At 35.7% G+C, this 60,948-nt stretch overlaps 3 protein-coding genes across 7 annotated transcripts; 2 read left to right on the forward strand and 1 right to left on the reverse strand.

Annotated features, from left to right (window-relative positions):
* The first annotated feature begins 21,374 nt into the window (after nucleotides 1–21,374).
* Nucleotides 21,375–26,531, forward strand: LOC104896043 (probable glucan 1,3-beta-glucosidase A). Of its 5 annotated transcripts, XM_048645782.1 has the most exons (11): nucleotides 21,375–21,448; nucleotides 21,545–21,794; nucleotides 21,895–22,010; nucleotides 22,129–22,248; nucleotides 23,790–23,978; nucleotides 24,196–24,354; nucleotides 24,588–24,757; nucleotides 24,841–24,996; nucleotides 25,328–25,680; nucleotides 25,784–25,969; nucleotides 26,366–26,531. In XM_048645782.1, the coding sequence occupies exons 2-11, from the start codon at nucleotides 21,719–21,721 to the stop codon at nucleotides 26,449–26,451; spliced, it is 1,611 nt and encodes a 536-aa protein (XP_048501739.1). In that variant the 5' UTR covers nucleotides 21,375–21,448; nucleotides 21,545–21,718; the 3' UTR covers nucleotides 26,452–26,531. The 5 variants fall into 5 exon arrangements, with proteins under 5 accessions (XP_048501739.1, XP_048501740.1, XP_057251925.1 ...); XM_048645783.2 differs by lacking the exon at nucleotides 21,375–21,448 and having other exon boundaries at nucleotides 21,497–21,794; nucleotides 24,214–24,354; XM_010682725.4 differs by lacking the exon at nucleotides 21,375–21,448 and having other exon boundaries at nucleotides 21,498–21,794.
* A 2,407-nt stretch (nucleotides 26,532–28,938) lies between these two features.
* Nucleotides 28,939–30,095, reverse strand: LOC104896044 (protein MIZU-KUSSEI 1). Its single transcript, XM_010682728.4, has one exon. The coding sequence runs from the start codon at nucleotides 30,012–30,014 to the stop codon at nucleotides 29,292–29,294; it is 723 nt and encodes a 240-aa protein (XP_010681030.2). The 5' UTR covers nucleotides 30,015–30,095; the 3' UTR covers nucleotides 28,939–29,291.
* A 2,367-nt stretch (nucleotides 30,096–32,462) lies between these two features.
* On the forward strand, nucleotides 32,463–60,508 carry LOC104896166 (uncharacterized). Its single transcript, XM_048647149.1, has 5 exons — nucleotides 32,463–34,875; nucleotides 56,955–57,021; nucleotides 58,046–58,181; nucleotides 59,987–60,088; nucleotides 60,347–60,508. The coding sequence occupies exons 1-5, from the start codon at nucleotides 32,463–32,465 to the stop codon at nucleotides 60,506–60,508; spliced, it is 2,880 nt and encodes a 959-aa protein (XP_048503106.1).
* The last annotated feature ends 440 nt before the right edge of the window (nucleotides 60,509–60,948 follow it).

The raw sequence follows: 60,948 nt of genomic DNA on the forward strand, positions 1-60,948 counted from the left end.
AAGAGTAATCTGCAGGCTTACCAGACCACACCTCATAAGGTGTCTTGCAGTCAATACCTGTATGGGGTCCCCGATTGATCAGATAGCAAGCTGTACTTACAGCTTCTGCCCAAAACCTCCTAGCCATCCCAGCATTTGAGAGCATGCACCTTGCTCTCTCCAGAAGTGTCTGATTCATGCGTTCTGCAACTCCATTCTGTTGTGGCGTGTTTCTAACAGTATGATGGCGAGCAATCCCTTCATTTTTGCAGAACTCATCGAACTCAGACCAACAGAACTCCAGACCATTATCAGTTCGCAGCCTTTTGACTTCCTTTTAACTTGATTTTCCACTAAAACCTTCCACTGTTTGAAATTCTTGAAGGCATCACTTTTGCTTCATCATAATCACCCAAGTCATTCTTGAATAATCATCAATCATGACACAAAATACCTGTGACCTCCAATAGATGCAACTCGGGAAGGTCCCCAACAATCAGAGTGAATATAATCAAGTGTACCTTTAGTTGTATGAACCGCCTTTGGAAACTTGCTGCGATGAAGCTTCCCAAACACACAGTGTTCACAAAACTCTAGGCTCTGCACCTTGTGCCCACATAGAAGATCCCTTTTTGACAGAATTTGCATCCCTCTTTCACCCATGTGCCCAAGTCTCATATGCCACAACTTGGTCAACTCCTCCTTGTGAATCTCAGATGATGCAACAGCAGCAGAACTGTCATAGTAGACCCCTGAAGAATATATAAGGTACCAACTTTAATACCTTTCAGAACCATTTGAACCCTTGTGAACTCATAGCTCCACCTTCACCTTGAAAACTGAACCCTTCTATCTAGAAGACTCAAGATATCAGATTCTTTGTCATTAATGGAACATGCCTAACTTCGTTCAAGGTACAGATGTACCATCATGAGTCCTCACCCTTATAGAGCCTATCCAACTACTTTGCAGGCAGCACTGTTGCCATAGAAACATTGCCCCATCTATCTGCTTGTAAGTTGAGAACCACTCCCTGCATGGACTATATGATACGATGCCCCAGAATCAAGAACCCACACATCCCTACAATGTGACTGGCTATTAACTACTAGGGCCAGATCTTCCTCAGAATCACCTCCAGTTTCTGCCAAAGCAGCAGAACCTTCACTTTTATCCTGCTGTTTCTTTTTCTTAGGACATTCATTCTTCCAATGCCCCTTCTCCTTACAGTAATTACAGATATCAGTAGTTTTAGGACCCTTAGAATTCGAATTTTTAAAGTTCGTTTTCTTTTTACCAGATTTCTTTTGTCCCTTCCCTCCAGTAACTACTAATCCAGATGCCTGATTTTCTGTACTAGACCCAGAAGCCTGGTGACGGACTTCTCTAGTATGCAGAGCAGATCTTACTTCTTCTAACGACAGACTATCTTTACCAACAATAAAGGATCCACAAAATTCTCATATGACATAGGCAAAGATACCAACAGTAATTAAAGCAGCATCCTCATCATCTACTTTAACATCAATATTTCGCAGATCTAGTAAGATGGTATTTAATTTATCTAAATGATCTCTTAAAGACGTACCTTCCTGCATACGCAGGCTGAACAGACGTTGCTTCAAAAGCAACTTGTTGGTTAGAGATTTCGTCATGTACAAGTCTCTAACTGCAACCACAGACCAGCAGCAGTGTCCTGCTCCGCAACTTCAGTAATTATGTCGTCAGACAGACACAACATAATTGTTGAATGGCTTTCTCCTCCAGAATTTCCATCTCAGCGGTAACTGAATCCGTTGCCTTCTTGGCCAACGGTGCCCACAACCCCTGTTGCTTCAGTAAAGCCCGCATCTTGATTTGCCACAGACTAAAACTATTCCTCCAGTAAATTTATCAATTTTGACATTCATCCCAGACATCTTTCTCACACAGATAGATCACTAAGGCTCTGATACCAATTTGTTATAACAGACGTGAGGGAGAAACAAATTATAAATGCAAAAACAATAAAAACAGACAACAGATTTACGTGGTTCACCAATTTGGCTACATCCACGGCAGAGAGAGGAGAATATTTTATTATGTGAGAAGAACAGATTACAGAGAGAAAAGAAGTGTTTTCGTAGTCTAAAACACCTAGAATATAAATAGTGTATTTTATCCGTCAGAAAACGCGAAAAGCGTTTAACCGGGCAGCCGCCCGATCGGGTCGGGCGAACCGCCCGATCGGGCGGTATTTACTTCCTAGTTGTTGCGCGCCCGGTCGGGCGAAGTCGCCCGAGTCATTGTTCGTGACTCGCCCGATCGGGGAACCAGCCCGATGCCATCGGGCGAACTCTTTCTTACTTCTATTCTTCAGCGCAGTTGCGGGCCCGATCGGGCGGCCTCGCCCGACCCGATCGGGCGGTACCCCGAAACTCCCTTTTGACGCATTTCTTCGAACACCTTCGATGCACAATGATTCAAGGCATATTTCTACAAATTTGTTTCTGGCTCTTCCCATCTATTTTTTTTCTTCCAACACTGGTGGATTAAGATGGTATGATTCTTGAGCTTACACAGGCCACAATGTCACTAGATTTTATAGAAGTATAAGATTTATAAAAAGACGAAGTTGCGGCACAAGGTCACTAGGTCAGCATTACCCTGATTTGGACAAAGAATCGCATAACACTGGACTCCTAAAACTTTGGAGACTTGAATTCTTGTTGGTATAATTTTTCACACCGGTGTTCCACTTCGATCTACGACTACAAGGAAACCAATCATTCACCAAAATTGCCATGTGACGACATCTATCCAAATTCAAATGCCATGTAACATAAGCAAACGCCCTGAAGACAACTAATACAAAGTGTAGCCTGTTACTAGAACTAGAAGCACACTACTAAAACCATTTGATATTAACCCCTCTTGGAACAAAGACCATTTTGGTATGGGTGCAACGCGAATATCATGGCTGATAAATGGATAGGGGGGTGGGGGGGCTGTGACAACCAAAAACAGGATTAATTTACAAGATGAAGGAATATTGACACTAGACCAACTAGTGCAAGATGACAGCAAGAGTTGGAATGCACCACTCATTAGGGAGAAATTTGACCCCCAAACAGCAAATAGAATATGATCGACATATATCCACAGCAGGGCATGGAAGATGAGTACATATGCGCATGGAAGAGAACAATGGAATTAACTGCAAAAGAGGCTTATGCTTTTCTCGTGGAAAAGAATGGGTATATGAAGGCGAGGGGGAGAAGGCTTTCTGGAAGAAGTTATGGGCTACAAACATTTGTCCTAAATGGAAACGTTTGGCGATTGATGTGCAGAATGCTCTGGCAACAAATACAAATCTACATAAAAGGAATATTGTGATTCGCTCAGTATGTTACTGGTGTGGAAATTTGTTATAACGGACGTGAGAGAGAAACAAATTATGAATGCAAAAAGCGATAAAAACAGACAACAGATTTACGTGGTTCACCAATTTGGCTACATCCACGGCAGAGAGAGGGAGAATATTTTATTATGTGAGGAAAACCAGATTACAGAGAGAATTTGGCTAATTCGTAGTCTAAAACCCTAAGATATAAATACATATTTATACCCCCGTTTAGAAAACGCGTTTCCGCGTTATCCGGTCAGCCGCCTGATCGGGCGAGACCCGCCCGATCGGGCGCTTAACGCTTGAAGAATTTTGCTCCCGGGCCCGATCGGGCAACAAACGCCCGTGTTGTAATTCGGCATGCCGCCGATCGGGCAAGATGGCCCGATGCCATCGGGCGAGCCACAAACACACGCTGCCCAGCAAACGTTGCGGGCCGATCGGGCTCCCTCGCCCAACCCGATCGGGCGAGACTTAAAACAGCTATAACTTCTGCATTTCTTATCGGAATCGGGCATATGACCTATCGTTGAAAAGCTCTCGGAACAAGCTATCACCTCCACTTTGAATCACCTCAAAATCATTTATAGATTGAGAGATATGCCATTCAAAGTTAGCCTTATGTCATTCCTTCTTCACGCATTCTACCAAACACCTTCAAGGCACCATTCAAGTCACTATTCTTACAAATCTCCACCTTGACTTGAATCCTCTCACAATAAGCCAGAAAACAGATGCATTGATCACAACGCCAGAATCTCCCTACACCAGATTTGTCCCAACAGACAACCAGACCAGATTAGTCCCTAAGGACCCCAGAATTGCCCCAAGAGGGCAACTAACAATCACGAACAGCTTGTAAGTCCAAGCAACCTTGGAACTTACCCTGTGGAATCAGATTCGAACAGATGTGTTTCTTATACTCTTTCCTAGCACAAGTAACACCTTCCTTGGACGGCCCAAAAATATTCACCTCTCCGACATACAGTGCAAAACCCACCATGTCTTCACAACCGTCCCTTTGGGGAGAGTTCCCAAAGATTTCATGCTGACCAGGAGTCAAGTTTGACTGACCCAACTTTGATGACGAAGAACACGGAATTTCAGATTCAGATTGTGAGTGTTGACAGATTTCTCCCTGACGTGAACCACCACTCCAACCTAGAGTGCCTCTGTGCTCCACCTGTTTCTCAACACTATCACAAACAGCCAATGTAGCAACCCCAGACTCAGATAACGTAGACCCTTGCAACACATACAATGTCTCCCGTTTAACCCCTTTCAGAATCATCTTCGAACCCCTGTAGACATACAACCCTCCACCTCACCTTTGAAACTGAACCCTTTCTTGTCTAACAGACTAAGTGAAATCAGATTCTTTGTGACCTGTGGAACATGCCTAACATCATTCAAAGTAAAACTTTGCCATCACATGTCCTAATTCTGATGGACCCTATACCAACTGTCTTACAGACCTCACTGTTGGCCATAGTAACACTTCCATCAACCTGTTTATAGTTCATAAACCACTCCCTGCGCGAACACATATGACAAGAGCCCCAGAATCAAGAACCCACACATCCTACAATGTGACTGACTATTAGCTACTAGGGCCAGATCTTCCTCAGAATCACCTCCAGTTTCTGCCAAAGCAGCAGAACCTTCATTCTTGTCCTCCTGCTTCTTTTTCTTAGGACACTCCTTTTCCAATGCCCCGTTTCCTTACAGTAATTACAGACATCACTAGATTTAGGACCTCTAGAAAACGGTTTCCTGGATTTTTTCCCCGAATTCTCCTGTCCATTACTACTGGCTACTAATCCAGCAGCCTGATCGCCTGTACCTGTACCAGACGCCTTATGACGAATCTCTCTAGTATGCAGAGCAGATCTTACTTCTTCTAACGACAGACTATCTTTACCAACAATAAAGGAATCCACAAAATTCTCATATGATATAGGCAAAGATACCAACAATATTAAAGCAGCATCCTCATCATCTACTTTAACATCAATATTTTCAGATCTAGAAGATAGTATTCAGTTTATCTAGATGATCCCTTAGAGAGTACCTTCCTGCATACGCAGGCTGAACAGACGTTGTTTCATCATCAACTTGTTGGTTAGAGATTTTGTCATGTACAAACTCTCTAATTTCAACCACAGACCAGATGCGGTTTCCTCCTCCGCGATTCAGTGATTATGTCATCTTCCAGACACAGCATAATCGTTGAATGAGCCTTCTCCTCCAGAACGGCCATCTCAGCGGTGACTGAATCCGTTGCTTTCTTTGCCAATGGTGCCCACAACCCCTGTTGCTTCAGTAAATCCCGCATCTTGATTTACCACAGACTAAAACTATTCCTCCCAGAAAATTTATCGATTTTGACATTCACCCCAGACATCTTTCTCACACAGATCGAACACCAAAGCTCTTGATACCAATTTGTTATAACGGACGTGAAAGAGAAACAAATTATGAATGCAAAAAGCGATAAAAACAGACAACAGATTTACGTGGTTCACCAATTTGGCTACATCCATGGCAGAGAGAGGGAGAATATTTTATTATGTGAGGAAAACCAGATTACATAGAGAATTTAGGCTAATTCGTAGTCTAAAACCCTAAGATATAAATACATATTTATACCCCCGTTCAGAAAACGCGTTTCCGCGTTACCCGGTCAGCCGCCCGATCGGGCGAGACCCGCCCGATCGGGCGCTTAACGCTCGAAGAATTTTGCTCCCGGGCCCGATCGGGCAACAAACGCCTGTGTTGTAATTCGGCCTGCCGCCCGATGCCATCGGGCGAGCCACAAACACACGCTGCCCAGCAAACCGTTGCGGGCTCGATCGGGCGAGACTTAAAACAGCTATAACTTCTGCATTTCTTATCGGAATCGGGCATATGACCTATCGTTGAAAAGCTCTCGGAACAAGCTATCACCTCCACTTTGAATCACCTCAAAATCATTTATAGATTGAGAGATATACTCATTCAAAGTTACCCTTATGTCATTCCTTCTTCACGCATTCTACCAAACACCTTCAAGGCACCATTCAAGTCACTATTCTTACAAAATCAAAAAGAAACGGAAAAGAAACCTCTTCAGGGACTGTGATGTTGTTAAAAGAGTATGGAAATGTTCACCTTTAGGACTCTAGGTGGAGAATTTTTTCATTCCGCTGGAGATATGGGTGTCCAACTACCTAAAATACATGTGGCGAGTGGAGGACAAGGAACGCAAAATAAGTACGATCTTGGTCGCAATTCTCTGATCCATCTGGCTATGCCGAAATCAGGTAGTGTTCAAGCATACCAAACCAGGTCCAATGAACATTTTAAAAGAGGTCGATTGGGTTCTTGCTGAGGAGTAGCTAAGGCAGAACAACAAAAATCTGGAAAATATGAAGTGTGAACCCTGCAAGAACAGTTTTTGGATGGCAACGACGAAGGTCGGAATTGATGTTTAATTCAGGTTGATGACGCTTGGAAGAAAAAGAGTCAAGGTAAGATTGCAGCTGGAATTGGATGGATCGCAAAGCATGGAGAAGCGGTAATTTTCCAGGGAGGCGAGCGTCTGATGGCTTCATCGGCATTAAAAGCAGAAACTCGTGCAATGCTTAAAGGACTACTGGAAGCAGATCGAAGAAATATAAAGGATGTGAAGATCCTGTCAGATTCTATTCAGCTCTTTCAAGCAGTTTACATAGGGCATAAACTGGCGGAAATATATAGCCTTATTATAGATATGAACAAAGTGTAATAATTTCCATTCCTGTCACATTTGTTAAGCAGGATCATTACCTGGCCATTATGACAAGGAATGAGTCATAGCGTCTTTTTGTCTGTGTACTTGTTGCCGAAAAAAAAATAAGTATTAGGATCTTCCAACAACATCCAAATTTGAGATACAATCGTAACATCAATAATGTGTTTTTCTTTCTTTGTCAAATATCTTTTTAGTAATATATGCGAGTCGTTCTTATTGGTTGGAAATCATTAAAAAAGACTTGGTGTTTATCTACGCGATACTAAATTAATATATTACACAACTATATTGACATCAATCCATCTTAGTAGGTTCCAAAAAGAAGTTTCAAAAATTCAATGGCTAATCAAACTTCTTCCAGATAATACCTTTTTGTACCATATTGAGTTTCTGATGATATCAATTAAAAGACATATTTGGCACCTATTATTAGAGTAACATTATATGAAAAAGAATAGAATGGTCTTTTACTAGTCATAGGTCTGTATTGTAAATGCTATATATATTGAATGTCAGAGTTAACCTAATCAGGTTAACACAATTATTCTCCGCACTTGTACATGGTATCACAGCCAAGGTAAAATTAAATAATTTTTTCCCTCTCCTCTGACTTGCCGCTTGCCGCCCGCCGCCCATAGTCATGGACGCCGCCTCTGCCGCGGCCCCTTCTCTTTCCGCGGCCTCCTCATCGTCGCTATCCTCGCGCGACCAAGCTTCGCCGGCCACATCCCACCTGATGTCTGCCACTGCCGCTGCCGGCTTTCACAGCCCATCGCCACCGATGTCCGCCGCTGCTGCTGCTAGTTTCATTAGTCCCATGCCGACTTTTCCGGCGACCTTCGCCGGCGTAGAGCCCACACTCGCTGTGTACTCCACGAATTCCACCTAGGTTCACCCACTTGACGCTTCAATTTGCGTCGCCTACCTCGACGTCGGCCGGTCCTTCCGTCCCCTCCACGATGTTCAGCCTCCCGCAGTTGTCTGCTCCTAATTTCACGAACTTGGTAACTATTACTCTTTCCTCTCCCTGAGGATTATTTACTACGGAAAACTCAAATTAGTTGTCTCCTGCTTTCTCATCAATTACTTGATCTATTTGATGGTACTGCTGTTATTCCCCCTAAGTCTGTTCATAATGTGCAATTCTATGAATATCTTCGTATTGATCAACAAGTAAAATCATGGATATGCACTGGATTATAAAGGGTATCGTTGTTTTGATCTTACTACCAACAAGCCATTCACTAGTCGTCATGTTCTTTTTCATGAACATAAGTTTCCGTATCGTACTTTGGTTGGTCTACGTCTTCTGTGCCTTACACCTCCCCCATGGTCCGGACTCATGACTGGTCCCCGAAAAAAGTAGCATGTGTGTCTTCCGAGTCTCCAAATTCCATTACTGATAGCCCTGCGGTTGCCTTGGTCCTCGACCCGCAACCCCCGCTAGTTCATGATGGCTCTCCCGCTCGGCCTGCGTCGGCTGGGCCTCCCCCCTCCTCTCATTCCCCGTCTGTCGGGCGCGCTGCTCTTCCAGTGCTCGATGGGCCTCGAGCTTACCCCCACGCCCAGTTCTGCTGGGTTCGTTAGCTACACTTTGGCTGCTGGAGCAACAGCTCCCACACCCGCACCTGCTGGCTCGCACGCTGGATCACCAGCGCTTGCTGGCCCAGCATCCGAGCCTGCTGCCCTCGAGTCTGGCCTTGCCTCGCCTTCGGCTGGGCCTCCCTTCCCTATCCCGCCTGCCGGTCCCGTGTCCACTACCCCTCCCTCGCCATCTTGTCTTGTGTCCTTCCATTCTCCCCTGCCTAGTTATTCTTCCGTTGTTGTCAATCATCATCCCATGGCTACTCGCCTTAAAGATGGTGTGTCTTAGCCTCGAGTCTTAATGAACTTAAATACTGAAATTGTAGAGACTGAACCTACCAATTTTAAACAAGCTTCTAAAAACTCACGTTGGCGTCAAGCTATGCTAGATGAATATAAGGCATTAATTAACAATGACACATGGGAGTCGTTGGTACCTCGCAACTATGATAAGAATTTACTTGGTTGTAAGTGGGTTTATCGGATTAAATACAATTCTGATGGTTCTGTGGAGCGGTTCAAAGCCAGACTTGTCGTTTTCGGAAATCACCAGCAGGCAGGTATTAATTACTTTGAAACCTTTAGTCCTATTGTTAAGCCTATTCATTTTTGTCCTTTCTTCTCAGTTTGCTATGAAGGATTTAGGGGATCTTCATTACTTCTTAGGTGTTCAAGTTGTGCGTACTCCCTCTTGTTTATTTTTGTCTCAAAATAAGTATGTCTCTGATTTACTTCGTAAATTCCATCTTCATACTGTTAAACCAGTTACCACTCATGTTGTCTCTAGAATAACATTGTCTCTGCTTGATGGAGAACTTCTTGCTGAATCCACAGATTATCGTAGTATGGTTGGTGCATTGCAGTATTTACTATGACTCGTCCAGATATTGCTTATGCTGTTAATATGGTGTCTCAGTTTATGCATGTTCCTCGTACTACTCACATTCATGCTGTGAAAAGAATTTTTTGATATCTGCAGAGCACAGTGGATTTCGGTCTCTTTTTATATAGCAGTAGCTCTCCTACTGTTGTTATTGCCTACTCTGATGCAGATTGGGCAGGATGCCCTGACACACGGCGCTCTACTACTGGCTATGCTGTCTTTCTGGGGAAGAATCTTATTTCCTAGCATTCGAAAAAGCAACCTATTGTCTCTAAATCCTCCACTGAAGCTGAATACAAGGTTGTTGCCTACACAGCTGTAGAAACCATTTGGCTGAAGCAACTTCTTGCTGACATTAGCCATTTTCTTCCTCGTCCGGTGGTCGTCTACTGTAATAACGTATCTGCTACTTATCTCACTGCTAATCCAGTTCATCATGATCGTAGCAAACACATTGATGTCGATTATCATTTTGTTCGAGAAATGGTTGTCCAAGGATGTCTTATTGTTAGACATGTTCCTACACAGTCTCAGGTTGCTGATGTCTTTACAAAGGGCCTATCTACTGACTTGTTTACAATGCATCGTACCAATATCTCCGTTGTTTCACCCCGTAAAGATTGAGGGGATGTATTAGAGTAACATTATATCTAATAGGATAGAATGGTCTTCTACTAGTCATTAGACTGTATTGTAAACGCTATATATATTGAATGCCAAGGTTAACCTAATGAGGTTAACACAATTAATCTCAACACTTGTACACCTATCCAATAGATACCATTCAAAAACAATTTATATTTTTCCAAGACATCATTTACTAGTGTCATGGCAAATATTCATATGCAACATTTTTCTAAAAACTACAATTGTCTAGGTTTTGCCCTATTTTGCATTAAAGAATTTCCTATTTGTTAATTTTCTTGAAAAAATAATTAAAAATTGAAAACTTTATATGATCCAAATTCTTAAATCACATACCAACATTGATGCTCTCCAAATAGCTCGCTAAGAAGAGAGAAAATAGAAGTCAACTTTACCCCAACGTTGGTGCCCTTGAGATGCTATTGATTCGCTCTCCATGGAGAGAACTTGGAGAAGTGCTCTTCCCTAAAAGCATTGAGAGAGCATGCTATTGACAAGGCCGGCTATTGGCCTGTGCAAACAGACCCATAGCACAGGGCCTCGTGCTCGTCAAAGGCCCAGTTTTCAGTGACCCATTTTCTAATTTCTCTTATTCTTTTGATCTTCTCTTCCGTATTCCATTAATAACTCTTGGCATTTTACAATCCTAAAAACAAAATAGAAACTTTTCAGGTTCATTCTTAATTCTCTAATTTTTCCTTTTTTTTCCTTTTTACCCAAAGCTTTCATTTAACACTCTCATCTTCCTTTTCCTCTGTCAATTGACAATTGTAGTTTACAAATTTTCTCAATCCTTGAGATACTATCAAAGAATCATTGGCATAATTAAATTTTGTCCTCAACAAATCATCTATTAATGCCTAAAATTTTATCTCAATTATACATTCTATCCAATTTCAACCTATTTATGAAAAATCAAATATTTCAATTTTTATATTGAATTTAGACGGAAAAAAACGAATTCATTTGGGAAGGAAATTTGGTTTTTCAAGATTGTTGCCCTTGTTGGGAATTCGGCCGTATTTGAGAAAGGAGTATTTATGGAATTCGATATTTGCCTAAAAAGAACTGAACAATTTGAGACCACAAGTTTATTAGTTCATAGATTCAGCTACTTCGTTACATAATTCTCTTTTTTATTGTACCTTTTTAGGTTGAGATAGTAAAATTATTAAAGTTATCTAATTAAAAGATCGAGAAAAGCTTGTTTTGTTTTGAGTTGTTATATATAATTTCAAATTAGTTTGAGCTTTTCGTCTTTTGATTTGCAAGAATATAGATATATAATTGTAATATTATAAAAGAGTTTTTTTTGTATCACCTAAACTGAAAAAAAATATTGATACTAGGGGTTCAATTCTAAAACTAGAACAGGGCCTCTTAAATGTTTAAGACGGCCCTGGCTATTGATATACTATGATGACACATGTCATTGATTATATTTAAAAAATAAAAATTACAGATAATACTCTTCCTGTCCCATAATATAGTGTGTGTTTTCTTTTTGCATGGTCTCCCAGATATACTGTTGACATGCAATATCTTTAATTCCGTATTAATAAAAAAGGAAAATAGTTGATATGATTAAAGTATACATTGAGGCAAACCTAACAAGATCTTGTATGAGTGTGTTTTTTTTATATAAATATATTAATGAAAATATTTGATCAAATATTTTGAAGTTTGGCCTTCAAGAGAGAGAAACAAACACTTATGGAACGGATGGACTAATAAATTGGAGAATGTCATAATGATACCATTACTACCCAAAGCGTAGATTATGCACTAGGATGCACAATGCTCATTGTGCACCCAAAAAGAACATACCCTTTATATAAAAGAACACTAACTTTTTTCTACAACTTTTCTACTTTAAAAAAAACACACACGACTTAAAATTAAAGAACGGGTAAATTTATATTTATAAAAGAACAAAAATTATAATGAAAAAACACATAGTAAATGATGAACATCTACATTTGAGGTAAACAAACATATACCTGATATTATGGTTTTATATAGAGTTTTCTCCCCTATTTATGTGCTAAAAGTTATTGTTATGGTGCTCTTAGGAGCCATTTGGTACTAACTCTCTCCATCTAGTTGTGGTTTGCTGTTTTGTATTGGATTGTAGGTTTTAGGGAGCTAATACCTACTTTATATGATTGCACACTAGATTAGAGAGGTTGGACGCTGAGTTTCTAGATCCCGAGGATGCTTTCCGGGACTTTGAGCAAAGAAAGAACAAGAAACGAGCTTAAGTTGACCAGCCCGACAGGATCGGGCGGCCCAGCCCGATCGGGCGGAGAAGCAGGTTCCATAGTTCTGTTGCGGGCCCGATCGGGCGTGCAACGCCCAGTCGTGATTCGGTGTCTCGCCTGATCGGGCGAGTTGGCCCGACATCGGGCGCCCCCCCCCCAGCTGCTGCGTAACACTATGTTACCAGGCCGCCCGATGTCATCGGGCGGGTCAGCCCGATCTCATCGGGCATCTGGCAAATTTGGCCTTTTTCCTCCGCTTTGGAGCCCGATTCCATCGGGCATCTTTGGCCCGATCGGGCGACTGATGAGACGCGGGTTTTTAATGAATGCGGGCCCTTTTTTCGAGACTTTTTGGCTATTGTTTTAGGGCTTGTATAAATAGGAAAAATCAGAATTATTAGTCTTCTTCTTGGTTTTATTATTAGTTTTCTCTAGAGAGTGTTTCAAGAACCTTAATTTAGTGCTTTGTGATTTCAATTCAAGATCAAACCTTTTGCTTATTCATAGTTCAATATAATTCGGTAATCTTTCTTCATTATTTCTTTGTTATTTCTTCCATTGTTAATTAGATTATTTTCTTAGTTATTTGCTATGTTTCAAAGTATGAGTTTTTATATGATTCTTGTTATTGTTTTCATGATTATGAGTGAGTAGTTCTATATCTAGAATTGTGGAGATCTATGTATGCAATGAGGGATTGATAGATTAGTTTGATTATCTTGTATTTCAACTGTTTCCTTTGATTGATTCTTCATGCTAGGATTATAAGTTAGGCCTGATTTATATTTCTATTGTTGCAATACTGAATCTACTTCGAGAGGAGAGATACCGTATAGGCTTTCAATTATTAGGCAAAGTGACCCTTGACTATGCGAGAGCGGCTGGGTGATCTTTGAGGGAGGTAATGTTCGAGAGAAATTACATGTGCCCTAGACAGTTGACTTACTAGTGGTTATTATTTATCCCTGATTTCCCGAATTGTATGCATAGTGATCCATGATTCTAGTACTTTATTAATATATTTACACCTTCGTATTTAATTCTGCTATCTGCTTAGTTTAGTAACACAACCATTCATCTGATTTCGTTAGTGTAATATTAGAGTTCAGATACGATATTATAACTTCTCCCTGTGGATTCGATCCTGACTTCCCTGACTACTAGTTAGTGGACCTTAGGTTATTTTTGATTAGGTGATACGACTTTAGCCTATCAATACCTTTTAAATTTAAATTTGAAAAAGGAATCTTTAGTTGCAAAATTTAAGGAAACAAATAACAATAATTTTCTAAAATTATATATAGACTCTAAAACTGATAAGACGACGTTGTTTAAAAAAGGGTGCACCATGCTCTACATGCACTTGGGTGCATATACTTATTTGCAATATTGATGTTGGTAACATGGCATGTTGCAGGCGTAAACCAATTTTACCTGCTCGTGAGTTGTAACGTGTATTGTTCTTTACTTCCCTCCGACCACCTCCTTTGTAACGGTTTTTTTATCCTAAACTAGCATTTGGGCCCGGATGTTGCCCGGGTTAGTATTGTTTTTCGAGCTTGATACACATTTTTTTCCATTTCCATTAAAATATATTACGAAAGATTCAACATTTAAAAGGTACAAATATAATAATGTGCACATTTAAAGCATAACTAAAAGTTGGCTGAGATGGTAATTATATCATGTATAATACCACGAGGTCACGAATTCAAATCTTATTGCAAGCTAATTTTAATATATTTCTACTTCTATTGTCGAACTCATATGATTTTAAATCAATGAATTAATGTCTATTTTTAAAAAAAAAACTACTTCCCCTCAAAAAAAAAAAAACCAAAAAAAAAACAACTACTATTACTACTCTCGAAACCTGAAAATTGTTAGAAACATTGGAATGAACAATTCCACTGTTCACATATATGTGAAGTCCACTTTCCCTGCGTGCATTTAGTGCATATCAGGTAATTTTCTTCCGTGTTGAAAAACTTACAATTGTGCATAGTAGAAAACTTTGCTTATAAATACCTTCGATGTAAGAAATTAGTTTACACATCAATACAAATACAATACTCTCTGATATATTTACATAACTTCTCTCTCTCCATATTTCTCACAACACGTTATCAGCACGAGTGTTCTACCGAAATTTTTTTAAGGTATCTTTAAAATCTTTACATCCATTCTTTTAAAAGTTTTAAATTTTTTTTTTCTCCAAGCCCAACTCTTTACTATCCGAACATGGATCAACAAAGTAACAGGATTAACATTGTTTTATCCAATATCTCTGTCTCGGGTGTTTATTTTTGAATAGAGCGAAACAATGTGCCATTCACTACCAACCCAGCGAGGGGAACTGTAATACAGCCCCGACCCAGTAACCGTAAAACGGTACAAATACCCATACCAGAGAAAACCCACAAATCCCCGTTCCCAACACCAATAATAACCCTCCTATACAACCAACTGAAAATCAACCTCCGCCAATTAATAAAAGAGATAGAGATGAACAGGAAGAAACTAGTAGTAAACGTCACCAAGTTGCTAACGCAGAAAGCAAATAATTTGATAATAACGCCACCTTCATGGAGGGCAAGGACATTTTATTTACGTTATTTTATTTTATTTGTTCTTAAACCGCCTATATGGACATGTTAATTTTTTTTCTATTGCCACCTATATGGACGGCCTAGTGAAGATAACATTATTATCTCTTATATGTCCAATAATGTCGTATGTATGCAGGGAACAAGCATTCTGAACATTATTATATATTATTGTCTCTAATCTTCTTTTTTTTTTGCATTTATAGTTACATATATTATATTACCAATTTACTAGCATGCTCTAATATATATTTGTTAATATTTGAATTTTATTGCGTTGTATATTTTTTTCAACTGTAGATAAACTGCACAGTTAGGGATAACCCTCTATAAAAGCGGATTACCCATCCCCATTTTCACCACACATCCCTTATCTTCTTCCGATTTTTTTCCTCTAAACCCACAAATTTTTTTTCCCTTCTTCCTCAACCTTCCGGCCACCATGTTTAATGCCGACAACAACCGTCCTCCACCCTCATCTTCTTCTTTTGAAGAGGATTTTAGGAAAATAAGACTCTACTTATTTCTTATAGCCGGTTTCTTTTTCCCTCCTCATGGCATTAATGATATATCTCCTAATACATAAGTAGGAGACAAAAATTTATTCCCCCCCCCCCGGAAGAATGGCGAAAAATGTACATGAATATCAATTTTTTTGTCTTTAAGTGCATTTTAGGAAGTTTTTTTCTTTATTCACTTGTTGTATTTTGTTTATTTTTGGTATTTTCTTGTTTTTTTTGCTTCATTTTTGTATGCTATTTTTAGTTTTTTTTGTTTGTATTATTTATCTATAATAATAATGATATAAATCAGGGGGAGATAATATATATATGTGATTTTTTTTTTTTTTTTTTGACGGGTATATATGTGATTTATCATCATTACTAATTTCAAATATTTACCTGTTTGTAGTCAAAATAATGGGAGATCTAGTGAAAAGACAATTTAACATACTAGATCTATCTGGGCAAAAGTTTTTAGAATGGACGGTGGACACCCAAATGAATTTAAAGGCCCAAGGACTGGAACATACAATTAAAATTGCGACTGTACAAGAAAAGGCAAAAGCCTTAGTCCTCCTAAGACATCATTTACATGAAAGTTTAAAAAGTGAATATCTAATACTTGTGGAGGATCCAAAAGAACTATGGGATAGCCTAAATGAAAGATACAGGCATCACAAAAATGTGCTCCTCCTAAAGGCACATTATGATTGGACCAATCTGAGGTTCCAGGATTTTAAAACAGTTGGTGATTACAATTCAACATTGTTTAGAATCAAATCATTCTTAAGATATTGTGATCATCCCATCACAGAAGAGCAAATGATAAACAAAACGCTCTCCACTTTCCACGCCTCTAGTATCATATTGGCAGAACAATACAGGTTCAGAGCTTTCAAAAAGTACTCTGAGCTAATCTCAGTACTACTTGTGGCTGAACTAAATAATGATCTTTTGCTGAAATATCATAATCTTAGACCTACGAGATCTTCAGCCACTCATGAGATAAATGCAATAGAAAGCTCTAATCCACCAGAAGCAAATGCTATACATAGTGGTGGACGCGGTAATTACAACGGTCGTGGGAGAGGACATGGTAATTATCGTGGCCGAGGGCGTGTACGTGGAAGAGGCTGATTTTCCCCAAGAAGTAATATTTTTAAACATTCTGATATAAATTGGGGACAATCATCTGGAAATCAGAGGCAGACATCCTATAAAGGAAATGATACTTGCCACAGATGTGCCATGACTGGGCACTGGGGCCGCACATGTCGTACTGCCAAACATTTGGTAGATCTATATCAAGCTTCAATAAAAAACAAAGGAAAAAATGCTGAAGCAAACTTTGTTAATGAAGCCACTACATCCATGCTAGAGGTGATCATGGGTCGGGCCGGGCCCGCGGCCAAAAAAATTTGCCCATTGGTCGGACCGGGCCTAAATTGCAGGCCAAATTTTTGTGTCCAAAGCCCGCTATTTCGGGCCTAAATTAGCGGGCTTTTGCGGGCCAAAACGGGCCGGGCCAAAAAATAGACTAAAAAGTCGTTTTTGGCTTGCCTAATGCCGGCCAAAGCAAAAAAAAAAAAAAAATACGGGCGGGTCGGGCCCGGCCCGGCCCGCGGGCCGAAAAATTCTGGCCAAAAACGGGCCGGGCCAAAATGATCACCTCTAATCTATGCCCAGCCTTGATGTTTCAGATTTTTTTATGGATGATGATGAAGTAGAAAATAACTTTGTTTAGATAACAATAATCCATTAATGTGCTTAGTTTATTTTAACTGCTTCAATATCCACTTTCATGTATTGTTCCTTATTATTAATAAAATATGATTTTTCTTATATAATCGTATTTATTATTTATGAAGATATGAATTCATCAGAAGTTGGAATACAAAGAACAATGTCTCCTGGACAGTGGGACAACACACACCATATTGAAAAATAAAGAGTATTTTTCAAAATTACAATATTCCAAGCAAATGTTAGTACAATTCTGGGACAGCCAAGCTAATTGAAGGCTCTGGAAAAGCTTGCATTATATTTCCAAATGGGACAAAATTGATAATTAATGACGCATTATATTCGAGTAAATCTCGAAGGAACCTCATAAGTTTCAAAGATGTACGTCAGAATGGTTACCATTTGGAAACAATGACGGTGAACAAAGAGGAATTCATATGCCTAACGGCAGAGAATACGGCAAGAAATACATCTATGAAAAATTGCCAGCAATTTCCTCGGGACTATATCGCATAGATATACGTCCGATTGAAATTAATATGATATCTAACCAGAAGTTAGATAATAGAAAATCATTTACTCTATGGCATGACCGATTAGGCCATCCCGGCACAGGAATGATGCATAGAATCATTGAAAACTCAAATGGACACTCTATAAAGAATGTCAAAATTCCTCGGTCAAATGAATTAACATGCTCTGCATGCTCACTTGGCAAATTGATAATCAGACCATCTATAAATAAGATTGCCACTGAATCTCCAATGTTTTTAGAAAGAATTCAAGGAGATATTTGTGGGCCTATTCATCCTGCATTGCGCCATTTCGTTATTTCATGGTATTAATTGATGCCTCTACTCGATGGTCACATGTGAGCCTTCTGTCAAGCAGAAATGTTGCATTTGCAAAACTTTTGGCTCAAATAATTCGATTAAGAACTCAATTCCCAATCATACAATAAAGAAAATAAGATTAGACAATGCTGGGGAATTTACATCCCAAACATTTAATGACTATTGCATGTCTATTGGGATTATTGTTGAGCACCCTGTACCTCATGTACATACACAAAATGGTCTTGCTGAATCATTAATCAACAAACTACAATTAATTACAAGACCATTAATAATGAGGTTAAAATTGCCATCTACTACTTGGGGTCATGCTATATTACATGCAGCACATTGATAAGATTAAGGCCGACAGCCTATCACAAATTCTCACCGTTACAATTAGTATAGGTCGAGAACCGAATATCTCACATTTGAGAATTTTTGGGTGCGTTGTACATGTACCTATTGCTCCGCCCAACGTACTAAAATGGGTCCACAAAGAAGGATGGGAATATATGTTGGATTTGAATCTCCATCAATTATCAAATATTTAGAGCCAACAACTGGTGATTTATTTACGGCTCGATTTGCCGACTGTCATTTTAATGAGTCGGTATTCCCATCCTTAGGGGGGGAGAAAGTGGACCCACAAAATATAAAATCGGAAATTACATGGAACGCATCGCAAATGTCGTTTCTGGACCGAGAACAAATTCATGTGAACAAGAAGTCAAGAAAATTGTTCATCTGCAAAGTATTGCAAACCAATTGCCAGATGCATTCACAGATATTAAGAAAGTGACAAAGTCACATGTACCTGCTGCGAATGCTCCGGAACGGATTGAAATTCCTAATGACAATAAGGCAATTGAAAATGAGTCAATAGCACGTCGAAAACGTGGCAGACCACCCGGTTCTAAAGATTTAAAACCGAGAAAAATGAAAAGGCAAGGGAGACAACGAACGAAATTAATATAAATCTCCCAACGAGCATGATGAAATCATAATGAAAACAAAAATGAGGAAACGTGTTCCAGAAGAAAAGGAACATGAAAGCATAGACAACAATGAAACTTCAATTAATTATGTTTCTACAAAGAGACAATGGAATCGAAAAGATGTTGTCTTGAATGAAATTTTTGCTTACTCGATAGCGGTTGAAATGACATACGATGAAAATGATGTAGAGCCAAATACAGTTGATGAATGTCGCCGCAGAAAAGATTGGCCAAAATGGAAAGAGCAATTCAAGCAGAATTGAGATCACTTGAAAAACGTGAAGTATTCGGTCAAATAACCCAAATACCAAAAGGTGTAAAACCAGTTGGGTACAAATGGGTATTCGTGAGAAAACGAAATGAGAAAAATGAGGTTACTAGATATAAGGCAAGATTAGTAGCCCAAGGCTTCTCGCAAATGCCAGGGATTGATTATGATGAGACATATTCTCCAGTAGTCGATGCAACTACACTAAGATTTCTGGTAAGTTTATCAGTTTCGAAAGGATTGCAAATGAGATTGATGGATGTAGTGACCGCATATTTGTATGGCTCACTTGACACAGATATTTATATGAAAGTTCCTGATGGACTAAAACTACCAGAAAATCACATGCCCAATAAAATTGAAAAAATCACTCTATGGGTTAAAACAGTCTGGAAGAATGTGGTATAATCGTCTTAGTGAATACCTATTGAAAGAAGGATTCAAAAATAATCAAATCAGTCCCTGTGTTTTCATTAAGCGATCTAAATCAGGATTCGCATCATTGCTGTATATGTCGATGATTTGAACATTATCGGAACTCCTAGAGAACTTGAAGCGACTGCAAATACTTGATGAAAGAATTTGAGATGAAAGATCTCGGGAAGACAAAATTTTGCCTTGGCCTGCAAATGGAACATCTAAGAAATGAGATTTTTGTCCATCAATCAAACTATACAGAAAAATTCTGAAACGTTTTTTCATGGACAAAGCCCACCCAATAAGTTCTCCAATGGTAGTGCGTTCCCTGAATGAGAAAGATGATCCATTCAGACCACGAGAAGAAAACGAAGAAATTCTTGGTCCTGAAGTACCATATCTAAGTGCAATTGGTGCCTTAATGTACTTGGCTAACAATACTCGACCTGACATAGCTTTTTCAGTAAACTTGTTAGCTAGATACAGCAATGCACCAACAAAAGACATTGGAATGGAGTCAGACACTTATTACGTTATCTTCGAGGAACACAAGATCTCGGATTATTCTATCAGTCAGACAAATGCGTCACTCATTGGATATGCAGATGCTGGCTACCTATCAGACCCACAAAAGGCTAAGTCTCAATCCGGTATGTATTCACTTATAGAGGTACTGCAATATCTTGGAAATCTACGAAGCAGACTTTGACGGCCACATCATCAAATCATGCAGAATTAATTGCTCTTTATGAAGCTGGAAGGGAATGTGTATGGCTAAGGTCAATGATCAAGAATATCCAAGAAGAATGGGGATGGAAACAATAACAACAAATCCAACTATCATCTACGAAGACAATACTGCATGCATCACCCAAGTAAGCGAAGGGTACATCAAAGGAGACAGAACTAAACATTTATCACCAAAGCTCTTCTTCACTCAGACCTCCAAAAGGAAGGGACGATCAACATCGACAAATCCAATCATGTGAGAATCTTGCAGATTTATTCACCAAATCCCTTCCGGCGAAGAAATTTGAAGAATTAGTCCGAAAAATTGGAATGCGTCATCTTCGTGATGTATGCTGATAATTCAGGGGGAGTATTATATGCGCTGCACTCTTTTTCCCTTCGATCAGGTTTTTTCCCACGGGTTTTTCCTGACAAGGTTTTTAATGAGGCAGTTGATTTTAAGCATATAAGGATACATAATAGTTGTACTCTTTCCCTAGTTATAGATTTTTCCCACAGGGTTTTTCCTAACAAAGATCCTTAATGAGACAACGTCTATTATGAGTTATAAGTGGACATTCAAGGGGGAGTGTTAGAAACAGTGGAATGAACAATTCCATTGTTCACATATATGTGAAGTCCACTTTCCCTGCGTGCATTTAGTGCATGTCAGGTAATTTTCTTCCGTACTGAAAAACTTACAATTGTGCACAGTAGAAAACTTTGCTTATAAATACCTTCGATGTAAGAGATCAATTTACATATCAATACAAATACAATACTCTTTGATATATTTACATAACTTCTCTCTCCATATTTCTCACAACAAAAATGACTTATTGGTGATTCTTTGGTGTTAGTATAACTTTTGAATTACAAAATAAAGCTTCAATTTTACTTCTATAATGCTAGTCTTTAATTCTTAATTCAATTTTCAGGATTGGTAATTGTCAAAGAAAGGAATAACTAAGATTCTGCTCATGTTGGTGCTTTTAACGGGTTTGGATAATCTTTCGCTTATGTTCTTCTTTTTCTTGTTCTAGAACTACTTTTGTGGGAGATAGGTTGCAAATTTTCTCCTTTTTCAAGATAATCCAAGTCCTGAATTTCTCATGGAATTTCTTTTTCATAAATGGGTCTTTGCATTTTTGTTTTCTTTTTGGCTCCTCTTCTCTATTGCACTATCAGGTATGAAATGCTAAAAACTTCAACTAAATTTGCTTTGCAGTTTTTCTGCATTCAATCTTTGATAACTGATATGTATTTGCTGAATGTATGTTGAATGAAGTGGAAGGATTGAAGGAGAATTCCAAAGTTAGAGGAGTAAATTTAGGTGGGTGGTTGGTGATTGAAGGGTGGATTAAGCCATCCCTTTTTGATGGCATTCCCAATGCAGATATGCTTGTGAGATTTCAAAACTTGGAATTTGTTTGATAATTTTTAGTTCATTTTTAAGTTTGTTTCATAAAGATTGAATTAAATTTAGTTTATGAATGTGTTTCAACTTTTAATTAATTTGTAGGATGGTACAGAGGTGCAGTTTAAGTCAGTGACATTGCAAAAGTATGTTTCTGCTGAAAATGGAGGTGGCTCTAATGTCACAGTCAGTAGGGATATACCTTCTTCCTGGGAAACATTCCGGGTTGGCTTAAGATTACTTTTGTCACTTCGTTTTATATGTTGTTCATATACTTCAATGTTTTCATTTGAATTTGATTGGGATAATGGTACTCTATATGTGTCATTGTCCTACATGGAAAAGGATTACAAAATTTATAGTTCATAACCAAGAACACTTAGAACCGAAATGTAGAATTGATAGAAGTTTTTGACAGGCGCATGCAGAAGGTTAATGGACCAATTTTGTAATTTATGAATTTTCATTGATTGGAATAATATGTTACAAACTTGGGGGAGATACATATGATATGAGAACTCTTGCTTATGAATGTGGGAGAAAGTACATAATATGACTCCACACTCCTAACACATATTTATAGGAGTGGTATATCTTAATCTACAATATTCTACACTAATCTTATATGATCTAATAATATCTGATGCTAGATTATTCTAGATTCTTCGGTCCTAGATTTTTCTATAATATGCTTGAATTACAATATATATTTGTTTAGATAACTTTAGAATTCATCTCGATCTTTACACTAGATTTTTCTAGATTACTATTTCTAACAAGAATTCTTGTATAGTTGTATGTAAATGTGTGAATTAAATTCTTTACTATATGGTGTTGATTATTGTTAGTGATAGCTTTGGCAATATGAAAGTGAGGCTGACTAGTAAGTTTGTCTAATTGATCAGAACCCATATCAATGAGTTCACTACTTCTGGCCCACTTGGTAGTTGGTAATAGTCACGAATTACTAATAAATTCTCATGCCAATGTCCATAGCAATCCTTGTCCATCTCCAAATGCATGTTTTTTTTCTTCATAATTTTCTATTATCATTTATTACCACTTTAAGGTGGTATTGAGTGGTAATAGATCTTCTTGAAGAACAACACAATTTTAATTTGATTAAGTTCCGTTACTTAGAGCACTGGCATTTGAGTTTCTTTACAAAATTACACGAGAACTCATAACCATTACAATGATCTATTATTGGCTACCAAAATAGGCAATTAAAGATAGATTCCATGGTAGTTTTCTCAATATTTTTCCAGCAAGATTGACTTGTAGTATTGGAGGAATATTTGGAAGTTTGCTGGATCAATAGTCTGTAAACTACATCCTTCTTTAGTAGTTATAGTTAGGCCATCAAATTCTGTCACTGCCTCCTGAAGTTGATGCCCTGGTATTTACAATTTTTTTTATTGGAAGTATTTTCAAGTTCTTCCAACTTGTGACTCAGGGTGCGCGAACACTGAACTTGTGAAATTATTGAAACTTATATGAACTTGTCGAAAACTTATTGAAACTTGTCCAAAATTATTTGAACATATTGAAGTTTATTTTATTAGGTGTTAGAACATACTAAAACTTATTGAAACTTATTAGAACTCATTGGAACTTGTCTGAAATTATCAAACCTGAAACTTCTTTCTTTTAAGGTGAAGAGAACACACCCGCATTATTTCAAGGAATTGTTTATGGCTATTAAGATTATGAGTTTTCTGGACATCAAAATAATGACTATTATGCAACAAATAATTTCATTGCAGTTGTGGAGAGTGTCTCAGATGGAATTTCAATTACGCTCCACCCAAGGACAGTTTTGGACATGTGATTTTCAAGGAAGTTCTGTGTCAGCTACTACAGAAGCACCGGGGACCAACGAAACATTTTACATAGAAAGACTTAATAATAGCAGCAGAATTCATATTAAGCTTCAGAGTGGTATCTATTTGCAGGTATATATCTGCATGGCAAGCTTGTCAGCAGGTTGATGATGGTTTATTATACATCAAAAAATTTAAACACTGAAGTTCACATTATAGGTCACATAGTAAAAGTATGTTATGAGTGTTTGCAAGATATAGTCAAACGCCCTTTTGCAACATAAACTTGCTGCCAAGTTTCAGCTATTTTTCTGAAATGTTAGTTACTAAGAGAGCCATGTAATTCTAGGCTCTGACAGAGAGCCAGCTTACAGCAGATTATCAAGGAACACCAGGATGGGATGATAATGCTGCCACCTTTGAAATGACGATTGTTTCCAATAATCTTCACGGTGATTTCCAGCTTGCAATAGGATATGGACATGCCAAGGCCAAAAAGATACTGGAGGTATCTATATCTGTTAGCATTTGAACCCACTTCCTGACTATAGGGATAATAATTTAAATGTAACTTTTCGGTGTGAGAAATATTTCGTAAAAAATTGATGTCCTTCATGAAGAGGCGTCGAGAACCCCTTTATAGAAAGCACACAAATTTGTAGTTCTTCCATTCTCTTATTTGTCCTTGTGGTGGTTTCCTGTTCTCATATGTGTTACTTTTGTTCACCTTTTGAAGCGCAGGAACATAGAAGCAGCTTTATCACTATTGGTGACTTTTATTTCCTAAGCAGACATGGGATAAATGCGGTGAGGATCCCTGTTGGCTGGTGGATTGCTTATGATCCTGATCCTCCTGCACCTTTCATTGGGGGATCATTGGCAGCATTAGATGATGCATTTTCCTGGGCCGAGTAGGTCTTTGCTCTTGATACACATATCCTTGATGGCTTGAACTCAGCTGTGTTTTGATATGCTTATAACATTTGCCATTCAGAGAATATAATATTAAGTGCATTATTGATCTTCATGCTGCCCCTGGCTCTCAAAATGGAATGGAACATAGTTCTAGCAGAGATGGCTCAGTTGATTGGCCTACTTCACAAGATAATATTAATAAAACATTGGATGTTATTGACTTCTTGGCCTCCAGGTAAGCCTACTAACTCTCTCTCCCACCAAAATCAGTAGCTTAAATTTCTACTGATTTGATTCCATTTTTCGAAGCTACTTAGATCTATCTCCTTTCAGCGTCAGGAATATTTTTTATAAATAATAGTAAAGTTCATACAAGGGCCAGTAAGCTTAGATAAGCACTGCTCAAGTTCAATTTACAGCTTAAATAAGCTAAGATAAAATCATACCGGGTTTTAGTAATGAAGCGAATGAAGCCTTTATGTCCTGCAGTGTATCTATTTGGTTGTCTATTTTCGAATCACTTTGGTTTCTGGATTACCAACTTGCTGAAAGTTCTTGTATTAAAGGTATGCAAAGAACCCTGCATTGCTGGGAATTGAGCTCTTGAATGAACCATCAGCTGCCGGAGTTCCGCTGGACATTATGCTTTCATATTACCAACAAGGCTACCGGATTGTAAGAAAGTATTCCTCATCAGCTTATGTTATAGTCTGCCAGAGAATAGGCAATGCAGATCCTCTTGAACTCTATCAGGCTAACATAGGTTCCACAAACGTTGTGGTAGACCTGCACTACTACAACCTTTTTGATACTTTCTTTGTCAATATGAACTCATCTCAAAATGTTGACTATATATACAAGACTAGGGAAACTCAACTGCAACAACTTAACAATGCAAGTGGTCCGCTTGTGTTCATTGGTAATGAGATACAATTTGTTGCTAAAGTCCCTAGCAAATTTCTTGCAAAAAAAATCTAATTAATGAGCTTGAGAAACTTACTAAGTATTGCTTTGAGTTTCAGGGGAATGGGTAAATGAATGGAATGTAGAAAGCGGATCAAAGCAAGATTACAAGAATTTCGGCAAGGCGCAGTTAGATGTTTATAACGCTGCTTCATTTGGATGGGCTTACTGGACGCTCAAAAATGACAGGAAACACTGGGATTTTGAATGGAATATTAGAAAGAACTATCTTGAATTCAGTAAGAGTATGAATATATCATTTATTTTTGGGATTTTTCTCCCTTTTACTGTTTTCAAAATGCACCATATACCCTTGAAGTTAAACCTTTCACCACTTACCCTTTAGTGACATTTTGGTATGTTAGGTTTTGATGTTTATGATGGCTTCACAATTGTCTTTCAGCTTTTGGTTATTTCTTATGTTTGAGGCTAGATCTGTCTTTAAACGCTAACAAAGGGTTCTATCCATCCATTCGTGAGGGATAATTGGTGAAAGATCTTCAAAACTCAAGAATATATGATGCATTATCGAAATATGGTGATTGCTGGGGATATACGATGAAACTCTCCCCCCCACCAATCATCGATCCCGGTCTTTTGATGATACTGATAGTGTATTTCAATTTCATTGTACTATGCAGGCAGTTCACCTGGATTGCAAGCTTCCAACGTGGTACTGTTCCTAGTATTGACTTGTAGCTACTTGTTCTTGTATCAGATTCTGTGACACACAATACCTGCCATGTTCTCAAGAGATTAACCTGAAGAGAAATTCAAATGTGGCTATCTGCTATTCTTTGATCCTAATTATGTGTTACAATATCTTGTCGGATTACATACATATGTAAAAATGGAAAAAAACGCAGTTTCAACAAAAAAAAATTTTATCCATATGAGCCACGAAGGCAGTTGAAAGTACAAAGAAGGAGAGGGGGATTCGAACCTATAGCCTATTATTCATAGCACCTTAATCTTAATCACTAGGCCAAGACATCCTTAGTGCAGTTTCAGCAGATTATATGAACAATGAAACACTTACATCAGAAATAGAAATCAACAAATGAAACACTTATATCAGAAACATACGTAAAGAAATCTATCCTTTTTATTCTTTTTTTTCCACTCACCATATTGAAGTTTATATTCATAGCAATTCCACAGGGTCTTAAACAATATTTACTATATTACATATTTTTAGCTCGATGTCCAAGTAACTTCACATCAAAATTGTCGGATCAGATTGCGTCGAGGAAAATCCATTAAAGCTAAAAATTTTAACATGTCAGAGTAACGCCTTTCTTGCATCAATTAAGCATGTCACAGTGTAAAAATCTAGAGGCAATACAGGTCAATAATGATTATTGTACAATAGTTCGGTTTTTTTTATTTTAGTAGAAATAAGAATATATTATATATATATATATATATATATATATATATATATATATATATATATATATAAGTAAGAAAATAAACTAGAAATTACAAAAAGGAAAAGAAGAGGACTTACCAGGGATGAAAACATCCACGACACTTCCCGTAAAGGGTTTTACATGAAAAGAGGAGAAGAGAGAATGTCGGCTAGGGTTTTATTATAGTAAGAATAGTTTGTATGAAAGTTTGTTTATCCAAAGTTTACAATTTGAAAATTCTAATTAGTAGATTTAGAGGACTAGTCTTCCCTCACTCAAAAGGGTTATGCATACGTGCATCTAAGGCAGAACTAAATTTTTTTTTTGCTAGCACCAAAAAACTTGTCCAAATTATTTAGGATAAGATTGAAAAAAATCAACAAACATCACCATTGTCTTTTTTGTGTTTCACTTTTTCATTCATATTTTTGGAGGCACAAGATTGAAAAAAATCAAAAGGTGCATTAACCGAACCGTAACCTCGCTCAGGTCAACACGGCTCGGGTTTGTATGTAAGGTCCCTTAAAAGTAGGGGTGAATGGTAAGGCGAAATCTCCACCCTCAAAGTACCGTTAGTGGAGTTTGATCCCACAACCTCAAAATTGTGAGATACAAAGCAAAACACTAGACCAAGCACTACTTGGTTTTGGACGCACATGATTTTGCGTTCACACATGTGTATGTGTGCTCCAACACATATGTATTTGTTGATTACGAGACGAACAAATAGAAAAAGTGCTATGAATTCAAAACACAAATGAATTAATTGGATCTTACGCACAAAGGTGGGAAGGAAAAAGACATGATTATTGCGTTTAAAATTAAACTTTTATAAATGAAAAACGAAATAGAAAAAATCTGACTAAATAAATTGTTCTTTGGGAAAATGCTAAAACACCCGGGCCCTTTTGTCTTTCGCAGAAATGGCCCATGGAAAATGCTACCAGCAAAATGTAATTTGTTTGGGCAACGGTCCACATATAGTGCAATTTGGGCTCCATTAATATCTTTCTTTTTCGCCCCCGCAAATCAGCCACTCAATCACTATCTGGTGCTATATGGTGTGCATTATGTATGCCTAGTGTTATGCTCTCACGTAGTGTATGGATGATAGCGTTTATATTGACTGAATCCATGCCAAGTAAGCCTTGATCTAGTAATTAAGCTTATCATAAGTTTAAATTCATGGGTCTTTTAACCCATAAGGTATTCATTAGTGAGATTCTTTTACCCTTTTCCATTCCCTCATTATCAAAAGGCCTCGTATAAATTGGATTAATTTTATTTGGCGTAACTTGGCAGTCAACATTTTAGATGGACCAAATTGACAATAATATTTTTTTTGCAACCAAACTGACTTTATCACACAAAAACTGACTATATTCACATAAAAATCAAATTATATTATACGAAAATTGACTATAATCGAGAATTAGTTATATCATACAAAAACTAACTATAAAAAAGAAATTACGTTAAATGAAAATTGACCTTATCAAATCAAACTGACTATATCAAATGATTTTCGACCCATTATTACACTATTGCATGTGCATGCCATATGCTTCATCTCAAATATCTTCCTAGCTCTCCTATATGGGAATATCAGAGTTAAGAAGCTATGTTCTTATTCACAAGCCAAAGCATATGTACACTTGTTACTACTATAGATTTACACAAGAAATGATCAAAAGCAATCTTAAACTATATATATAGTCTGATCCATGATATTTATACTAAAGAAAGATCATCAAGACATCAACTGAAATCCAACCAAGAATAATACTTTAATACATATAGTAATTCGAAATGGTATTTTCATTACATCTCATCAAACAATCATGTACATGTTAATCAATATGCAAGCCATACATATGAAAGGCCAACAATACAACCCTCTTTAATTAAGTACACAGATTTTCTCCAAAATAACTACAGAAAGCGCATTACAATCGCTTTAGCAGCAAAAAAAACTAAGAGAAAATCGTGAGAACACCAACTAATGAGAGAAAATGAAAAGTTGACAACCCAAAACAATATTTAACAAAATACATCCTTCTTCAACCCAGTAAAAAAAAAAAAACTCATGCAAATTACAGCATGAAGTACTGAATTTCCAAAGGATGCTTTAAATGATTAATATGAAGGCCGAAAATCATCGAGATCGAAGGAAAAAGATGCTAAGATCTTGATTAATATTACCATCAGGATGAATCAAGTGAAATGATTCAGCATCAGACGATCCACGGACGTTCTCAAAATTACCCCTTAAATACATAATATCATCTTCTTCACACCCAATCTCTTTTCCATTAACAACACCAGCACCTACCACAACATTCTTGATCTTCTTGAATACCTCCATATCTGTCTTAGACGGCTTTCTTCTTACGGCATAACCCACCCTTCGGCCATTGCAGTACATCTTCCAAACCGGCATCTCGAGGAGGGATAATGAATCATAGTTAGAAGCAGAACTGGAAGATGAACACTCCAATGCAATCCTCAACAACCCGCCTCGCATTTCGCGTGCTAGGATGGTTGTAGGAACTGCTAATTCTAAGAGGAGAATTGGTGTAGCGGAGTTTGAGTTTGAGTTTGATTGGATGCAAAACTTCACTTTACCTTTTTTGTACCCAAAAATTGTTCCTGTAAGAAAAGATGAAGAGGAAGAGGTTGATAAGCTAGTTGGTGCTTTAGCGTGGTTTGTTGTTGTGCTTTGGTGGTTTTCTTCTTGGATGAAGTTGCAATTACACGTAGGAATTAGGAGCTCCATGATGGTGCGGAGGAGCCGCCACGTTCGGACTTGTTTGTGGCACTCCACGGTGGTCACGTTGGCGGCGATGTGGGTGGACCTCATGCTCCTGTATGTGGGCATGGTGTATATATATATATATATTTATATGGAGGAATGAGGATGTATGTGTGTGTTTTTTCTTCTGTGGGTGTTTTATGTTGAGTTCTACTAGTCTACTACTATATATATAGAAAAAGTGTTGCTTCTACGAAACGTTGCGTATAGGAGTAAAAGGTTTATGGGTTTATGAGAATCTAGTTAGCCCACTAATGAGGGAGTTATTATTTAGTTTATCTTTTAACACTAATCACTTATGGAATCATTTTATTAGTGAGGGTGCTTAATTTTATATTATTCTCTAGTTCAATCATTCATATTGATCATTATTTTGATGCTTTTTTTTTGCTATATTTTTATTGATTTATTCAAATAAAAGAAGAGGAATTATGTACTTGTTAATTTATATCTCTTTGAAAGGATTGCGTCAATGAGGTGTAAATGTCGACCAAGTGTTTTGTGAATTCAATGTTTGCAAAGTAGGTAACTTGGTGGAGTGATAAACTAATAATTATACACACTTTTTTGAGATTATATTAGGTTAAGATTCAACAAGTTCAACATGAAAAGTTACTAATCAAAAGAAGAAATTATCTATAACATCCTAAATTGCGCGTACCAAAAATCATAGTGTCATAATTAGTCCCTTTTATTAGTTAATGGAGATTGAAATATGCTTTACTAGTCAATAACATCAAAACAAAAAAGACATTATTATGAAATAGGATATCATTAAAATATGCTTCTTCCATTTATCTTAGGTGCAGTTAGATCTGGACATGGGCCGGGCTTGGGGTAATGGCGGGCCGTACCGGGCCGGCCTTGAAATTTCAAAATTTTGTCCACGGCTCGGCCCAGGCCCACGGACCTGACCTGTGTTTTATGTTGTTTTTTTTATATTTTTGATTGTTTTGGGCTAAAAAACAAAGAAAATGAGCGTTCGACCCGCGGGCCGACCCACGTGGGCTCGTGATGCCGGTGCGGGCATGAAATAAAATTTCTTGACCATGACAGACCCGTGGCCCACATAACGGACAACGGACCGGGCCGGACCTCTAAGTGCAGTGCTTCTTTATTCAGTTAGATAACATTGAAACCTATATGTTGCTTAGGACATCTAACCTCTTTTTCCTCTTTGAAATCCTTGGAATCAAAGATCAAGCTAGTTCTTGATATCAAATCACTGCAAGAAATTATGTACTATCAACGGCGGAAATCCCGTCGCTAAATGCTAATAGCGATGGGAACTTTGTCGTAAACTAGATCATCATTAATGAAAAATCCCGTTGTTAGCTTGTTGCAAAAGGCATTCACGATAGGTGTTTCCATCGTTATTTGGTTATTAGCCCCATCGCAAAATGCATTTGTGATGGAATTTTTGGCTTGTCATTATTTGGTTGGCATTAATGTCCCAAGTTCTAATAGTAATTACATCAAATAATATATAAATAACTCCTAAATGATACCAGGATAGTTTGAATTAATAAAGATCTTTATTTAAGTAAATCATGATAAAGCCTATATATATATAGATCCCTTCGAATGAGAAACAACATTCAATATATTTTAGTCCTCGCCCCCTTTTGTTCCACAGATAAGGAATATTGAAGAGACTAAAGAAAGTGGGCATAACAGACAAATTAAAGCTTCTTATTATGTGAGACGCATCACAGTGATTTCGAAGGATTGAGACGAGATCTCCTTATTAGCTTATGGTCGTAAACTACCAATTTACGAGCTTAAACTTATACTCCCTCCGTCCCATAATATAGTGCTTGATTCCATTTTTTCACGGGAATTAAGGTAAATAGAATCTAAGAGGAAAGTAAAAACTTTTTATTATTAAAATAAATATTGTGTGGAAAAAGGTGATCTTAGGAGAGAGAATGAAGAATAATTGGTGAAAAAGCATTAAATGCAACCCTTGGGTTGAATATACAAAGCAAAAAAACTATTTTCAAGAAGCAAACGAATAATGATGACACGATTTTTCTAGGCAAATCATAAAAAATTATGGAATTAAATATAGAACCAAGCACTATATTTTGGGACACCCAAAATGGAAATGAAGCACTATATTATGGGACGGAGGGAGTACATGTTATGGGTTAAACTGGTAGATGTAAGAATTAAACTACTATTTTGTGTGTCATATTAATAGATATTTGGATTAAACTGTTACGATTTTGTGTTAAACTGATAGATATTGTCTGGATTTATATTACAAATAATATGGGGCTTAAACTAATATGCATCTCAATAATAATTTTGACTAAAACGATCTCACCCAAAACTTTTCTATAAGATGATAGAGGAGACCGGGAGTGAAGCTAACATACGGACAATACGGTGTGCGACTCAACAATTAGAGCATTTGTAGGTAACTAATGAAAAATCATCTCCAATAGACTCAAACCAATTTTGCAGAGCATAGTCTCCCCGTATCAAAATGCGTTTGTCCCAGGTAGACTCATGACAGATAATTGCTTAATTGCTCACGAACTGGTGGGTGGAATTAAGCAAAGAACTAAAGGAAAGCTTCATTTAGCGGCCCTGAAGATTGATATGTTCAAAGCTTATGACAAGGTTGATTGGGATTTTCTTGATTGGTTACTTTCTCAGATGAGGTTTCCCGCTATTTGTCATCATTGGATCATGCAGTGTGTCACAACGGTGTCTTACTCAATCCTTATAAACGGAGAGCCATCAAAAAGATTCATTCCATCGTGTGGTCTCAGACAGGGAGATCCTCTATCTTCATATCTTTTTATTCTTGTTATGGAAATTTTATCTAGAATGCTAGTAAAAGGAACTGAGGATAAAATTTTCCAGGGAATTAAACTCAGTAGAACTGGACCAGCTGTTTCTCATTTATTTTTTGCAGATGACTCCCTAATTTTCTTTAAAGCCTCACCTGAAGCTTGCGAAGGAGTTAAAAACATTCTGGCAAAATTCAGTAGAATTTCGGGAGAAGTCATCAATTATCACAAATCCCTCATTATGTTCAGCCCAAACACCCCATTGGATCTTCGTAATCAAATGAGAAGCATTGTTAATACTCCGTCTGCAGATTCCATAGGGAAGTACTTGGGATGTAACATCGAAGTCAATGGAAGAAATACCAGACAATTCCACCCTTTGATTGAAAAGGTCGAGCAACGCCTCTCGAGCTGGCATCATCTCTCTCTTTCAATAGCTGGTCGAGTCATGCTCATAAACAGTGTTCTTTCCATGCTTAGCCTACATATTCTAAGTGTATTCCTCATTCCCAAGACAACGGCAGGCAAGCTAAACTCAATTTTTGCCCGCTTCTTGTGGGCGGGCTCCCGGGCTTCAAAACCAATTTACTGGATAAATAAGTCTACCCTGGAGCTTCCTAAAGGTGGAGGAGGGTTAGGAATTAGAAACGTCAATCTTTTTAACAAGGCCCTCCTTACAAAACAAGCTGTCAGGATCCACAATTCAAGTCATTCCTTAATATCCCAGATTTACTGCGCTAAATACAGAAATTCTCCGGTCAACTTGGTTCTACAGAAGCACAAACTAGGGAAAACTTCCTGGGGATTTAGGGGACTCTGCAGAGCAATTCAAGAATGTTCAGAAGGATTCGCTAAAGTAATTGGAAATGGTGCAGACACATACATCCTCAAGGAAAAGTGGTTGAAGGGCGTTGGTATTGAGACAAAGCAGGGCATCGATTTGGAAGCTCTTGGACTTCAAAAAGTAAGAGACCTGATGCATGCATCTCAAAATTCCTGGAACCCAGCCCTTATATGGAAAGTCTTCTCAACTAGTACCGCTATTCAAATTCTTTCCACTCATATTCCTACGGAGGAGTGTCAAGATCATTTTAAATGGATAGGATCCAAGTCGGGGGCTTTGAGAGTGAAGGATGTATACGCCCATCTCCTGATGAGTAAAGGAAGGTTAGGATTGAATCAAAATGATACTCGTTTTTGGAGTAAGCTATGGGCTACAGATCTACTTCCTAAATGGAAGTTCTTTGTGTGGAGACTGCTTCATAAGGCTTTAGCCACCAACTCCAATCTGATTAAGAGAAAAGTTGATCTGCAAAAGGAATGTTATATTTGTCATCAACATATGGAAGATGAAAGCCATTTGTTTCGAGATTGTGATACTGTGACCCGTATTTGGTCGAGCTCTAATCTTGGTATCAAGACGTCCTCTAGTAAATTCATTCCCTTCGGAGAATGGATAAAAAATTTTCTCCAGTTTTTCTGGAAAATTGAAGGAGTGAAATCTGAAAGAGCTAACGTGTTCGTAGCCACTCTCTGGTCGATATGGATCTACAGGAATAACATTGTATTCAGACACCTATATGAGAATCCAATAACAATTCTAAAACGAACAAATGACCTGGTGAAGGAGTTTAGTGAGAGCAACAGATTAAAGGAATCTTACAGGTCCAAAACCTCTTTTAATGTTGATGGCCAGCAGAGAAATTTCAGTTTACCAGGAAGTTCTAGTCATCAAGGTATATGTGTCATCCTTGTGGATGGAGCTTGGAAAAGATACAGTAATAAATTTCCAAGAGCAGGGATTGGTTGGGCGGCCTATGTAAATGAAGAAAAGCTTTTCGAAGGAAATGAAATGGTCATGGCATCGTCAGCTCTTCTAGCGGAAGCCCTTGCAATTCATAAAGGACTTTACGAAGCGCAGTTCAAAGGCATCAGACATCTTCAAATCCACTCAGATTCTAAGGAAGTTGTACGTGCCTGTGAGAGTCAAGATCAGGCTTTTGAAATAACTCCCATTATTTCAGATATCATGGCCATTCGTAGTAAGTTCACTTACTGTGAGATAAAGTATGTAAGTAGATTGGATGTTACCCCGGCCCACAGATTGGCTGTAGCTGCTAGACTAGGTAAGTTAATGCTTTACATTTTTCCTGTTTGTACTTGTCGGCAAAAAAAAAAAAAATGATAAATATTAAATAAGGTGGACATGTGAAGTTAGACAATGTTCAGTTCACCTTATTTTTGCTTATTTCAGATCTAATCAGATCAGATCAGATCAGAAAAAATAAGTTCAGATCAGATCAAATCAAATCAGATCATGCTTATATTTAAAAACTCATTATTACTGTTAAATGTCTTTCATTACATATTAGTAAAAATTATAACAATTTAATATTAATAAAGTACTCATTGAGACGAATCCAACAAGACCCCACATGACTATATTTTTTTCTTATATATTGAGAAATATCTAAAAGATTCTCTCTAATTGTGAAAAGTGGCAAGATTCTAAGTGAGAAAGATAAAAAAAATACAAAGGGAGTATTATTATTTACTAGTACATTTGTTCAAAAGGATTATTATTGTTGTTGTTGTACTTATTAATTATTAATATTGGTAATTATTATTAATCTTGTTGTTATCATTATAAATGTCATTGTTATTATTATTTTAAGTTATTTTGTTGTTATTAAATAATAGAAAATTAAAAGCCACGTGTTAAGAACATAAGATCACTACTATAAAAAAGGGCAAAGATAATTGTTAAATAAGGCTTTACATAACAGTTTTGAGGTGTTATCCAAGTCAATGTAATGTAAAGTAAACATAACATCTGACAAAAGTGTTATGTTTGCTAGAGAAAACATAACAGTCATTTATAATACAAGTTATACCGCTAGATAACACATTTTGTAAATAAGTGTTATGTTTACTATTTATATGAAAAATTGAAATAAGAAAAAATTTAACATATTTATATAAATGTTATGTTTTCCTATAGTATATATAACATATATTACCTATAGCTGTTATCTATAATATTTGTTTTTTTTTAATTATCAGATTCTCACCTATGAGCAGGCGTTAATTACAGCGGCTCAGCAATTTCGTACCGTACCTGTTGTATAATACTCAACCCGTAGAATCTTACAACCAACAAATTGAATCCCAAAAATTTTTATTTCACAAAATAATTCAACCAATATTCATAATTCTAAACTTCCAAAAACTACTATATATACATATCAATATTAATCAATCATAAACAATCAAATCTAGACTAGCCACATCCACATGATATTAATATCCAAATAAAAAAAATATAATGTACGTCCAAAGATGGAGTAAGGTAAAAAAAAAAAAAAAAAATAGGCGGGAAGTTAGTATTCATTCATCATTTGTGCTTCTTGTTGATCTCCGACATATGTAATCCACTTGAATTCATCAATTTTCTCTTGAGAATAGGTTCGACCAATACCGTGATAGTACTGCAATAAAGATAATTACATAATAAGTATTCATAAAACAATTATGCATTGTACTTATCTGCCACAAATTGTCAAATATCTGCAACAACATCTTTAAAACTCAAACAGTAAGATTATACCTTCCTAGTTAGATGGACTTTCCTCCAACTCATCACCATCATCATAGTCATCAATGTCATAGCGAGACTTCGATTTTAGAACTATTGATTTTCTCTTATCAGGTGGATCAATTACATAAAACACTTGTTTTGCTTGGCTGGCTAAGATGTATGGATCATCCTTGTGGCCGAGCTTTTTCAAGATTAACTAAGGTGAAACCTAGATCATCATGTTCAACTCCAGTATTATTTCAACCCATTTGCATATGCAAATAGATATCGAAAAACAATAGTAGTGCAACTCTCAAATCTACTAAATAGCTACTAACTACAAGTAATGTATATGGTGGCAACCACAAATGCCATAACTCATTAGACACCCAATTTCGGGAATTTCAGAAAATCAATATAGTATATTACCAATCCAAGAAACCGAAAAATTGATTAAATTAACAAAATTTGAACAATAAAGGCACGAAAATCAGTTTCTTTATGTATTAGGAATACATAAGGGCCTGAAAATTAAGAATTACCTTAATTACCGATAACAATGGCGATTATGGTTGTCGGTTACAATGGTGAATTTCAATGTTCCATGAAGTCTGCTGGGACGAACTGATGAAGGTGAGAACCGAAAGGGATCAGTTGATAGATCCTCACATTTGGTAAAGAAGAATCACTTAAAAAACAAAAATTTACCTTATCAATGAAAATTCAGAATCCTATATGATGTTAAGTGATCAAATCAATCAGCATGATGAACTGAGATAATAAGTTCAATGGCTAGAGATTCATAGTGCATATAACTGCTTAAAAGTGTATAGTTTGTCAACCTATGGCCAACATCTATTAACTTTTAACCAAAGATTACTAGAAAAAAAACATATGATTACTGCAACATGTTAGGGTGAATCCAACTTTTAGAAATATGTAGACAATGCCTATTTTCTTCCTCTTTTCGATCAATAGCTTATTCGTTCTGATATATATGTTATAGATCTGTTTTAAGATTCAAGTTCTATTGTCAACTAGAGAAGTACCCCCACCTCATCAAATGCCTCAAATATGTCCATACTTGGTTGATGAATGGTGCAAACTATTAATATACTCAAACTATTCTTCCACATAGCATCATTGATAACTCTAGTTAGATTACATAATCTTTGTCTCACTGTAAACTTTCATCTAATTAGTCTTCTTTATTGAATTCTACCCAACCAACTCTAGAACATCATTCTAGTTATAAGTAGAACAATATCACAAACTTACCACATCAATCCACTTATTAATATAGTACATACTTTGACAAATAATAACCTACAATTAGAATTTTTATTATATATATCTGGTATGCCACCTTTCCACAATTCAGTAAACTTCCAACAACAACAACGTAGAAACAACTTTCATATATCGTATAAACAAAACCAAGAACATAACTTCATTCCTACATTAATGTACTTAGATATTCAACATGCTTCTTAACACTAAGAAAGATTACTTAAACCATATATCTAAGACTTCATTAACGTAATTAACAACTTACATCCAACCAAGTGATTCAAACCAAGTACCTCCATACGTAATTTAGCTACAATATATTTATGCATTTAGGTTCAACTCAATCCAATCATAAATTTATAAATTACCACAACTCATAAACATTTAAATATGATCAATACCAACAACATTTACAATTGACTTCTCAGTTAGAGTAAACTAATGAATACTAGTTATGCACCATTCATACTCTTCCATCCAAATAGTTACACCATTAGCTAAATTCTAGTCACAGGTTGACATATAAAACTCACATAACTCAATGTACTAGATTTAGAGTGCGAGTTTAGAAATAACATCATACTTCGTAAATGTAAGTTTTCTAAACTAACTCAATTGACATTCCTTAAATAAATACACTCAAATCAGAGACCAAGTTATTTATCATAGTCAAAGCAAGAATGTAAATTATATACTTCACAAATATAATCTTAGCATATATCCAAGTTACTCATTCCAAATTCGATAAACGTTCAAACCACATATTTATAATCAGAAATTGGATTCTTTTGCAACTTAACTAATTAAACATCTTAAAATCCAATTCTTGGATGTCTACCCAAAATATTATCATTAGCATTAATTTTGTTCACTAACTTATAAAGGAAATCAATTTGAAAACTATAATGGCAGCCATGTACCAAAACAACTCCTACAATAGCAACTACAACTAAACACAACACCAACGACAATAAAGAACAACCACAACAACCAAGTGGAGCAACCACAGTAATAACAACAACCAAGAACAACAACCAACAACAACAACCAACAATATAACACAGCAACAATAGCCCCCAACAACCACAACTCATTAACAAGGGCAGCAATAAAAACAAGAGAATAAAACTGACAACAACCAAGAACAACTCTCAACACAAGGGAAAGTACCGATAAGGGGAGAAGAAGAATGGCAGTAGCACCAAAACACTACAACGACAGCATCACACAACAGCGGCACCACCACCAGCAAGCGCGCAGCAACAGCAGTGGTAAAAACCAGAGCCACGGCAGCGCACAGCGGTAGCAGCAACGAGAGGAGAGATAGGGGACGCAAGTGGGGGAGGAAAGTTGCGGCAGCGATAACAACAACTCCGACAACAACAACGCCAAGACAACGCGCATCACCGGCGAGGAAACAACTGAATTCCGGCGAGGCAGATTGTAGGGGACGAGATAGAGAGATTAGGGATTTAGGGTTTTGGGTTTTCTCTTTGCGGTTTCTTCACGGGGAGGAGAGAGAGTGAAATGAGGTTTAGGGATTTTTGGGTTTAGAAGACACGAGAAAGAAATTGAAGGTATGAGGTTTTCATCTAACCGTCAAAAAGGAAAATGCGCGGGGCTTTTGTTTTGAGATTTGCCATAAAAGAATAAAATAAAACACCATAAACTAATTTCATAGCAAAGATAACACACATTAAGATAAGTGTTAAGTGAATTATTATCAATACAAGCTAAGATAACAGTTCTTTTGTTAAAACGTGAAATTTAGACTTTACATAACAATTGATAAAATAAGAGTTGATTTAGAGGTGTTATCTTTGCCCTTTTTTGTAGTAGTGGATTGATGCAAATAAGAAATATATATATATATATTATATATATATATATAATTATATTATAATATATATATTATATATATATATATATATATATATATATATATAATATGATAGCTCAATTAAATTCATGACAACGAAACTACTAAGTTTGGATTATATTTCAAAATAAGCTAAGTGTGAGATACAAAATTATAAATTTAGATTCGGTGTACCTCTTTCTACCGAATTCCAAATCTCTCTAGCTATTTGAAGTTGCACGCTATTTATTTCTTTCTTGTGCAAGTCATAGTTGTTTGTATATCTTATTTTATTTTATATGGAAAAAAAAAGAGTTGAGTCTGCCGACTTCTCAAGTGTGAAATATTTTTTTTAAGGGAAAGTGTGAAACATTATATAAGTGCTCTTATAAATTAATGATTTGAGTTATATAATTATTTTTAGTAATAATTATTATTGTTATGATTATAATTATTGTTGTTGTTATTATAATAATGATAATAATAATTATTATTAATAATAAAAGTTGTGTAAAAGTTGTAATAGAAATAAAATGATAATAATAGTAATACTATAAATAAGATCTTATAATGTATTGCATAATAATGAATTACAAAGTAATAATATAATAGTAATAATATATTTTATAAAAGATAAAATCTTGTAAATCAGATCAGATCATATCAGAAAAAAAAAAGTTCAGATCAGATAAGTTCAAATCAGAAAATTTCAAGTGAACTAAACATAGCCTTAATGGGGTGAGCGTAACCTATTAGGTGGAACAGTCAAGGGTGAAAATCGGAAAAACATACATATGGGTCATAAAAGGACAAGTTAATAAAAAACATCTGCAAAAATAAAATTGGAATATAGGATGAAGAAGCAATTATTCAGATATGGTGAACATGAGTTATTCAACCTATTATTATTAATTGTTTTTGAATTAAGAACTCTTTGAACTTTACAAGTAACATAAACTTTCCTCAACTCTTAGGTGTGTCCAAACTCCAAACCCGACGAAATTTAACTTGGTACCTAAACTTTATAAGTATAATGTATTGCATAATAATGAATTACAAAGTAATCTTATAATAATAGTAATATATTTTATAAAATATAAGATCTTGTAAATCAGATCAGATCACATCATATCAATTCAGATCAAATCAGATCATATCAGAAAAAATAAGTTCAGATCTGATTAGATAAGCTCAGATCAGAAAATTTCAAGTGAACTAAACATAGCCTTAGTGGGGTTAGCGTAACCTATTAGGTGGAACAGTCAAGGGTGAAAATTGGAAAAACATACATATGGGTCATAAAAGGACAAGTTAAAAAAAAAAAAACATCTGCAAAAATAAAATTGGAATATAGGATGAAGAAGCAATTATTCAGATATCGTGAACATGAGTTATTCAACCTATTATTAATGGTTTTTGAATTAAGAACTCTTTGAACTTTACCGGCTCGTTTGGTAGTCGTTAATAAATTACGGTAATGGGAATGAATTTTAAGTGTAATTTTATTAGGGAAGCACCCTTAAAATCTTTATAGGGAAGCATTTTTTCTCCATGGGCAAGCAATCTCACCCCTAAACTTGTGTTTTTGTCTCCAAGGGGAAGCAATTTTCATTACCACTCATTACCACCTTACAAGGTGGTATTGGATGGGAATGAAAATTCAAGAAGGAAAGTGGACACTTTAGGATAAATTAGCATTACCATGGGAATGAACAATGATATTTTTCACAAATTTACACACAAATTCATTCCCATTACCACCATTTATGACCAACTACCAAACGGGCCATACAAGTAACATAAACTTTCCTCAACTCTTAGGTGTGCCCAAACTCCAAATCCGACGAAATTTAACTTGGTACCTAAAGTTAGAGATTATTAATGGGAAAAGCTATATGCAGTCCTAAGGGTTGTATATAAGAAGCTAAAAATGGAAATATATTGCATTAATTGATCATTTATTACGTCGGTTGATGTAAAATTTTTCCATAAATTCACAACTTATTTCCATTTTAAGTAGTGTATTTATGTCTTATATATATATTTTTTTGAAGGTAAGATGAAGTACATTGCAAGGAAAGAGGGAAACTGGGGATCCCTCCTTGCAAGGGGTGAGACTCGATCCCTTAACCTCTTGGATCGGAGGTGATGTCAATACCACTAGGCTATCACCTGCTGCTTGTATTTATGTCTTATATGCAACCCTAAGGACTACATATAGCATAACCCATTATTAATTAATTTGAAAGGATCAATAAATTAGAAGTTTTGGAGAATAATCAACATCATTAAAATTATATATCATACGTACCATATTATATCTGGGGCATTAATATCTACAGGCCATCTGTTCTATGTGATGCATCGCAAGCTCAAACAATAGTGTCATATTATAGTCATTATTAACAATCTCATTAATGGTTGTCAGTTACCTTATATATGCATTAACAATTATCCTGTTACAAATTTAGTAAAACCTGTAATCTATATATGCTTTATTAATAACATAGTAATAGGCTAATCACAAATAGGGATGTGCAAGATCAGGTTCAGATAAGAATTTGGACCGGACCGTACCGAAGATTATAGTCCGATCCTTGGTCCACATACAACCGCAATTCTGATTTTCCAGTCCGACCTACTCCGAAGTCGGAAAATTCCGGTCTGGACTGGTCGACTGAAATTTCTATTTTTTTTTAGTTAAAACAAGTTTAAAAGTTAAAAAAAACTTTAGAAAGTTAGAATGCATTGTTGTTATAATATATTAAATTTTTTATATATCAAATTTTCAAATATGTTTAAATCTAATCAAAAAATATTTATTTTAAATACAGATTCAGGTCCAACAGATACGAAATCGAACTGGACCGAATTATCGATTTTAAATTTTCAGATTCTGGTCCATCGATCATTCGTTCCCAGTCCGAGTCTGGACCGATGCATACCGTTAATCACAAACTCACATCACATCATCAACTAATGAGTAATGACATGGTGCACTATACATAAAAATATAACAATTAATGTCAAGGTGATATTAATTTTTATCCTTTTCTCTAAAAAGAAATAGGAAAAATTGTCAAAAATGATCCAACCTTTGGACGGTGTACCCAAATTGAGTCAGACTTTGAATTAATTCTGAATAAGCAAAGCTTATGATGGCATTATCTTTTTATAAGTTTAATTGACAAGTAACCTAATAAACGGGTAAATTTTTCATTTTTTTTTCTTTAACTAAAATCTATCCTCCAATCCTTTTTCTCCATCCACCATCCTCTATCACTCCACTATCTTCTCCAGCACCTTTTTCTCCCTCCTTCCCAACCTAGCTCCACCATCCTACTAAAACCAACCCAAAACCCCCACTACCACCCAATAACTAGAAGATTTCGTGGGAAATAGTCAGCACCACCACATCCACCAACATTTCCACCTCTTTCTCCATCCTTCACGAGCCACCACTACCACCACCTCTATCTCCCTCCTTTGAGAAAAGACCACCCGATATTTTCTCCTTACTTCGCAAGAACTTCCAAAGATATTTATATTTTCGATCCCCCACTTTCCCCAACCTCACTCCTCCAGGCTCCAATCCAAATCCCAGATTACTCACATTCACATCAACATTTCCTCCATTACAATCCCACCTCACCTTAAATAACAACCTAAGGTAGAATCCCAACATCCCATTCTCCCAACACCCCATCATTAAACACCCACAACCTCGAATTCATCACACGCGCAAAACACAAGATCCAATCAACCTTCATAATGAGCCATCCATTGAACCTCTTGTTTCCTCTATCTTTCCCAACCTCCATCAATGATACCTTCCTCGCAATCAAAACCAACATCTCGTACTTCCATGAACTACGCCATCATCGTACTTTTAATCCTCTTTTCTCTCTCTTCTTGGGAACCCTATTTCTCTCATTATTTTCACTCTTTTTGTGTTCGCATGAGGTAAGGGGTGAGGGAAAGGGTGGTTTCATGCAGAGGGGATAGGGGAGGTGTTTTCATGGGGTGAGGAAATGGTGGTTTGTAGGGGTGGGGCGGGGAAGGGGTGTTTACAGGGGTGCTCGAGGGGGGGGGGAGGTGTTCGCCGAAGTGGGGAGAGTGTGTAATACTCCATATTTTTGAGTGTTTATTCAAGTAACTAGTGTATCTATTTTCTAAAATATATATTTTAAGCAAAGGCTATTTTAGTAATTTCTCTTGTTCAAAATTATTTTGGCTGGAATAGGACGTCAAATTTCGATTTGGTAAACTTTTAGTTTTAAATCCTAGTCATGATTTTTATCTTATATATTTTTAAACCAATTATTTAGGTTGGAGATTTATAAAAAAAAAATAGCCATATGGCCGGCCCCCTTCATCTATTCTAGTTTTATATTTCTTATTCAAGTTTTAATTGTATTTGGTTTAAGTAAAATATTTTCATGTTTCTTACTCAAAAATACTATGCTCATGAAGGTCATGTAAGAATTCATGCTTAAGTTCATGTGCTAAGTTACTTATTAGATTTTTATATTATTGGTTGGTTAAATTAGGAGAACGTTCAAGCATAAGACTAAGTGAAGATACTAGTATACTCTTTGTGCAAAATCAATATACATTATGTACATAGATCTTTTGAAATGTGGTTTTAATTTTATGTTAAAGTTGTTTATTTGTTTAATTTGATTGAGAAATTTAGTTTAAAATGGTTACAACATTTTATTGTTCACTTTTGAAAATAAAAATAAGAAATGATTTTATCAATCATCTTATATGAATGTTTTGCTATCCTCTTTTGGAAATTCAACATTATTATTACAATGATTGGTTTTTTGTGAACTTCGAATGTTCCAAAAAGTTGTTTCTAAGAAAAGGAGATTTATTCATGACTTACAAGTCATATTATTATTATTAACCGCTTAATTAATTTCAAAAAGGTTAATGCTTCTAAATTCACTTGTTGCTAATTATTGTTACCCTTGATATAGATCCGTGATGGGATACGAGCTTGGGGTGTGCACACTTAGGTAAAGGAAGAGTAGATAAGTAGGGGAATTATTTTCAAGACTATTTTCATCTAAGTTATTTGAAAAGAATTTGTTCTTAAGAGTTAGTCTTGAATTATTAGTTAAAGTATTTGAAAAGAGTTAATTCTTAAAAATTATTCTTCAATTATTAGTTAAAGCGTTTGGAAAAAATTTGTCCTTGAATTACAAGCTGGGGAGATTTCTAAATGTAAAATCTTAGGGACTAGCAAATGTGTTACTTATTTAGTACATTTCGTACTCAGTTTTATATTAACATATATACTCCCTCTGTTTTTTTTTATCTTTCTCACTTTCCTGTGCACATCTCCCAACGCACATTTTTGAACTTAAATATCTTTCATTATATATTAGTAAAAATTATAACAATTGAATATTAATAATGTACTAATTGAGACGAATCAAACAAGATCCCACATGACTATATTTTTTCTTATAAATTGAAAAAAATTGAGAAGATTCTCTGTGAGTATGAATAGTGCCAAGATTCTAAGTGAGAACAATAAAAAAAAACAGAGGGAGTATTTCTCTTTTCCTATTTGGCTTTGCCCTGTTTACCTTTTGGTAAACAATTTCGCATGTGAATTTTGGATGTGCATGAGAGTATATAGTGGTGTTAACGAGCCGAATCGAGACCGAACATGCTCAGGCTCGTCTCGAACATAATGGAAGTCAAGCGCGGCTCGAGCTCGAAGACCTCAAATATTGGGGCTCAAATAGAGCTCGAGAGGACAATGTCAAAGCTCGGCTCGAGGCTCGGATCAAAACTTAATTTGAAAAAGTTTGGATTAGGCCCAACCGTGTAGGCCCAAGTCAATACTAAAGCTACACTTAGGTGATAGGCCCAATCGCATAGGCCAAACATGTCCAAGAAAGTAGGTGAGCTTGTTCACTCACCCATCATATGCTTTAATAACCTGATTTCCCGCTTAGCATTGCTAAGATTTCAATGTGAGACTCTATGGGTTGTTAAAGAAAATCAAACTCAATATACCCATGTTTTTATAACTTGGTGTCTTTCTTAGCATTTCTAAGATTTCAATGTGGTACTCCATGTTTTGTATAAGATAAACAAACTCATCCTACATATGCTGTTATAACTTGATTTCCCTCTTAGCATTGCTTAAATTTCGATGTGGGACTACATGTTTTGTTAAATAAAAAAAATCACCCTACATATGCTATAATACATTGGTTTCCCTCTTAAATTTAGTAAAATTTCGATGTGGGACTTCATGTTTTGTCTTAAAATATTCCAACTTTGTAGTAATAAGACTCTAAGTGCATTTAAATAATTAATTATCAAATATTTCTATTATTAAATAATCAAATATATAAAAATATACTTCATTCATTTTGTGAAGAAAATAGAGTATGAATTTTATCTTCCAACCAATGAAGTACAAAATTAAACTCTAAGTTGAGGTAAGGAGTAGTAGGTATTAATAAAGAAAATAAAGTTGGTACTTGTTTTTTTAACCAATGTGGGACTTTAGTGTCTAGTGGAGTAGAGGTCAAGTTGGATTACAAATTAAAATATAACATGTTTGTGAGTTTTCGAGGTAAACTCCATTTGGCTCAGGCTCGACTCTTGAGATCTTGAGCCGGTCCCGAACTCGAATTGAGCTCCTCCAAGCCAACGTTGACCGAGCCAAATCTGAATAGTTTTGCGAGTTGTCTTGACTCGTTAGCACCCCTAGGAGTATATTAGGAAGAGGATCTTCACATAGATTAGGATATTTTATTTGTTTTGAGTCTGATACAATATTTATTTCTAGTAATAAAGAGTTACTATTATTTTGATTAAAGTTTTGCACTGCAAGTTATTTTGTTAGTTAGTAGTTGGTTGCTAAAAACGTGTTAGTCACGTAGCGTGGTGACGGTGATACTACTAAATTACTCAAATATTATTTATTTAATTATTTATTTTAAAGTAAGTAATTTGGGGTTGCTACAAAGGGTGGGGAGGAGAACTGAGGGGTTTTGGATGTGAAAGGATCAAAAGATAATGGGTTTGTTTTTATTCTTTTATTTTATTAATGTTTAGAATTTAAATAAAATTAAAATCGAAAACATACACCAATAAAGATTAGACACGTGGACAAGTAGCTTACAATAATAGTGTGTTCAACGGTTGAATTCATTAAAAGATAATACCCTTATAAGTTTTGCTTATTTATAGTTAATCCAAAATTTAACTTATTTTGAGCAGAATGCCTAAAAACTGACTTATTTCTGACAATTATTTCAACGAAATAATTATTAATGTCATATAACATAAATAACTCAATAAGAGTAAACATATATTTTAAGAGTTAAGGGTAGGTATACCACTATGTTTTTGCTAATTAATATGAGCATATTTGTTCATCCTAGATTGCACCAATAATGTTGAATTATGGAATGCAACAACAAATATGGTATAATAGAGAGGAAGAATCCAGTAGTACCATACGATTAGACATTGTGTTTTCGAAAAGAAAAAAATGCTTGCAAATTAATGATTTAAAGACATTATGCCACCCCAAACCCCAAAATTATGTGTCTTCTAGTGTGTGGATTTCTTTAACACACAAAACTTCCCCATTGGCTTTTTGTTGACGAGACTTTACTCCCTTCCAAAATAACACGGTGTTCCCAGGAAAAGAATTTTCCTATCATTTCATTTTGAAAAACGACAAATTTTCAAAAGTTGATATATAATATTAAAAAGATTATATTATGGCCTACTATATATTTTATTTTGGCTTATTATGGGAATATGGGAAATATTTCTATTATACTCCCTCCGTCTTTTATTAGTTTACCCCTTTTGACTTTTGACACTATTCACATACATGACTATGACTATCTTTTGTAATTTGTATTTAAGGAAAAATATAGTCATGTGAGATCTTGTTGGATTCGTCTCAATATGTATTATCCAAATATAAACTTTTTGTAATTTTTGCTTATCAAAAATTAGAGATATTAAGGTTCAAATTAGTATCTCGGCAAATGTGCCCCAAAGAAAGGGGTAAACTAATAGAGGACGGAGGGAGTATAAGGGAAGGGGGAGCAATTGTGTCCTCTTTTGAAATGCCTATTTTGCCCCCTTCCCTTTCTAAATTACAAAAACAAAATCAAATCGGCACCAAAGAAAACTACCGAAAAATTAATTTACAAACACTCACTCACAAATCACTTAAAAGAAGAAATTTACAAATCGCTCATACAATTAGGAATAACACGTTATAAAAATCACGCAAATCACTCAAATAATCAGGAAACTTTATTAAAACTTAAAATTAACATCAACTAAACAATAACCTCAACGTCAATACATACAAAAATATTTCAAAAATCCCTTACAAATCACTATTCTCAAGAACCATTCACAATTAATGGTGGGTCATGATAAAAAAATAGAGGTCTATTTGTATTAAAATCAGAATTTAGATGTTAGAGAAGGAAAAAAAAATATTTACTTTTTTATAGTGTTTCCTATATATAATGAAATTTTTCCATATATTTGGACCTATCTTTTTCTATTACTCCCTCCGTCCCATAATATAAGTCCTGATTCTGTTTTTACGCGGGAATTAAGGTTAAATGGAATCTTGTTTTATTTGAATAGAAAAAATTATTTTTATTGAGAAACACTTACATTGCTTTTTCTTTTTAACAAAAAATAAAAATTGTCATTTAATGTTGCATGGTTTAATGTGTAGAGGAGTTTAATGAGGTAAAAGATTCCATTTTATCATTAATAAGGTGCATTGGAAGCTGAAATTATGATGACATTTTGGGAATTAAACTATTTTCATGAGGGTATTTTGGGTATAATTATTAATTGAAAATAGAAATAAGACTTATATTTTGGGACACCTTATAAGGAAACAGGACTTATATTATGGGACGGAGGGAGTATTAAATAGCGATTAATTATCAAGGTAAAAAGGTTTATGTAAAATATCATTCAAGAATTAAAGTACAACATAAGGGAAGAGGGAGCTATTGTGTCCCCTAATGAAGAGACTATCTTACCCCTTTCCCATTCTAAGTTACAAATTCACTTACAAATCAAAGGAGGCTTCAAACAAAAATACCAAAAATATAATTATAACAATCACTCACAAGTCAACTAAAATCATAAGATTGCATAATTTACGTTATTCAAATCACTAAAATGAGGAAACTATACAAAAACTTAAAAATTCACTTACAAACGACAATCTATGAAAAACTTGACTTGAAATCAAAGTGTCCACTTTATTTACAATTTATGAAGTACTGTACTTAATTCAAAAATCAACTAAAAAATTATAATATTAGAAATCATAAATAAATTCAATAAAATTTAACTTTGAAAAGTAAAAAAAAAAAAAAAAAAAAAAGAATGGTGAGAGACTTAAGTGACAGAAACTAAACCAATCAAATTTTGCAACTAAAAACAATTATATTTCGTATGTCTAATGTTTAAATTTTGGCTCTTATGTCGAAGAAAATCGAGTTTGTGTTTCGAAAAAAATTCAAGCACACATCACGTGCAAAAAATTCTAGTATGAAATAATACAAAGAAAATCTAATTTATATGTAGTGTAGTTGGTTGGATATAACTATATAAGCCAAATCAACCAGGCTCCAGCATACATTATATATAATATTCGTATCATTCTTTTGGCATGCCGAAGTGGACGAAATGTTATTTCCTAACAACAAAATACATTTTCTTTGCATATTGGTTGATGCAACTCAATTTAGACCACTACATATATATATGCTTAAGTAGGATTTAGGAAAGTATATATATATTTATGTTACAATTACTAACCAAAAGATAAACATAAAAATAGTAGTTCATTATTCGTTCTTCTTTCGCCTTTTTAGCTGGCTTGCCTTTTTTTTGTTCTTGTGCTTCACTTTTAGTTTCTTTTCTGTACATGCTTCGACCCACTTTGTTCTCATTGAACCCCCTTCACCCCGCTAAATAAAATTTAGCTATTTTTATATGGAAACAATTCAGGCATTTACTTCAAATCATATGTGCAAATGAACAAGAGACCAACCTTAAGACTTCATAAGCATAAGATCTTTCTAAGGCTATATTCACTGTCGTCAAGACATAAACTTCCTCCAATTTTTGTTAGTAGCAACATCTATTTTGGAGAGTAACCTTTACACACTTTAATTTTGGAAAAATGCTTGATTGATCCATTGGGTAATTCATCCACTACAAATAGAGAATGAAAATTTCATTTACATTATTGAGTTGGCTTCCACTACCAATTTATGTCTATCTCAAGTTGCTAGATTATCTAGTGGGTAGATTAATTTTTCTCCTGTTTTTTTTTTTTTTTCTTACGATACATATTCCTTCCATCTCTTATTAATTTATCCACTTCTTTGGACAACTGTTTTTGGAGTCTTTGAAGAGAGTCTTAGCTAAAGACTTTATTTAGATTTGGAGAGTCTTAGGCAAAAATGTGTCCAAAACTTTACTTTAGTCTTGAGAAGAGTCTTGAAAATCAAGACTCTCTATCTTCTTCGAGACTCTATACTTTACATGAGTTATATAGTACCATAAAATTATTACTTCTCTTGTCTAAATAAATTATGTCACATCACTATTTCTATGGTCCGACTTTTATTTTCATGAGTATAAGGGATAAACTACAAACTGCAGTAAATCTTGTGTGAGTCTCAATAATAAAAAGTTAGTAGAAATCTAATGTGGCATAGTGTCTAAACTAGAAGAGAGCTTGAATGATAAACACACCATGTTAAGAGAAGTATTATGTGGGTCCCGAAGAGAAAAAGAATTTATTAATTTATTTTGTGCCAAGAAATGGAAGGGTATGTAGTGACAAATAGAAATAAAAATGATGCTTTATGTAGAAGAAATTAAAATGATATACACTAGTGGGTCCATATTTCAAAAAAAAAAAAAAAAGTGGATAAACTAATAACCCAAAAATAAAAGTGGGTAAACTAATAAGAGAAGAAGGGAGTATTTCCTTTATTTTACTTAGCAGTTACAATGCTATGAATTGTGCACTTGTCAAAAACAATTGAGCCATTGCCATTTCAATTCTTAACTAGTGCCATTGTCCTAAGTTGTTTGTTTCTTGTCCTCGCGAGAAGTTGATATCTTGTACTTCCTCCGTTTCTTAATAAGTGTAACATAGAGGAAGTGGGGGAATATCAAGGAATGTAGAGAGAGAAAGTTGGGACCACAATAAAGTAGAGTAATTCAAGTGATGAAACAAAAAAGTTGTGGTCCCTCTTGCTTTTTGGTGGCATATTTGTAATAATATTGAACTTTTTTTTACCATTTTGAGCTTGGTTGCACTTATTGTGACTATTCCAAATAAGGGAAATGTTGCACTTATTAAGAAACGGAGGTAGTATTTGTTTTGGGGTTGATATTTTGAGTGAAATCTTGAATTCAAGTGAGTTTGAGTGAAGCAAGAGAAAGGACTTTGAGTTAATTCAAGAGAAGGACTACTATTGTGGGACATGTTGTATGTTGGGAAGGTGTTGCTGAACTTACTCGAGTATCGACTCAAGCATTAATAGGATTTTGCCATTAGTGAAAAAGTTGAGCCTATAAATTCTTGTGTTTGAGGTTTTTACTTCTTAACAAGCGATTGAGGTTTTATTCATAAAATCTCTTGTGTTTTTACGTTATTTCTGTTATTTCGTTAAATCTACAAAAAGTACTTGTATTTACTATCATGACAATTATTCACTCTTTTTTTGTAGTGTTCTTAGATAAACAATACAAGTATTATTTAAAAACCCCTTTATTCAATCTTGGTCACGTTCTCAACTACAACCTCGACCAGGTTTATGTCCACTATACCGTGAACTTGTCAACATCCTCAACCATAACCATGAGGTTAGCATATTCACGTAAGGGAATGGAGTTGATCTTTGTTTTTTTTTTTGACGGGAAAAGTTTTCAAATACATTCCACACTAGATAAAATTGCGATCACATCAGACAAAACATCATTCAAAGCTTCCTCAAGCCAAACTCTCATCTCCTTATTGTTTCTACGTAGATGGGCAAGGTTATGAGCAACCTTATTCTCCAAACTATATAAACATTAGTGAAATAGACAACCTTACATTGATCTGTTAAATGTTAACATATGATATGATAGTACCAAAGCTTGAGGCCTCTCTTTTTCCTCTCTTCAAGTGAGTATAGACCTTGAGATTATCTGTCACGATTATAAGGCTCCTTAGCTCAGCTTCTAGAGCAGTAGAAAGCACAAAGGGCCCGGCCAAAGCCTCGGCTACATCCACCTCAAACGTCTCCTATATCTTGCTGCACATTGTTGCCATAACATCACCCTTGCAATCACGTACGCACGACACCCTCAAGTCCTATACAATCATCTTGAATAACAGTTGCATCAACGTTTGACTTCATGATCAATAAGTAATAGCTCTAAAGTCTGCGCAAGCACAAAGAATCAAAGTACTTGTTAAAAAAAAGATTCAAATATCAAGTATCTAAAAGTCGAAATAGAAAACTGATGAACCCCTAAATAAGAACTGAAGACATTAAATTTCGATCTAGACGCTCTAGATGGATCCATCATATTAAGTGCGCTAAAATATTTTTTCCTTTATTTAACAAAGAAATTATCTACTTCATCCAATTGGTTTTGGATTTGAATCTCGGGCTTTCCTGTCTTGCTGACAAACTGATTTCGTGACCAACTTTTGGCGATTATAGGTGCAATCGTAGCTTCCTTCGAGATTAGAGCTGTTTTCTCACAACAAACCTCTCGACCTTACTCTAACAAGTAAGCAAGTAAACTACACACTTACTATATCCCATTACAGCCTCACCTTACCCTTTCATAAACATTTTTCATGATATTCAGTCAGCAGGACCAAGATAATAGCGAAAAAAGTGAATTTTTTAATCCTCGTTAGTGATATTTTCTCCATATATATAATAATTTTAACTAAGAACTGATTATAATAAACATAGCTTAGTCATATTCACCAAAAGAATTAAATTTTCGAGTCGGTTTTTGGTGAGACCGTCTCATGTTAGTGTTAACGTGAGACCGTTGATGTCATGCTGACATCACGCGTGTGCATCAAACCAGTAGTAGAATTAGTTAAGCGCTTGCACCTATTAGTTTTGCTAGACTTAAATTGCTTCTGGGTGAATTAGTTAAGCGTTGAAGTATATTAGTTAAATGCTGAAGTATATTAGTTAAGTGCTGAAGTATATTAGTTAAGTGCTGAAGTATATCAATTTTATCGTAAAATTAAGATTATAATACATTTTATTGGCCATAATTTCAATATCAAACATAAATAATTCTCTCTTTCTCAAAAAAATTAATGCACTAATTCTTTCTTTCTTAAATAACTATCGCATCTTTGCATTAGTTATGCCAACCTCAAATAACCAATGCAAAAACAATGTTTACTAAGCATACAATAAATAAAACTAATGACCTCAAAATCATAACTATTGACTGTCCATACCATCAACCTTCAAAGTATAATTGTTAACCAAATATCAAAACTATAACCATAAAACCATGCATCATTGTTACTCATGAAACTAATAAAAAATTATTCATATGCTATAATTATGATCTTTGAGTTATTTTCTAAATTGAAACTATTAGCCATAAAAATCGAAACTAAAAGAACAAAAAGTCATAACTAATGTAAAAAAAATAATAATAACTAAATACTCAAATATCATAACTATTTATCAGAAAACAATAGTTAATAGCCAAAACCATAATTATTAACCACAATCAATAACTAATAACCTAAAAATCATAACTATATATATCTGAATTTCATAACTATTAAGCAAAAGTTATATGTGAATCAAAAAACCATAACTAAGAGCCAAAAATATGTAGCTAATTATTAAAATTCCTTAACTAATTGAAAAATTATAACTATAACTTGAAAATGACAAAATTAGAAAGAAGAATTAGAAAGAACAATTAAAGTTGGTTTGATAGGGAGAAGCCATAATTTTGGCTTGCTGTCAATTACTTATACCTTCTCAACAAAAAAAAAACCCATATTCATTCTTTCTCCCTCTAAAAATTTCCCTCTCCATACTGTAGCTGCTTCGCTGCTCTATGAGAGCTAGGGCGGAGCTGTTCGTTGCCACTACCATTCCTCCTTGCTTCGCCATTGCTTCTGCTAGCACCCTGGTCCCTGTTTTTCTCTCTCGTATATCTCCTGCGGTGCTGTGTAGTGATGTCGCGGCTGCGTTGCGGTGATCTCCATGGTTGGGTCATATCTACCTACTATGCTATTTGTTACCGCTTTGTTGCTGCTATAACTGGTCTTCTCGAGCTGTTCGTACTCTGGTTGCGTCTTTCTCTCTCCTCTGTTATCTTTGCGTCGCCGCTACTGAAATGGTGAACTTGGACGGTCTCACGTTAAGTTAATGTGAGACCGTCTTTTATAAGACTTTGCGTTTTCTTAAACTCAAGAGCTATCAAGTCATAACAAGATTTAGAAAGTATCATTATGTTTCTAACAACTTAATTATCACTCATCTCTAAAGCATCAAATCATAACAACTTGGTTATCACTTATCACCTTCAATATAAAATAATGTGCGTGGCACGACCGCACCAGTAGGTATTACCAGAATAAAGTCCTTAGCTTGGATTATAGTAACATCAGGTAAATGACCATGCCTATTCATAAGTCATAATACCTAGCACGGTAGATTGGAAGAAGCAAGCCATCAAAGTTGACTTAGAAATTATTTGTGGATATAGGTCATATTGCAATATATTATGATATTTTATCATCTGATGTCTTAGTAAGATCAATATATTAGAGAGAGTAGCAATAATTCTTCCTTGACATTATTGGACCTAGCTTGGAAAAACAAATACAGTAAGAGGACTAGCACTCACTTGCAAGTTGCAAACTTAGCGGCTTTATTGAGGCCATTGTTTGTATTCCATAGACGCATAAAAGATGTAATAGAACGACGTGTCAGCATGCAAATCGCTTCTTGGCTTCCTTTTTCTTCGTTCTTTTTAATTTAATAGAAGTACCATTTTTATTCATCATATTTTTAATCTTTGTTATGTACTTGAATTATATGTGTAAAAATTCTTTTGGTTCACATCATCACATGTACTCAACTAATAATTGTTTCATAAAGGAGAAGGTTAGTTAAAACTTAATATGTGTTGGTGGGTCGAGTAGAGAAAAAGAGCAAATCTAAGACAAAGTATAGTGTGTGCCATCTCAGGTTTAGTTATGATGTTGTTGGGTTGATGACATAATATTATTTTGTCTGTTTGATATGATATTAATTAGTTTCTGATGTTTAATGGGGGGAAACACTACAGTTCGGAAGAATTCCAACATGTTAATGAGAGAGAAAATAGAAGAGTGTACATGCAATTTATATTGGTCTCGGGTTCTAATCTTCCTATACCACCATAAATTTGACAATATATGTCGGTAACAGTTTTTGAATTAAACGTACGCAGAGAACGAATATCTTTTGAGCATATAACCAAAACTTCTATTTATCGACAAATTTCACAATTTTTTAAAAATTTGTATTTTAACATAATCCAATATGTTCAAAACAAATTCATACTGTGCTCATAATGTTTACTTGTATATTATTCTAAATGATTTGCCTGCATGATTTGAAGGATGTGAATGTATCACAAAAAGATAAAAATGGAAGTAAAAAAGAATTACTTTGTTTTTGAAAGAATGTAATGCCTTGGCCTCATTTTATTACTTAAGAAGAATATAAAGACAAACTAGATTAGGGATAATTAAAGGCGAATAAGGTCATCTACAAAATATTTACCAAAATATGAAGATTACAAAGATTTTATATATAGTGTAACACACCCCACAGTCGAAACGAGAGATCGACGAACACAAAGACTGTCCCGAAAGTCATCAAAAAGAATGCGCGTAAGCCTTTTATGAATATGACTGCAATTTGATAACATGATGGGACATGAAGACCACATACTTCACCACGTTTGACTTTCTCATGAATAAAGTGAATGCCCATCTCAATGTGTTTAGTGCGTTGATGTTGAACAAGATTTCCAGTTAAATAAATCACACTCACTTTGTCATAATAACCCAGTGTTGCCTTCAGAATGGGACAACGGAGCTCAAGAAATAAATTTTGAATCCAGCATAACTCAGAGACAACATTAGCTACACTACAATATTCAAATTTTGCACTAGAACTGAATGATGTGAGTTAGCGTTTTGACTGCCAAGAAATCAAGTTATCACCCACGTAAATACATTAGCCTAAGGTGGAGTGACGAGTGTCAGAACATCTGCCCTAATCTGCATCCATAAAAGACAAAATTGATCTCATAAAAGATTTGTAAATTAAAGATGTAATCCAAAACCAATCGTGCCTTAAATGTATTTGAGGGTGCGTTTCAATGCTTCCACATGCTCAACCTCTGGATCATGCATAAATAAACAAACTTGTTCAACAACATAGAAGATGTATGGTCGAGTAAAATTAAGTATTGCAAAGCACCAACCAACTGCCGATACTTGGTCGGATCATCATTTGGAGCAACAGACTCGGAACTAATTTTATCTCGGGAGACAACAATGTCAAAAAAATAGCTTAATGGTACCAAGTCTTCATAGCAAATTTAGAGCTGAGCCAAGACATGCATAATACAAAACCTGAGAGAATCTAAAGAAGTAGAAAGAATAATATCATCCACATACATTAAGATTTAAGCAATGTCATGTCCACGACTTTAGATGAAAAGAGAATTATCATACTGACTATGAGTGAAACAGATGGCGGTAACTTAATCAATAAAACGCTGATACCAAGCTCTGGGTGCCTCTTTGACGCCATATAGAGAATTACGTAATACGCAAACATGATTAGGATGAGCTAGATCCTTGAAATCCAAGGGTTGATACATTTAGATAATTTCATTTAAGTTGCCACGGGAAAAACCATTTTAACATCCAATCGATGAATTGACCATGATTTTGATAATGCTAGAATCAGAACAGCATGTATGGTTGTCGGTTCCACAACTAGACTAAATGTATCATCACAAGCAATACCTTCTTGATGAGCTATGTCGTCCCCTGCAAGTCGGGATTTGTACCTCTCAAAAGAACCATCGAAATTCTTTCAAAGCCAAAAAATACATAATGATCAAATAATGTTAACATTAGAAGGACGAAGTAGTAGGAACCACGTCTTATTTTCGGTAAGAGGATTGTATTCTTCTAACATAACATTTTTCCAATACGGTCATTAAGTGCATTAACGGGGTTAGGAGGAATGGCGGAAATGGGAGAGGTGGAGGTATGTAAAGCATGATATTGAAATTTGGGAATGCACAACCATAAGGTTTGAGTTGCGGATAGGGGAGTCTTCCTGTTTTCTCTCGGTGCACGATAGGTTTTCGTGCACCACCGCCATGGCAAGGAAAATCAGAGCTAAATATCAAGGAAAAATCATGGAGTTGGTATGAGTAAAGCTAGAGGACCTAATTCCGATTCTCAAGCACTTTGAACAAGATCGATTGATGATATTATGGGTGTTGAAGCTCTAGATTTTGGGTTTGGGAATGAAATTCTAACCCCAAAAACTTCATTACAACACTGGAAGGGTCAATCGGAAGTTAGACATACTTTCAATGACTAGATGCAATCTATTCAGGAATCATCTACATTGATTTCTCGACCTCGAATATCAAATGTGGAAATAGGTACGTTAACTGTACCAATTTTACAATAATTTGATGATGTTGCAAATGAGGAAGCTTAGGAGGATTCTGATGTTGAGAATAAATTTTATTGAATTCGAATAGAACTAAGCAATCTGATGCTATTAGTATTAACTTAGAAGATATTCAGGAAGAGGTGGATTTCTGGAACTTAACTATAGTATGCTATGTGATTGGAGCTAATCCACCTATTCAGGTGATGGAAGGCTATATTCGACGAATCTGGAAAGGGTTTAATGTCGATAAAGTTGTAATGGTGAAGAATGGATATTTCTGATGAGATTTATGGCTATGGACACAAGAGATAAAGTGCTTGAGGGCTATTTTTTTTTATAATAAGCCGCTAATCATGAAACCATGGGATGCAAAAATGGATATGGAGAAGGAAGAACTCCATTATTTGCCTATTTGGATTCAACTTAGATTGAATTTTAAATATTGGGGGGAAAGAGCGGCGTTTAAGATTGTAAGGCAGATAGGCCAACCTCTAAAGAGAGATGATGCCACAAGGAATCGTGATAAATTGTAGTATGCAAGAGTATTGGTTGAAGTCAATATGAAGCAGAAGTTGCCTGACCAACTTCAATTTTTGAATGAACGTGGAGATTGATGTACGAATCCAGTATGAATGGAAGCCTGAATACTGTGATAATTGTAGAATGACCAAGGGCCTTCCGGACATGAACAATATCAGATCCCTTCTGGATAAAAGACAGAGCAATCATATCAATGTTGTTGGGTAACATGTTTCTACTGATTGTAGGAAGCTTAGAACCAAGAAAATGTGGGTTCCAAAGCCAACTGATCCACTGATTATTGAAAAGCCTAGTTTAGTGCCTGTTCAGAAAGTTGTTGAGTTTGATCAGGTTGGCTTTCAACGTTCTCTTAAGCCTATCAAGGTTAGAGTATCCCAAGCACAACCAACATAAACTACAAATGGTTTCAATGTGCTTGATGGGGCAGAGGGACGTGAAATTGGGGAATTTCAACAATTGGGGCAGTATTCGGTGGAAAATGGATCCAAATTATTGGAAGGAGGGGACTCTCTCACCCCTAATGGATAGAATTTTAAGTTGGAAGGTTAGGGGCCTTAACACAACCAAGAAGCAGAATGATGTGAAGATGTTTCTTCATAAATACGCAGTAGGGCTGTGGGACTCCTGGAGCATAAGGTAAAGAGTACTAAACATGTTGATCTTTATCAAAGCATGTTTGTTAATTGGTATTTTTCATCTACTCCCTCCGTCCCAAAATATAGTTCCCATTTCCCTTTTTTCACGGTAATTTATGCAAGTAGAATCTAAGAGGAATAGTAAAGATTTTTTGTTTATTTAATAAATGTTGTATGGGAAAAGATGATTTTAAAAGAGATAGTGGAGAATAATTGGTGAAAGAGAATTAATTGTAACATTTTGGTTGAATAAACAAAGGAAAAAACAGATTTCAAGGAGAAAATAAATGATGGGACACGGTTTTTCTAGACAAATTACGAAAAAATGTGGAACTAAATATGGAAATGAGAACTATATTTTGGGACACCTAAAATAGAAATGGGAACTATATTTTGGGACAGAGGGAGTAATACAAGTTATCATAAAGGAGGTAGAATAATTATTTCTTGGAAACCTAGTTGTTTTCATGTCAATATAATTGCTGCATCTAGTCAATTTATGCACTGCTATGTTGCACCTGTCAGTGGAATGAGTGGTTTCTATTGTACTTTCATCTATGACTTTAATGATCGTATTGAAAGAAAGGAGCTATGGAAGGATTTGAGATCCTTATATACTCAAGATCCTTGGATCATGTGTGGTGATTTCAATTGTGTGATGGTTGTTGCTGAGTGCATTGGTGCAATGGTTAGGCAGACAGAGATGGAAGATATAATAACTTGTATGCAGGAATGTTAGATGGAAGACATTAACAGTATATGGAACTTGCACACATGGAATAACAAGCAGAAAGGAGTGCACTCCTGGCCCTGATGGATTTGAGACCTCTTTTTATAAGGAAAATTGGGATGTTATTGGTAATGATGTAATAGATGATGTTCTAGGTGTCCTTCAAAATGGTAGATTGCTAAAATAGCTTAATCATACAATTGTCACTCTCATTCAAAGACTAAATGTCCCAAGAATGTAAGTGAATTTCGTCCTATCTCTTGTTGTAATACATTGTATAAATGTAAAACAAAATTCCTTAGTGGCAGACTTGGTCAGAATATTCTACCTGATTTAATCCTTGAGAATCAAGCTATATTTATTCAAGGAAGGCTCATAGTGCATAATGTCATGGTTGTCCAAGACTTAGTCAGACACTATGGAAGGAAATCCGTCTAACACTAAGTTGCATGATGAAACTGTATCTTCAAAAGGCATATGACACTGTGGATTGATGTTTTCTTAGAGAGATTTTGGAGTATCTGAACTTCCTTAGGGAGTTTGTACATCTAATCATGGAGTGTGTTACTACTCCTATGTTATCCCTAATGATCAATGGCTCAATGCATGATTTCTTCAAATCTCAAAGAGGTTTGTGGCAAGGTGACCCCATCTCCCCTCTTCTCTTTGTTATTTGTATGGAATATCTATCTCGAGTCTTGAAAAAATTGATTGAGCTCCCTCAATTTCATTTTTATCCAAGATGTAAAGACATCAAGCTTGCACATATGTGTTTTACTGATGATCTTATTCTCTGTTGTAAGGGAGAATATGCTACTATATACCTCATGATGCAAGCTTTCAAATTATTCTCTAATACTTCTGGTTTGCAAGCAAACAAAAAGAAGTGTTCTTTCTATTGTATGGTATGCTGGACGCTGATGTGCAAAGACTAGTTATGGCCTTTGGTTTCACACAAAGTACTTTACCATTTAAGTACTTAGGAGTCCCAAGTTGTTCCAAAAGAATTTCTAAAGCTCGGTGTGATGTGTTGGTGGACAAAATGATTGCCAGAATCAAAATTTGGAGCTCTAGACATCTCTTACACAGATAGAGCTCAACTCATTAATAGAGTGCTCTTAAGTCTTCATATATAATGGTCCCAAATTTATATTCTGCCTTAGAGTGTTTTGAAGGAGGTTGTCAAGCTTTGCAGGGCTTTTCTTTGGAGTGGGCAGTCTTATAGCAATAAACCTGGAAATATAGCTTGGGAGAATTTGTGTACTAGCAAACAGGATAATGTTTGGGAGAATATGGCTTGGAATCAGGAATGTTGTTTTGTGTAATATTACTAATATGGGTAAATGTGTTTGGGTTGTGACTACCAAACAGGATAATGTTTGGATTCAGTGGATAAGTTTTGTTTATCTTCATAATGAGGAGTGGTGGAACTATCATCCTCAGTCTAGTGCAAGCTAGTACTGGAGGAAAGTTTGTTCTACCAAAGAGTTTATGAAGCAATATTATAGTCAAGGTGAAATGTGCACTATGACTAATTATTCAATGAAAGCATTTTATGAGAAAATTGCAGGAGTAAAGCCTATTGTTTAATGGGATAGGCTAGTCTGGAATACACTTAATACACCCAAACATAACTTCATTTGCTTGCTAGCAGTTCAGGCTAGATTGCAAACTTCTGCTAGACTGGCTCATGTTGGCATCTGTCCTACAACTACATGTTTGTTATGTGCCAATGGTACTAAAGAACATGAACATATATTTTTTA

This window comes from Beta vulgaris, chromosome 6, assembly GCF_026745355.1.
Source record: "Beta vulgaris subsp. vulgaris cultivar EL10 chromosome 6, EL10.2, whole genome shotgun sequence".
Lineage (NCBI taxonomy): Eukaryota > Viridiplantae > Streptophyta > Magnoliopsida > Caryophyllales > Amaranthaceae > Beta > Beta vulgaris.

What these genes read in the sequence shown, in the direction of transcription:
- LOC104896043 (XM_048645782.1), top strand. Translation starts at nt 21,719, where the DNA reads ATGGAATTTCTTTTTCATAAATGGGTCTTTGCATTTTTGTTTTCTTTT. An exon ending in CTTCTCTATTGCACTATCAG is followed by an intron (nt 21,795 to 21,894) that starts GTATGAAATGCT and finishes TGTTGAATGAAG; the next exon opens with TGGAAGGATTGAAGGAGAAT. An exon ending in CTATCTTGAATTCAGTAAGA is followed by an intron (nt 25,970 to 26,365) that starts GTATGAATATAT and finishes TGTACTATGCAG; the next exon opens with GCAGTTCACCTGGATTGCAA.
- LOC104896044 (XM_010682728.4), bottom strand. Translation starts at nt 30,014, where the DNA reads ATGCCCACATACAGGAGCATGAGGTCCACCCACATCGCCGCCAACGTG.
- LOC104896166 (XM_048647149.1), top strand. Translation starts at nt 32,463, where the DNA reads ATGACAGATAATTGCTTAATTGCTCACGAACTGGTGGGTGGAATTAAG. An exon ending in GGCTGTAGCTGCTAGACTAG is followed by an intron (nt 34,876 to 56,954) that starts GTAAGTTAATGC and finishes GGTGCACGATAG; the next exon opens with GTTTTCGTGCACCACCGCCA. An exon ending in AAGGAAAAATCATGGAGTTG is followed by an intron (nt 57,022 to 58,045) that starts GTATGAGTAAAG and finishes TACTGATTGTAG; the next exon opens with GAAGCTTAGAACCAAGAAAA.